Below are 72,089 nucleotides of genomic sequence, written 5' to 3' on the forward strand. Positions count from 1 at the left end.
TGCCAGGTGCCTTACTATGAGCTAATTGCCTTGTTATAGTATCATTTATTCTCCACAATAGTGCTCTGATATAAGAAATATTATAATTTTTCTTCTCAGATGAAAAACCGCCCATGGCTTGTAGAGGCTTAGTTACTTCCCTTAGATCACATACTAGTTAGTAAGTTGTAGAGCTAGATATCATCTAGGTCCATCTGATTCCAGAGTTCAGTTTTCAAATCAGTACATCATGCTGCTGCTCTATACAATGCTGAAGAATTGGCTGGATCACATTAATGGGCATTATCTCTGAAGTCATTTCTCTGGTACAACTTTGAGATGCACAATAGCTGGGAGGTATATTAATGTAGGCAGGTGGGCATTTATTTTGCTGCCAGAACTGCTCCAGATCTGTGATTGCACCTTCAACCACAAAGTCCACGCATATCTGAAAGACCCCAGAGACAGTTAAATCCACTTAGGAGTCAGTACTTCTGCAGGGGATATAAAAGCAGCTCCAGCTCATTCTTGTCTCTTTAGAGCTAGCTGGATGCTTAGCTTCACTAATGTTTTTATCCCCTAGGCTATAAGCCCAATGGCTTACAGAAGCCTCTCTGGCAAAAATATCTGGGAGACACCTGCTATTTTTGAGCACCGTCTTCCTTTGCTGGCAAGGTTCCGGAATTTAATTATGGAGTCTGGATTAGTGTAAGGCCATGTTCCATCTGCTACTGTACTTAGTTCCTTTCCCCCTCAAGAGAAGATGCCATTTCCACATCCCTCTTCCAATTTCTATTTGGAGGCAGGGTTGTCCAAGGGCTTAACTGCTGTCTGGTGGGTGCCTTTGGGCTGGTGTGTCACTTCTGATATCTGTCCAAACTGGCTGCCACCAGCCTTGGGATTTGCTTTCTGCATTGTGTCAGAGCCTTACCCTGAACACACTCTTTTTATAAAGTTCATGGCAGACTTCATTATAAGAAAGGTTGGGGTAGACTGGCCTTTGAGCATTGACAAAATACTGCCATTTCTCCTGATCAAAGACAACAGATCAGCAGCTCATTTGAGAGGCTGCAATTTGGCATCATGCTTAGGACTCTTCAGTGTTCCTGGAAGTCTGCTTACACAGTGGCAGCACATGCCTCAAAGTCTCAGTCCCTTCAGAAGGATGGCCTGCCTGAAGTACCTAGGCTGGGTTAGCTCAGCAGAAGGGTGGGCTGCTCCCTGGGTGTGGGCAAAACAGGTGCATCTTATTCATGGGCTTGGAAAATTTCTGAAAAAGTGTGAAATCCAGGTTTTGTAAAGTTGTGCTATACCAGGACAAGAAAAGGCTTTTTTTATTTATAGGATCCTTGTACTAATGATTTAATTTAGCAAACATCTTTTTAATTAAATGTGATGTGTTGGGCTTCTGAAAGTTGGGTCCATCTGCAACAGGGAGCCATTACTGCCTGTGTAGACCCCCACGTGCTCGGCACCTCCCTTCCCAAAGATGCACTCGTCAAGCCCCAGAACCTGGTGGGTGCTGCCTTTTTTGGAAAAGGGCCTTTGCAGATGTGATTAATAAGGATTATGGGGTGAAGAGGTCATCTTGGATTATCAGGTGGGCCCTAAATGCCATTACAAGCATTCTTATGAGAAAGAAGAGACAGAAGATGAGGAGATCACAGAGGCAGAGACTGGAATGATGTGGCCACAAGTCAAAGAATGCCTGCAGCCACCAAGAAGCTGGAAGAAAGAACAGATTTCCTTCTAAAGCCTCCAGAGGGAATGTGGCTCTGCAGCCACCTTGATTTCAGACTTCAGAGGTAATATGTTTCTATTGTTATAAGCCACCAGTTTGTGGTCATTTTCAGGCACAGAAAACTATTACACTGCCTTTATCAGTGTAAATAAGTTCTTACTCCTATTTCCCTCCTTTTCAGAGTGTATATGCCTTTCTTGCCTGTGTTACAGATTCTTTGCTCTGTGTATGTATATTTATAGCTGTTGACTGTAAGACACTTAATAGTTTTAAAAATTCTGTGAGCAAATCTATGAACGTTAACATGGTTTATGTACTCAGTTCACTCTTGGGGTTAAATTCCTTGCTCTGGGGTCCACCTGGCCTTGAACTGGCAACCTAGCATGGTAGTTAGGAAGTAGTATCCTTCCCTCTCTTCTCTGAATGTGCTCTCATTGGACTTTGTCCTCTTTATTTTTATTTTTTTATTTTTGGCCATGCACATGGCATGAAAAAATTCTCAGGCCAATGATCTAACCTGAGCCACAGCGGTGACAATCCTTAACCCGCTGAGCCACCAGGGAACTCCTGTCCTCTTTAAAATGTAGCGAAGGAAGTGAAACACTATGGTGCAGTTAAGAAAAGGTTATCAGATCAGATGGTTGGATCAAAATCCTATCTCCCTTTATTATTAGCTGTGTAACTTTGAGCAAGTTCTTAACCTCTCTGTGCCTCAGTTTCCTTATCTGTGAAATGGGGTTAACAACACCTACCTGATAGGGTTTTTGTGAAGTTTAAATTACTTAGTTCATGTGATATACTTGTTCATATAGTAGGAGCAGACCCTTAAACAGCATAGTAAATCCTAAACAATGCAAAGTTATTAGTATTGCTATTAGTGCTATGCCTGGCAGCAGTGGGAGACAAATATGGTAGGTATGCTGAATTATAGGTGAGGAAATCCAAGCTCAGGAACCTGCAGTAATGCGCCAGTATTGACATAGCTGGTGAATGGCAGAGCAGGGAACACCCAGTTTACAAACATGGTTGTGTGAATTCCCAGAGGAGAAAATCTTTCTAGACAAAATGTTGAGTTGGGTATGATTTCAAAAATGTATACTCTCTAGCTTTCCAGGATCCCCAGTGTGGATGACATCCCAACTTTGCATTTAGGTTTTTAGGTTTTTTTCTCTCTTCTTCTTCTTTTTCTTTTTCTTTTTTTATTTCTTTTAGGGCTGCGCTTGCAGCATATGGAAGTTCCCAGGCTAGGGGTCAAATTGGAGCTATAGCTGCCAGCCTACGCCACAGCCACAGCAACGTCAGATCTGGGCCGAGTCTGCGACCTATGCCATAGCTCACGGCAATGCCAGATTCTTAACCCCCTGAGTGAGGCCTGGGATCAAACCTGCATCCTTGTGGATACTAGTCGGGTTCATTACTGCTGAGTCACGATGGGAACTCCTGTCTTTAGGTTTCTTGTTCCAGATCTTTCTTACCTATCCGTTAAACTTAGCCTGGCTCATGCCCCTTCTTCTAGGGTCATGGTTTTTCTCCAGGGGGCAGCTATCAACTCTGAGACTCATCAGCACTAATAAGTATGTGGATATTAATGTGTTATTATCAGTTTTTCCAGGTGAATGTATGCATTTTGATAAGGATGTTTGGTTTTTTGTGCCTGAACATTGTTGGGATTGGGGAGGAATATATAAGTATCACCCCTTTCTTTTGTCTCTCAATGTGGATCCCAGTGAGTCAGACAAATGATTGCCTTTGTTCCTGATAGGCTTTCTAGGGCATGAACTTTTGAGACCTGTGGGTATATGAGCTTGCTAACATCCCATTTCAGATTTGGCAGCCTTATCCATTCAGTGCATTGCAGGCACTTGTGCAGGGACAATATTTTTGTTTTGTTGCTAGATTACATAGTAGAGAACAGGCTAGATTACATATTCTTGGCAAGGGGCTGATTGCCCAAAGAGAACCGAGAATTGGTTGAGCCTTGCTTTCTGTCTCTGTAAACTGAGAAGTGGAACTAGCTAGCTTGTAAATGTCTCGTCCCTCCCTTTTAATATTCAGTACATCTCAGTTATGAAGATGTTCCTTGTAACTTGCCCATCCATGTCCATGCCAAGTCAGGGCAGATTTGGAATCTAGGATTCTTGATCTCCCCAGTGCAGTTTCTTTTTACCCTTCACTGCCCTGACCTTCCTCCCATGCCCATTTTGATGGTAGAATGAAAGTCAGTGTCATTGCCCTGAAACGATATATTCAAAGATGCCATATAATATTTATAATGCTTATTGGAAATGCACAATGTTTTGCCCAGAGTTAGACTTCTGATCATTAGGCTGATGTAAACAACTGTCCACTTGGGAGAGGTTTAATTTCCAACTCCAGATGTTAGGAGAAGCTGGTTCCAGGACTCCAGCAACTGGCTCTTTCTTTCTGCTAGCAGGTATCTTCCTCCCCTCAAGCAGACTTGCACACTGGACACCTCACATCTCAGCAGTGAGAACAGATGCTCCAGACATCTAGAAATAAAAGGAAATGGCTGGCAGTCAAATACACAGGGTTCCTAGGCCACACGATACTCTGCAGATTTCCCCCCTTTTCTCTGGTTTCTTGGAAAACTCTATATGACTCTCCTTTTTGAAGTGCTGAAATTAAAATATTTTGGCACATTGCATAATATGCCCCCCTCTTTTGGTAACAATCCCGTTTTTCTTATTTTTCTTCAAAGGGAGTAATGGTGATAAAACCCAGTGAATATTTTATTCAAGTGCTAGACATATGACTATAGCATAGCTTAGGTGTTTGTTACTCTATAAGGGGTTGTTAGCAGCAGCGAAACCTATGCTTTAGATTACAGATACGATGTAGGTGTCACTCATCATATACGATATGTTTATGTGTACAACATTTGTTACTACGAAATTATATACCATCTACTCTACTCACTCTTTAGGTAATTGCAGCTCCATGGTTTTAAATACCATCTCCATGTGGATAGTTTTCAAATTTATATCTCTAGCTCCAACATCTTTCTTGAATTTCAGACTCAATACTCAATTGCCGACAGTGTTGTACATGATCTATAACCTATGCTTTCCAGTGAGGCCTCTGCTACTGCCCCATAAACCTCTTAAGAGATAGACAAATACTCCCTCCACATAGCTGTGTTCACTCAGTTCACATAACTGCATGCCTCATTCATGCCTCGATTTCTTCATGTTCCTGCTGAAATTTCAATTAAAAAAAGTATTTGCATCTTTTATCATAAAGGGTTAATATCTCTAATATAAAAAGAGCTTCTTAAATAGAGAAGAAAAATGTAATCAATCTTATAGAAAAATGAGATAAGAATGTGAACAGAAAGATCATAGGAAAAGAAATGCATGTGGCTTTTAACTATATAAAAGAGGCTCAATCTCACCCATGAAAATAGAAATGCAGACTAAAACTATTGAGAGAGATACCATTATTGACCCCAAAGGCTTTTTGGGGAAGCTGTGGGGAAATAGGCACTTTCATTCATTGTTGTTGGAATTTGGTATGGAGGGGAATTTGGCAATAATAAGCAAGATGCATAATTATTTATCCCTTGACACAGAAATTCCACTTTTAGGAAGGTACCAGGACCTCCAGATGTGTTAGCTGAGGGTGAGGGGATTTAATGGCAAGTGGAGAAGGCAGAAGTTGAATACAGCTGATCAGCTGTAGCCTACTAACTTCCTTCTTCTGAGTTTCTCTTTAGGAAGAGAAGCTCATGGAATCATGAAGCACCTGTCCCCGAGGCTGAATGGAGGAACAGTTGGGTACAAGGAGTGGACTCTTAGTGCTCAAACTTTCTTTTTCTTTTTCTTTTTCTTTTTTTGCTATTTCTTGGGCTGCTCCTGGGCATATGGAGGTTCCCAGGCTAGGGGTCAAATTGGAGCTGTAGCCACCAGCCTAAGCCAGAGCCACAGCAACTCGGGATCCGAGCCGCGTCTGCAACCCACACCACAGCTCAGGGCAACGCCAGATCCTTAACCCACTGAGCAAGGGCAGGGACCGAACCCGCAACCTCATGGTCCCTAGTCGGATTCGTTAACCACTGCGCCACGACGGGAACTCCTATTTTTCTTATTATTTGTTACCACCTATCACATTAATTAATCATTTATTTATTATCTTCTCCCATACCAGAACGTAAGCTTTATGAGAGTGGAGCTCCTCAGCTCATTCCTTGTTATCAATGCTGCTGAGACAGTGCCTAGCTTATAATAGGTCTCAGTAAGATTTTTACCAGATGAATTAAAAAAATGAGTGAATGAGCAAGCCTGAGCCATAGACTTTATGTTTTTTATCAGTGGGTATATATAAGGTGTGATTAATATTTGCAGACTTAAATATTGTGTATATTATTTTTAACCATCTGGAAAAATCTTAATATTAGTAGTAATTTCATAAGTAACAGATGAATTAAATTTCCTTATAAAAATGAGTAAATGAATACCTTAGTAGATGAGGCAAGAAAGGTCTTTGTCCATTACCTTGAATTCTTTCCTATATATCTTTCTGGTTTGCTATGTATCATTCTAGACCCATCTAGATACAAATGTCTCTATTTGTATCTCTGTATCATTGCAATCAATAATAATCTGTGCATTCTTACTAAATATATACTTTCATTGTGAAGGCGTGTGTGTGTGTGTATGTGTGAGAGAGAGAGAGAGAGAGAGAGAGAGATTAATGGTATTAGGGAGTGCATATTCTCCAACTTTTGTTTCTCATTCAGACTGTATCATGGTGGTGGGGCTATGTCGCTCCATGTGGATGTTCTTTATTTTAAAAAAACTACAGCTTACAATTCCATGATTTGGATATGGCAGAGCTTAATTAAACATCTTCCTACTATGGGTAGTCTCTAGTATTTTGTATTACTGCAGTTCTATAATAAATGTTTTTGTATGTATATTTTTTATAAGTGGACATGAGCCTTTAAAATTTCAGTCAGTACTGATAGATTGCTCTCCAAGGTAGTTGTACGCATTTTGTGTGATGGTACCCATTTCCCCACAGCCTCACTAATGCTTAATATTATCAAGCCTCACTAATGCTTTAATTTTCTTTTTCTTTCTTTTTTGGCTACCCTGCAACATATTTAGTTCCTGGGCCAGGGATCAGATTCGAGTTGCAGTTGCAACCTAGGCTGCAGCTGCGGCAATGCTGGATCCTTTAATCAACTGCACTGGGTTGGGTCAGGGATCAAACCTGCATCCTTGTGCTGCAGAGATGCCAATCCCATTGCACCACAAAGTCACTCCCTTTTTGCCAGTCTAACAAGTAAAAATGTATTCATCATAGTTTGAATTTGCCTTTCTATGAACATGAGTAAAATTGAATATCTTTTTATATTTTTATTAACCATTAGTAATTCCTCTCTGTGATTTATCTGTTATATTTTTGTCCATTTTTCTATTGTATTATTTGTATTTTTGATTTCTAGGAGTCCTTTGTTTAGTCTAGACATTAATCTCCTATTATGCATACTGTAAATATTTTCTCCAGTTTCTTTCATACCTTTGAACTATGTTTATTTTGTATTTCATCATGCAGAAGTTTTAAATTTCAATCTAGTCAGATAATCAATCTTTTCCTTTTTCTAAAAGGCCTTTTTTGGTCTTAACTAAGAACATTTTTCAACCTCAAAGGCATAATATATTTACCCATAATTTCTTTTATTGTTATTATAGGACTGGTTTTTTAAATTTTTAAATTTTAATTTGTTTATTTATTAATTTTTTGCTCTTTAGGGCCACACCCATGGCATATGGAGGTTCCTAGGCTAGGAGTTGAATTGGAGCTACAGCTGCCAGCCTCCACCACAGCCACGCAACATCAGATCTGAGCTGTGTCTGCAACCTACACCACAACTCATGGCAACGCTGGATCCTTAACCCACTGAGCGAGGCGAGGGATCAAACCCACACCTCATGGTTCCTAGTCAGATTCGTTTCCATTGCGACACAACAGGAACTCCTGTGGAACTGTTTTTTAAGTTTAGATCTTTAACTCAACTTAAGACTTTACCTAATTTTCACATCTCATTCACTAAATAATTTCATGCAGCTCTTTTCTATTATTGCATAATGTACATAGATCCCATTACACAATAGGCAGACTTCTGAGCAAATAACCTCATATTATTCAGATCAGTCAAGTAACTTTTAAAATGAGGTACAAAGAATACAGGTGGTTCATTTTCTGCCATATGAAGATGTTTTGTAAAGTCAGCACCCCTAGTTGCTTTTGTATAAATCCCTATCTGCATGTATTGTGGTTGGTTTCCTTTTAGTTTTCCTTTTAGTTAAGTCCGGCTGCAAGTTTGAGTGATTTTAGGAAATGTTGCTGAGTTGATTTGAATGTGTCCTGTTTCAGGCAGCATTGAAATCATTGACTCTTCTGTGTTTTGCTTTCTCTTCTTTCTCCTATCCACCTTAAGTGTCTAATTAATTTAAAAAAGGGAAATAATCAGAAAAGCAGATTATGCAAGTTGATAAAACACAGGCCTTGCCTTTTTGGGAGGCAAACTCATACACTGTAGGACCTCAGGATGAACCTTCACCATTCCTGTTTTCCAAATGCTGTGTATGCTGAATCCTGGAATTCCTTTCACAGAGGATGACATGTTGCCTGGCCCAGCTGCAGGGGAGTTAATGTGCACCTTATCCCCACAGAGCCAGTTCATCAAATTCTACTTAGGTGTTGTTGTTTCTTGGCTGAAAGCAGATGTGATTTAGATATGGAGGAGAGCAGTGACAACCTGAAAGAGGGAGATCTTGGGGAAGAAACCAAGGTCTTGGTTTCCTTATCTTTAAAATGGAGATAATTATAGAATGGACTTCATAGCGTGACTGCGAAGACTAAATAAGATAATGCTTGCCCAGCACTGAGCACAGTGCCTGGGACATAATTAGCTATCAAATACAAGTTAGCTACTCTCATTTTTAAGAACTGTATCAGATAGCAATTTTTGTGGTACATGTATACTTGCCCCTCCATCTGTGTAGCTCTAATGGGGCTGATCCAGTTGGGGCACAAATGACCTAGGCCTGGCCAATCGGAATACTCTATTTTCCTAGACGCAGTGTTGGGTGAGGGACCCAAGTTAGTTTAATGAGCACCAGCTCTAAGACTTTAACTGACATTGCTAATCTGGTAGAGTCAGAGCCTGGAGCTGTTGGCTCACCCTTGCTTAAGAGGAGCCCACTTTATAATAAACCAACACAGGAGGAAGCAGAGCTGAAAGACAGATTTATACTGGCACTGTGTGAATCCTAGATCAAGGCATGCCCGAAGCAGGAAATCTCTGGGCTTCTTTGCAACAGGAGACTATACATTTTCATTTTTGCTGTAGCCAATCTAAGTTGTTTTTGTCATAGAAAATGTTAGGTTGCTGTCCTTTGTTCATGTGAGAGTTCAAAATAAATTTGAAGCAAGATCCTTTTAGCCACATCTGTATGCAGATTCCCTGACAAATGCAAGGCTTATGTCTTCCATTTCAGCAAAAGGTGGCTGCTGGGCTTCTGGGTGGGGGGTTGGTTGGAAGAGAAAAATGTCAAATGAAACTGGAGTCTTGTGGCTTTCTAATATCTCCTTTTTTACCTAGAACATAAGAATCCTATTTGGCAGAGAAATCACACAAGTAGAAACAGCAGGGATTTTCTTAGAGTGTAGTACTGTATGGTTTCCAATTAATTTGCTGCCTACCCACCCACTGTCCATTAGGAAATGCTTTTATTAACATATAACACCTCAGGACTTCTTGACGGTGTTAGAGCTTAAAAGTAATTCATGAGAAAAAGAATGAGGGGAAACCCTCCACACCAAAAAAAAAAAAAACAAAAAACCACGCCTAATTTAAAGTACACACACCGTGAATTAGCATGGGCCTCCCAGGTTGCATTAATACATATCAGAAAGGAAGTGACTTTAAACTGAAGGCTCAGAAGTTGGCTCCTTCCCAGACTCCTGTAATACACCACAGGAAGGAAAAATGTAAATTGAGGTCTTGGTGTTGCTCCCAAGAAAAAATTTTGGGTTAAGGGCAGCTAATTCTAATAACAAGAGCTTTTATGGTAACAGACCCCAAATACTTTAGAACTTCATTTACTTCTCCCAGTCTTCGTCCTTGTCCTTAGGGACACATGAAATTTCTGTATGCCAGACGTGTAGTGTTTTTCCAGGTGTGTGTGTATGTGTGTTTCTGTGTGAATGCAGCTGAGAAAGAGATTTCTGTGATATTCCCCTTAGATGGGTAAGAATATTGCCCTCTCTGTTCCGTAATGCTTTGTATGTACCACTTTATATAATAATTATTCTTGATATTTGCCGTATTTCAAGTACATTTGAGAAGAAATGCTCTGAGACTGTGTCTTCCATGAATTCAGGTGTTGCATCTGTTTTGTTGAACCGTTAGTCCCTGGACCTTGATTCAGTACCTGAACCAGAGTAAGGTTTAGCAAGCCTGAGAGAGACTATTTGTTAGTGCTAGGTGTCATCCTAGCCCTTCTTATTTCTCTCCTGTATTAGAGGGTGTAAGCCTAGAAACTAGACTCCCTTGTCCACAGGATTCTAGTTAGAGTCCGTCATATGAGATTTGGAAGGTAGAAAAGAAAAGAAGCCACTATTCCTCTGGCAAAATCTGTGAGCAGGTGTGTGGACGTTGGAAATGGCAGGGGTGATGTATCACTCATAACTTTTGAGCATTCTCTTGAGGATCACCTACTTTGGTGCTGTAGGTAGCTAAGACTACAGGTAGTAGTTTCCCCAGGATCCTGCACTTCTGGATTTCATGAAAGCAGCCTTCCTGACCTTTGTTCCCTTGAATAGTTATGCAAGTCTCTATAATAATGCTCTTGCTATTTGAAATACCTATACTGATTATTTTTTGCCTGATTAAACACTGATTGATAAGATGACAGTTGATTGCTTGATCTTAAACTCTGTGGCATGTAATTTTAATCTTCTGATTTGAATTATTTATGTTGGAAAATGCATATATTACTAGCCAGTGAGTGTACCTTGTACAGACCAGTATCCACATGTTAGATTGGCTTTGTTATAAACGGGTGGTGGTTCAGACACAATAGCTCTAAATAAAGAGATAAAATTTTGTTTCTTGGTGAGGTATGGTCCCCAGTTGAAAAGCAATACCTCCTGCCTAAAAGTGGAAGTGAAAGGAATATAAAGAGTTCTAAGAAATTGAGAGCTATGTATTGTTCAATTTTGACTGTATAACAAACAATTTCAAAATCTGAGTGGCTTACAACAAGCAGTTATTTTCTTGTTCCCAGGTCTGTAGGTCGGCTGTAACCATGCTGGGCTCAGCTGGGAATTGGCTGGGCTTGGCTCCAACTTTTGAGTTGGGTTCAGGTCCATTCTGCATGTTTCTCTATTTTCCTTGGACTAGCAGCTCTCCCAGACATATTCTTCTCATGAGAGATCACAGGAGTATTATAGAGCAAGACAAAAGCAGAAAAGACCCTTAAAGCTGCTGTTCACATCATATCTGCTCACATTCCACCTGCTAAAGCAAGTTATATGACCATTTACACCATCACTGCAATAGGGTAATCTACTCTACCCATGTTTGGAGGCATTACACAGGTTTCTAGGCATATTGAGAGCTTTCAGGATAAACTATAGTAGAGCGCTCAATCAGGTCATGGCTTCAATCTGTAATAGGGACTCAATCGTTTAATATTTCATAGAGGAAAAAGAACGAGCAACTCATGAGACTTCCTGGGTAAGAGATAATTTGTCAAGTGAAACAACACTAGAATGAAAGTGGATGTATTGAGAAGAATCAGAAAATTCTCAATAAAAATTCAGTTTGGAAGGTATTCTGATGCCAGGGTCCTCCTTATCATTGTATTCCTAGTGCATAGACCATAATATATATTAAACAAATATTTGTTGGAAAGTGAATTACTGAGCTAATGGTATTGGTTGACCAGTAGGCTATGTTGAGAAAGGTTCTGATGTATAGGCTTGTGGTCGATTAGTGATGTCTGCTTAGAAGCAGGTCCAGTGGAAAGACATGTATTTACCATTTCTAAATTACTCCACTTTTCCTTAGATCAGCTGGATCTCTTTCAGCTTTAACTCTGTGACTGAGATTCCCTTGAGGAAAGGACTCAAATTCATCTATGAATACGCCAAAATATCTACAAAAGGGAAGCAGAGTTTCACAATGCCGTGAGTGGTCCAGCATATGTTTTTTGAAGTCACGTCAGGATTCAGAATCCAGCAGACACTTCAGGGTCCTGTCCGTATTCCCTCAGCACATTCCATTCCCTTGCACTTTACTGGATGCTATATTGAATGCGATAAGACATGCTAAGTGCTTAGAAGAGTGCCTGCTATTATTATTAATTATTTTAATTGTAAGCATTTATTTCTGGAAAGTTGAAGTGGATTTACAGATCTACTGGTTAGTGGAAAGAGTAGGAAAGTACAATGGTATGAAAAGATTGAAGATCTTCAAGTGATGGTTCCAGTCCTCAGCCTTCTTTGGAGTTTCTGATAAAAGCTATGTGCTAATGCAAAAAACAAAAGCAAAGAAAGAAACAAACAAAAAACCTGAAAAAAAAATCAAATCCGAGCAATGTATTCTTTTGAACATCTTGTTTAGCCTGGGAACTAAGAACAGGCTTAATTAATCACTATGGTAACATTTTTTGGCTTCCTCTCTGTTTCTTGTTCCTTTTCTCCATCTCCTCCCACTTAGCATTGGCTAAAGAAAACAGAAGTTGAGAAATTCTCCCCCAAAGTAATCAAACATGCCAATTAGAAAGGAGAGACTGCCAGGTCCCAGGAGCTGGGTGGCAATTTGTAAGCACCAGTTGCATCAAGGCACATGTGATGTTGCTGGAAGCCTGGCATCCTCAGAGAAGGCCAATTTGATGTGTCATCCAATTCATATGCATGAATGCCTGGCCTGCTGAGTCTGATTTTCCTCTGTTGACACTGAAAGTGAAAGTGAAGTGCCTACCATGCTGATTTTAGCCAAATGTTTACAGAACGTTGTTTCTACTAGTGGGATGATAGTTGTGGAAGGAAAGGAACTACACAGGAATCCTTTTGCTATAATGTGTGATGCTTGGTTGGGTCTATCACACCTGGAGTGTGATAGACTTGGGTTCAAATTTTGGTACACTGGTCCATAGCTATGTGACATTGGTTCATTTTCTAAATCACATTATGCCTCTGTTATCTTGATGGTGAAATGGGGACAACTTTGCCTCTCTGATAAGCTTATTGTAAGAATCATGCTGTTCCCTGCTTATAAATTTCCAGTGGTTTCTCACAGAATTTAGAATAAAATTCCAACTCTACCTTGGATTAAGTATTTCTCTGTGATCTGGCCATTGCCTACCTTTCTGACGTCATTATCTATCACTCTTCTCTTGCCCATCAATGATCTGAACATCCTAGTCTTTTTTTTTTTTTCTTCCTCCAACATACCAGACTTCTTCCAATTTATCAAGGCTTCTGCACCTGCTGTTTGCTCTGCCTGGAATGCTCTTGTTTCCAATTTTTACATGCCACTTTCTCAACTAACACGTCTCAGCTTAATTCGCCACCATCGTCACCATCATTGTCATCACCACCGTCATCATTGTGAACATTTATTAAGTACTGACCATGTGCTCAAAACTATTCTTTAGCATTGTATGTGTCCTAACACATTTAATATTCACCTCAACCTTATGAGATGGGTTAAATTATTATCCCCATTCTGCAAATGAGGAAACTAAGGTCCTGAAAGGTTCAGTAACTTGCTTAAGGTCACAGGAGCTAAGACAGAGCTGGAACATGAATCTCAACAAATACTGGAAGCTAGTATTTAATCATTGTGTCTCTCTAGCCATCTAAACTTAAGAAATCATCTAGTTAACCTTCTCTTATATCACTTTAAATTCTTTGCATAGCAATTATTTCTGATTTTTTCTTATCTAATTAACTTGTTGGGTTTTGTTGTTGTTGTTGTTGTGTGCTTTGTTATTTATGTGGCACTATTTTGTTCACTTCTATATCTCCAGTGACTTGAAAAAAGCCTGGCATTTAAGATGTGTTCAATAAATAGTGGTTGAATGAATGAATGAGTGAATGAATGAATGAGTGTTGTAAATCTGGTATCAGATCTGAGCTTGGCAAATAACAGGCTTTTAATACATGTTACTTTCATCTTCATGGCTTCCAATAGGATTGAAATGACTCCATTTTGACTATGATGGGGCCCCTAATTTTCCAATACTCCGTTTTCTTCCTTATGTCTCATTACGATTCTTTGTAGGAATAGGCCATGGCCCTCTCAGCACTTGAATGCCCCCCTGGGCTCCCTTCCTCCAATCCTCCAAGTCAGTAGCTTTAATGTGTAACCTATCTTTAGGTTTAGACCCTTGAGAAATCTAAAGTAGCTCTTAATCAGGAAAAGTTCAGATATACTTATGTATTTTGACAAGTTTAAACTCCCTGTCTGAATTTTAGTACCCTGCACAAAGTGACTTGAATAAGAAGATAGAATCCCTATTTTCTTTATCCTTCAGATGCAGAGGGTTGAATTAAGGATGGCCCTCACTTCATGGACTCTTCTTTAGCACTGTATGTATACTAACATTCATCATTGTCATTGGCCATAGGAAGACCCCCCTTTTTTTTTTTCTTTTTTGTCTTTTTACCATTTCTTGGGCCATTCCCGCGGCATATGGAGGTTCCCAGGCTAGGGGTCAAATCGGAGCTGTAGCCGCCGGCCTATGCCAGAGCCACAACAACTCGGGATCCGCGCCACGTCTGCAACCTACACCACAGCTCATGGCAACGCCAGATCCTTAACCCACTGAGCAAGGGCAGGGACCGAACCCACAACCTCATGGTTCCTAGTCGGACTCACTGCACCACGACGGGAACTCCCCCTTTCCTTTTTGATTTAATTTATTCATTTCCTTTTATCTTTTTTCCCAAAGATCTCGTTGCCTTTCCTCTTCACAGACAACCATTCTGTTTTTAATGTACATATTTTTGTATGTGATCTTGTAAAGTGTGCTTTCTTGCTTTATGTTTTTGTGTTATTAGTGTATATAAACGGTATTGTATGATGTATCATTGTGTCCCTGCCTTTTTTTCCCAGCCTGCTTTATGGGGTAATATTCATCCACGAGGTTATCTGTGCATCTAGTCCAGTGCTCCTAACTGTTGCAGAGAACTCTGTAGTATGTACTCAACACATCCTAATGAGACTCCTAGGGATAAACCTTTCTGGTCCAGGTCTCCTCACAGTGAACTCGGACATCAGAGAGTCCTTCATCTTGTCTTTGTCTTCCTTATGTTTCTTTGCATCCTTCTTTTTTTTTTTTTTTTTTTTTTTTGGTCTTTTTTGTTGTTGTTGTTGTTGCTATTTCTTGGGCCGCTCCCGCGGCATATGGAGGTTCCCAGGCTAGGGGTTGAATCAGAGCTGTAGCCACCGGCCTACGCCAGAGCCACAGCAACGCGGGATCTGAGCCGCGTCTGCAACCTACACCACAGCTCACGGCAACGCCGGATCGTTAACCCACTGAGCAAGGGCAGGGACCGAACCCGCAACCTCATGGTTCCTAGTCGGATTCGTTAGCCACTGCGCCACGACGGGAACTCCCTCTTTGCATCCTTCTTTTCTCCACATTTCACTTCACCCCAACTCAGCTTTATCAATGCCACGCCCTTGCTTTTGTCCACCATTTTCCAGCACCCGGACTATAGGTTGCAACAAAATATTAATAATATACTCATGTATTTATTCGTTTAACAAATATTTATTAATTTTATCCTGTGTACCAGAGTACAAGTCTAGGAAATGGTGATTTAGCAGCAAAGGAGACAGTAAGTTTCCTTTTCCCTTGGAGCTTAGGTTTTAGAGGAGGGAGGCAAATGATAAATGGTGTACAAATGAATATACTTTATTCACTTTTCAGAGAACTCCCCCTTTAAGAGATAGATCTGATCTGAACTCCAAATGATGAGAGATAGTCCTACAAACATCTGGGGCCTGAGGGGAACTGAAAGCTGGAATAGCAAGTGCAAATGCCATGCGGTAGGCACAAGCTTGATCTATTCAAAAAACAGCAAAAAGATTCCTGTGGCCAGAGGAGAGTGGGAAGAGGGGAGTGTGGGAAGAGATGAGGCTGGAGAGTCAGGTAAGACAGGGCACAGTGAGGAGCGTGATTTTGTTCTAAGTGCAATGGGAAGCCTATGGAAGAGTCAAAGCAGGTATTGCAGAATTTGCAATATGTAGATGATACACTTCTTCCCTCTCACTATAGTTAGTCTTGGAGGTGAGAGTGTTCTAGTTTGGTTTCTGTTTGGGTACTGGGGGCTCTCTTACTCTAGGCCATCCTTCCCCTAGTGCAGTTGTCTGGGGCATAGGTACTGAACCACATGTGCCCTGTGTCATGATGTGGCTTGGGGGAACTATCCCATGCCATCTGTCATTCACAACCTGTGGCCCTGGACCACTTTTGAATGAGGAGCCAACTGCAAAACCCACCCAGAGTACACAGAAGACAAAGGCTGGGGCCTTAGAATCCAAAGCTTCTCCCATCATTGGGGTGTACTGCCATCCTATCACCAGAAGACGGTGACCCCTGCCTGAGTAGGGTGACGCAAGTGCAGATGTATAGAGATCAGTTTATTCATATCTTGGTTGTCTCAGGCTGAAGTTTCCATTGTTCAGTCAGCTGAGCTGAAGGTTCAAATCACTAGATAATCCACTAAATATTCTAAGTATTTTCTTCTGGGGGTAACACCCTACTTCTATACCTATTTAAGCCATAGCATTCACCTTTAATTGGGTCCCAAAGCCAGGTTTAAGATTATGTTTCAAGCTGTGTGGATGTGGTGGATTCTCTCCTAACCAGTGTGCTTCCTGCAGCCCGCTTTCCCTCTGTCGGTTGTCCCACATCTGTGCCTTAGGCGCCCACCTAAGGCTTCAGCCTTGGAGTAACCAATCCTTTAGTTTGCTTCTCTGCACATTAAGTTCAAGTGGTTAATGACTCGTAAACAAGGAATGAGTTTGCAGCGTACATTTAAAGGAATCCATGGTGAGTAATCCTTTGTGTTGTGAATAATCACCCAATAATTTATCCCCTTACAAGTATAGATTTGAAGTTTTTATTAAAGAATGTCCTTGTAGCAGTATTAAGGAGAATTAACAGAGTGTTTTTAGAAATGATTTGACTAGGAGGAGAGAGATAAAAAGGGTATTCAAGGTGAGTGAAGTGAGATCATGGGCTATATAAAACCGTTTGAGGGAGGAGTTTTTTGCTAACCTAAAGTAATGACTATCTTGAGGTAGTATTTTGGGGAAGAATACTGAGGGGTGGATTTTTAACTAGAAAAAGCTATGCCACACACATTTAGCAGCCTCCTCATTTGGTAAACAAACCTAGTTACACAAAAGGGTGAGTACTAAGTTCCAAGACATTTTATGTATGAGCACATTCAGGACCAGCTATATAATTTGTGTGTGTGTGTGTGTGTGTGTGTGTGTGTCTGTGTGTGTCTGTGTCTGTGTGTGTGGTGAGGGGTTTAGTGCAAAATAAAAAGGCAAGGCCTCTCGTTTATAAGTTCTTAAGAATTTCAAACAGTAACAGTGGAGCGTCAAACCAAGCATGGGCTCCTATGATTGAGACCCTGTGCAGATCACATGCCCATGAAGCTGGCCCTAAGCACCGTTGCTTTTTCTGGCAACTGGTAATAGATGCAGTTAGTGTGAAGAGGTGAAAAGAATAGGGACTTTGCAAATGCAAACCTGGGTTTTAATCATAAGTATCTGCAATTTAATAATTTAGTGGCCAGTGGCAAGTCACGTAACCTCTCTGAGCTTCATTGGAGATGTAACTCTTTAGCTTGCAGTATTCCTGAAAAGATCAGGAAGGCTTCACTTAGCAATGCCTTGCAAGGAGAAAGTGTCCAATATATAGTGGCTGTGTTGATGACTGGACATGTGAGTTAGAAAGCCGAAACTTTTTCGTGACTACCACCTTTGTTTTCCAGAGCCTGTTCCTTCAACAGATTGTATGACATTTATAGATTTCAAGCTTCTACTTACGACCAATTCTGGGGGCACTAGTAGAGCCACTGCTACTTACAGGAAGTGGGAGTGGAGGCCTAAAAAGTTGAATATGCGACTTTCCTCTTTTTGAGATGCTTGTAACCCAGTTAATGGGATGATACAAAAAGAATACAAGTAGCTGTACTATAATATAATAAGTTTTGTTAAGTATACAAGATAAGTATAAACTGCAAAAAAATAAGTGGTATAGGAGAGTTACTTGACCAAGTAGTGAAGATATTTAAAGAAAAATTAAGCCAAATGTGTTTAGAGAAGAACAACAATATTGAGGTGGTTCCTTTATTGCTGCAGAAGGTGAAATTATTAAAGTTAAAGGAACAAGTGCTACTACAAATTCAGATAGGCTCCACTCTCTTTGTGAGGAAAAGTTAGTATGTGGGGTAAACTATGAGTTTATGCCCCAGTGAACAGTGCCTCATAGTATTCATGTGCATATGTACATCCCTCCCTTTGCAACTGGAAGACCCTGTGATCTGCTTTATCCAATAAAAGTGGCAGAATTGAGACTGTTCTAGTTCAAGCCCAAGTCTGAAAGTCCAGCTTTTGCTTTTGCATACTTGGGGTCCTTGAGCAATAGTTCTGCAGAGATCATCTGGAGAGACCACAAACAGAGTCTGAGAAGCTTGGAAGTGAACTAAGGATCCCAGCCAATAGCAAAAACTGTGATCTAGACGTATGTTCCTAGTCAAGCTGTTGCAACCAGTCCCCAGACATTTGAGCCATCTTAGCTGAGGTGCTAAATATGCGGATCAAGAGACCATCTAGCATAGTCCAGCCCCAGCATAGATTACATGGAGCATAGATGAGCAAGCCCTTCTGTGCCTCTGAATTCTTGAATCACAGAATAGTGAAATACAATAAGAGAGTTGTTTTAAGTCATTAAGTTTTGGAACAGTTTGTTTTATAGCAATAAATAATTGAAACTGAGATTGGTGCCCAGAAATAGTCTGAAGTGTAAAACATGGAGCACTTGGCTTTGGAAATGGGTGGTGGTAGAGATCAGGAGCCCCTACCCAAGACTGGAGTGGGGATTGGAAGAATGGTAAAACTTGTTGCTGGAGGCCGGAGAATACGAGACTGATAGTATATATTGGCAGAACAGTTGGCCAAACTGTTGTCTTGGTCACGTGGAAGACAGATTGCATACCTAGTGAATTTGTGGATTTGGTGAGGTGATATCCAGGCAGAACGTGGAAAGTGCCAACTGGCTCCTTTGACCTGACTATCATAAAGTGAAGGGACAATCAAGATGAACTGAAGAAATAACTTTACAGTTTTGAAATAGAATTTAGAGAAAGTGTGATGAAGTTAGAACTAGCTGGGTTTGCAATTAAAACTATTTCTCATTCCCAGCTTCTGCAGCCTGTGAAAGTTTAAAAGTTACACGCTATGCTTTTTGCATTCACTTGAAATTTATGACCACAAATCTTAAGTGGACACTCAACACTACCAGCACACTGTGATATAATTGCCTAACAAACTCTCTCTCCCAGTCAGCAAGAATATATATATTTTATAACTCCTATCCTCAAATCTCTAGCACCCCTTTTCCATCATTGACGCCTTTGCTTTAGAGGGAAAAAAAAGATGCAGTTAAATAAAAATTAATTTACTTATCTGGTGCCAACTCTATTAACCTGTATCCATATCCACAGATTTTACCATTCTTACTCAAAAGGAAGTATCTCTGCTCTTGTCCAAGGCCAATCCCTCCACTTGTTTTGGTTCACCTTCCTCTCGTTTACGTAAGGATTTTGCTCCAGCAATGATCTCCCTCTTATCTGGAAATATACAACTCCCCTACTCTATTGGGTTATTTCCAGTGGCATTCAAGCATGTCTTACTGTGGCTTTAAAAATCTTCCCTTGACTCCTTATTTCTCCTAAGTTTCACAAGCGCTGTCTCACTTACTTGTTCTTCCTCACAGGAAAAACTTCTTGAATGGGTTGAAGAGAAGACACTCTCTTCTTTTCCACTTTTCATTCTCTCCTTAACTCTTTCTAAACTTCTATATTCACTCCATTGAAATGATTCTCATCAAGATCCCTAATGACCCACATCTTGCCCAAGACAATAATGACTTCTGTTCTCATATTACAGGATGCCAGCAGCCTTTGGCACATTGATCATGCCTTCTTTGACTTGACACTGTCTCCTCCAAGATATTGTAATGCAAGCTTTGATCTAATTGCCCTCTCACATAATGGTCACTCCTCATCAGCCTGCATTACTGATTCATCCTCTTTAATGAGACCTCTGAATATCTAGCAACTGTCCTAAAGTAGGATGCCTGATAAACACCTCAAAAATATGGACGATAGGAATATCAATTCTTGCCTTCTATATCCACTCTTTCTCATATCAGGAAATAGTGCCACTATCCAGGAATTCAGATAATTGATACAAGATACCCAGGCATTGCTCACATTTTCTTCTTCGAATGCTTCTAATTGGTCTAGACTGCTTTTTTGGTCCACTAGGCTATGATCAATATTTGTGACTTTTATCTCTATTGCTCATCTGGTGAGTGTTTTTACTTTCATCGTCTTCCATTTTGGATTAGTATAGAATGGAAAACCAAGAGTAATTTGTATCATTGAAATGACATGAATAATCTCTTGGGGAGACAAAATAGCAGCACCTTTCTGAAATCAGGTCACTAAGTAATCCTCTTAGCTGATTACCAGCATCATGAGCTCATTAGTGACCACATGGTGTCAGGACCTTAGTTTTCTCTCTTGGAGGCCTAAGGACAGCCAGACTCAATCATTGCAACACCAGCAGGCACTCAGCTCTGGAGAGAAATCATGATGATACTGCCGTCAGCATCCAAAGAAGAGCAGCTTAGTTTGAATTGTCTCTTTTCCCATTCCCAGAATCTGAGGATTTTGAAGAGGCCTGATCAGAATGACTCTATATATCCTGTTTTTAAGACAGGCATGTTTGGTAGTTAACCTGTAGCTATGATCATCTAGGATTCAGGCACTATACTCTTCCAGGGAAAGTGGCATAGGTAGGTCAATCAGAATGATGGATTCTTTCCTTAAGTAGCATTCTCGCAGCAGTTTGCACGAGCACTTCATATAAAAGATGTCCTCTGGCCAGACTAGCTGCTGGGATCACTGATGGCTTTGGTTTAGAAGGTGCAACTGTTTTCCTTGTTCCCAAGTGTTTAATTTCATGTTTTTTCTTCCTTGCACCTCACTGCCAACAATGCTATAGTTATGTTGGACAGTCTGTGGTAAACAGAGTGCTCTGGAGAGAAATGAGGAAATGTTTAGCAGTGGGGAAATGGAAAATTATCTCTATTCACTGTATGTCAAATATAGTGTCTCCTTTTCAGCTGGAGTTATCTGGTGATTAAATTCTGTGCCATTCTGGAGTTATGGGAGAGGTCCTAGAGATTGTGTGACTTTAAGATGGAAGTCTTAAACATTTGCCCCTGGGCTCCTGCTATGCATACCTTACCTGAGGTTGACTTCTTGTTGTCATCAGTGTCATCTTGGGTCTTTTTAGTCTGTTATCCTTCGAGGTTCATTAGAAGGTGAGCTGTCTTCTTAAAAGGTAGGCTCTGGGCCTTCCTTTTTTGTGTATGTTCCTAGTGCCTGGCACAGGGTAATGATTAATGAAGTTAGATTGAATAAATAAAAAATAAAGAAAGGAAAGAAAGAAAGATAGGTAATTTATAGATTAAAAAATAAAAAGCAGTTACTATATCCCTTTTGGAAGACATCTACTCTGATATAGTGGTGTCTTGTGGATATCCCACATTTTAAGTCTATAAAATTATTATCTTATTTTGGCATCAACATGAGTTTGGTTATCTTATTCTAACTTTTTGATGAAGAAGTCAAGAGTCATTGAGATGAAATAGTTAATATGTGATGTTTCCAATACCCAAACATATTTCTCTCTCATAACTTAACTATATTTTTTAACCAAGCCCCACATAAAGTGGAGATGCTGGGTTTGCATGAGATGTGCTGTGTTACTGTGTTGAAAGGTGCTTTTGGTATTCAGGGGTCTGTGCACACAGATGTGGACATGATGCCTACTTAGGGCACTCAAGGGCACCAGTTATCAACTTGAGAAAAACCTATCTGGTTACCAATTTGGAACCTTCTAATTTATTCTGAACAGTTGGTAAGAAATTCTTATTCTCTTATTTCCAGTTTTGCTACACTTCACCATGGAGTAATTTTTAGCAGTTGGCAAAAGTTTTCTTATTGGTTATGCTTTTCCATTTGGGAATCTGTACTAATTAGAGTTTGCTTTTGACTGCATGTCCTTACCACCCCAAACAACAGTAGTTTCATCACATAGGCATTTATTTGCCCTGATTAACAAAAATACCTGAGTCCATTCTGTCATTCCATGAAGGTGTCAAAGGCCCAGACTCCTTTCTCTTTTTACTCTGCCAATTCTATGGTGAGACTTTCATTCTCAGGGTCACAAGCCAGCTCCTTTGTCTCGTAGGTCTCACACTCACATTACAGACAGGAAAGAGGAAGTAAGGGAAAAGGAAAACAAAAAGCAATAGAAAGAATGCAAATGACTCTCTTTTTAAAAACTTAATGTATCAAAAGGCAGGAGAGTGACACGACCACCTTGAAATGCTATAGAATCTGGCACATTGCTGCTTCATACAAAAGTGAGTTCTGTGACTAAGGAAGAATAGGAGAATGAATGGTAACGACTGGTGTTTGCCACTGGTGTAGACTAACGTTTACCCTTGTTAAACAACATCCATACATACCATTCTTTTCAAACGTAGTTCACCATCTCTGAAGTCTCTTTCAATTAGAGCATTCAACCAAAGTCCCAAAGTATTTGTCAGGTTCTTGAGTTCCCATAAGGAATAAATTTAATGACAGTTTTTTTGCCTCCTACACTCGCCAATAGAGAGTTTTAGAGAAGGAAGAAAATAATCACAACCATGAAACTACAACTCAGGAATGAGCAGAACTGGAGACACATCAGTCCAGAACAGTGATCAGATCTTCTGGATAGTATGAGCAATGCCTTCTTGCCCTACACACTCAGTGGTCTAAGTGCCTTGGATATCGATTGGCAGCCCATGGTTCTACTCTCTGGGACTATAGTCCTTGCCCCATTATCCTGCAAGGTCAGAATTTAGGACTGCATTGAGAAGAATGCCATTCACTTCCTTTCCAGCCCACTTCTTATTGATGGAAGCTAAGGGCCTGGGGATTATTTTTGAGGTTAAATAGTCACAAGCCATTGGTGGTCAGGCCTCAATTTTCTTTGGCAAAATGTTCCCTTAATTCTTTGCAGGTATCTAGCCTTTTCATTATCCTTGAGAGTGATAACAGCACACACCTCGTTTAGATGTTTTTAAGCCTGAAGACGCTTCCCTGTTACCTGTTACTCTTTGTGCTCTGACTACCACCCTGCTTAAAGGCTTCTGTTTTGAGGCAGTTCGGAGCAGTAGGCTTCAGTGGCAGAACAACCTTTTAATCCCCTAATTGTGGCAGGTTAGCCTCCTCTCCCTGGCAGAGAACTATTAATGAAAGTTGTCTGGGGAAGGCCTGCAGCTTTGTGGCTGCCCTTTTAAATCAGTTTTAGTTTAGGATTATTGAAGAGCCTGGCTTTTTTAACTGCACGTTTTCAAATTTTGGGACTTCCACTTAAATTACAAGCTGCTGGCAGAGATTTTCCTTAGGAAATTGATGTTTCCTTCCCTCTCTCCTTATAGTCTTACTAGCTCCAGACCAATTTCATCTGCCTCTTTCTAAATGTCTCTGAATGTGGCAAGACACGTTTTATCTGCCATCTCAGATGTTCATGGCCTGTCTTACCTCCCAGACTCTCTGTTCCCAATCAGCCACAGGCCTGGGTGCCCGGATCCACTTGAAACTTGTATATGGGCTTGAAATATTATACCATAGGGTGTGAGATGTGACTTCTTGGGTGCCACGAAGGGGCCATATGTTGTATCCCAGAAATACAGGGGAATTAAGTTTTCATCAGGTGAATTTTGTCCAGTGGGAAATAGGCGCCTAGAAGGAGAAAGGCACATACGTTTCCTCTCTTTCCTCTTTCCCATGGATACTTCGGAGTCACTCATATGACCTCATTTAGCCATAATTACCCCCCAAAGACCCTATTTCCAGATGCAATGACATTGGGGGCGAGGGCTTCAGTGTATGAACTTGTGGGGTGGGGGCCACACACTTCGGTCCATAGCATTCTGTGTTTCCATTTTCAGCATACATGGTTAGTTATTACAGGGAAGTAAGAGAGTCAGAAAGACAATGATAGGGTTCCTTGGTCATTTGTTCTTCTTAGAATGCATTGCCTTCTTTCTACCAGAAAATTCTGGTCCTAAAAGAAAGAGTGGCCTCTTGGGGCTGTCAGTGCCTCCCTCTCAACCTATGGATTCAGTCTTAGATGTAGCGCATTTACCATGTACATCTTGTATGGCTCCCTGAACTTGGATGCATCGTGGGTTCACTGGAATTCTGTGCTCATGGGGCATTGTGAAAGCTTATGCCAATGGTTAGTAAGAAATGATATACATGTTTTATCTCTCTCTCTCCTCTACTTTCATGCATGTTCTATTGTCTTGTCAGGCTTCATTTACAAAACATAAGTTCAAATATATAATTACTAAAAAGTTCAAGGCAAGGGAAGCAGAACATTTCATCAAGTATTTAGCACCTCTGAGCCTCCTTGAAGCCAGTCTTTCTTAGCCAAATTCAACAAAGCCTAATTTTAGATTCTATTACTTGCTGCATCATCTTTTTGGTACCAAGTATGTTTGGCTGTATATAACAGAAATTGCCAATGAAAAATTGTTTAATCATGGAGGAGTTTGTTTCTCTTATATAACAAGAAGTCTCAGGTGGACAGTTCAGTATGGCTAAACAAAATTTTTGTGGAATCTGTGTATTTGTACAATTTTGTGTCACCATTTCTAGACTGACTTTCAACCTCCTGGTGGCAAGATGGCTCCTTCCCTCCTAGGCATCAGAACCACATGGCTTGCAAGAAGAATGAGGAACGTAAAGAGAGGCAAAAGCCCAAAGAAACCTGGTATCTTATCCGTCTCTTAAAAGAGCTTTGTTTTATTTTATTTATTTATTTTTTTGGAAGCTTCATCTAGCAACTTCTGCTTACTTCTCATTGTCCATGATTGTATTATTTGGCCATACTTTGCTGCACATTAGGCTAGGGAGATTTAATATTTTTAAGAGAGCTCTCAAAACAAAATCAGGGTTCTATTGTTAAGGGGAAAGGACAGAGTGGAGAATGGGTTGGACACAAATACTGTCTATCCAATCACCCCAAAATTTAGTAGCTGAGACAATTCAAATATCTGAAGTGACTCAAACAGCAGGAAGTTGGGACTTTCAGCAGTTCCAGCTTGGAATGTGTATTGGGATGGTTCTTCAGAGAAATAAAACTAAGAAGATTATCTATCTATCTATCTATCTATCTATCTATCTATCTATCTATCATCTATCTATTATCTATCTATCTATCTATCTATCAAATGAGTTTTATTATAGGAAATTGGCGTATGTGATTCTAGAAGCTGAGAAGCCCCACAGTCTGCCATTGGCAAGATGGAGACCCATACGAGCCAGCGATGTAGTTTGAAGGCTTGAGAGCTGGGGAGTCAATGATGTAGAGTCCAGTCTGAGTCTGAAGACCTGAGAAGCAGAAACATGAAGGGCAGGAGATGATCAGTGTCCAGAAAGGCAAAATGTGTATTCAGCCTTCCTCTACCTTTTTGCCCTGTTCAGGTCCCCAGTGGATTGGATAATACCCACTCACACTGGGGAGGGCCATCTGCTTTAACTTGCTGGTTCAAATGCTAAATTTCCTGAAAACACCAGAAATAATGTTCAACTAGATATCTGGGTACCCTGTTACGGATTCAAGTTGGCAAGTAAAATTATCCTTGATAGGATGGGATGACTCAAAGCTGGACTCATTGGGACTGTCAGCTAGACATGAAGCTAGTCTGTGTGTCTTACTCTTTTCTCAGGATGGGAGCTGTGTTCTGAGAGAAAATACTGTAAGGGATTTGGGCAGAAGCTGTTTGGCTTCTTCTGATGTCACCTATAAGTTCATGTGTGTAAGTTAAGTGAGTCATTAAGGCCAGCCCAGATTCAAGGGGAGAGGAATTGCACCTCTTGATGAAGGGGTGGCAAGGTCACATTCCAAAAGAGCACGTGCAATGGGAGATATTGTTGCAGCCATCTGCCACAGCTGGCTGTCAGGTTCAAGGATCAATGAGGTGGTTATAAAGGTACCTTGTTTCCTGTGTTTTGATGTAATTCTGATCCCTGGAGGGAAAATCAGCACAAGGATGGAAATGTGGGGTTTTATAGGAAAGCGCCTGGTCAGAAAAACAAAATGCTCAGTGTTTAACTATTCTTAAGTTTCCTTTTTTGTTTGTTTTCTTAATATTAGAATTTTTATATTCAATAATATACATTGTTTTTGGTGTGTATAGTTCTATCAGCTTTAATACTTGGGTGCATTTTTGTTACTACTACGACAAACAGGATGCAGAACAATTCCAGCGCACCCCTAAAATGCCCTTGTGCTCCCCCTTGTACTTAGCCCCTTTCCCACCTCTAACCTCTGACAATTTCTTATCTCCAGGTAAAAATTGCCTTCTTTAGTTGTCTTCAAAATAAGGTGTGCATAATCTAGGGAGTGCAAAAGATAATCCAAAGGGGAAAAAAGAAAAAAACCCAGAATTTATATTTCCATCTATTTTTATCTCATCTGTTTACATTTCAATTATTGGTTATGTTTTTAAAATGCACACAATACATTAGCACTGTGGTACATACATATGGTTTATAAATAAATAAATGTATTTTGGGAGGGTTGTTAAAAATCGATTAATGATAAAAATGTGTGACCCAAAAAAGTTTTTAGACTACTGGCTTAGATTAGCACCAAAAACAATTTCCTCTGGGGTGAAAGTGGCATAGTTGTTTACACATGAACTTTTTCTTAATCAAATGGAATAGGAAATGAAGCACAAGGAGGCTATAAGAAATGTATAGCTCTCTGAGTTAGAGCTTGGATTCCCCAAATGATATTGTAGAAAATTCTGCAATTACTTACTCAGTTTTTGCCTTCTTAGTTAGATTGTGTGCTCCATGGAAACAGGGGCTATTTCTGTCATTCATTCAAGTACATGCCTGGCATAGTTTTAGGACATATGGCTACAGAGGAGAACAGGACCATTAACATCTTGGTTCTTCTGAAGTGTACTTTCTAGATTAAGAAAGACGGAGTAAACAAGTAAACAAATAATTAAGAACATTTCAGATAGTGGTAAGTTCTAAGAGGAAATAAAAGAGGGTGATTGGATAGAGGGGTACAATATTAGGTTAGCTATTCATGGCTGATTTCTCTAAGATGGTCCCCTTTGAGCTGAAATCTGAATGATAATGAGTCAGCTACATGAACATCAGATATCAGATAGGTTCGGAAATTTGATAGCAGATAGGAAGAATGTGTGGATTTTTGGTTTTTTACTGATTTACTTTAAAGCCATATAAAGCCTAGAGTGGGGGGAAGTCTTAGGAAAGCCTCCATGGCCAGAAATCTGGGGGTTGGTAGAGGGCAGTGGGTAGTGGTGGTATCGTGTCTAGGAAGAGAGGCCTAAACTGTGTCTCCAGAGTACAGTGGGAAAATAGCCAACAATTTTTCATATCTTTCTAAAAAGAGCCTGGAGGTGACTGGTAGATTTGGAGAGGCCTTGGGGTCACTGCATGGGTGACTTAGTGACCTGAGTGGCTTGATCACTGGGACCAGATGGGAACTCATGTCTCAGTGGATATCAGTGTGACATCCACCCATTATTATACTTTTGGAGCCTATGGTCCATGAATGCCATATTCATTCCACTGAGCATTGAGAGTAAAATGGTAAATGAGTCAGTTCCTTTCTAGCCTTTCTAGTTCTCACCTCCTCTGAACTTGAACGGCAGTTAGGGGTTTACACAAAGCAAACACAGAGATAAAATTAAAAATGCAAAATATTTTTTGGAGGCCAAGCCCAGAAAAGATATAAGAGGAGAGGGAACAGGAGTAGGCAGAGAGAGTCTCCAGACCATGATGCTGGTCACACAGCTGTGAATGGAGAGGGGGAAGGAAGGAGGATTGGGTTGGGAGATTCTCAGACTTCAGTGCAACTCTGAGAAGGTCTCATCTAGCCCTAGGGAGAGTTATAGACCTTGACTATTTGTTGGAGGAATCCCGTGCTGGGCAGAAATTGCAAGGTCCTACAATCCCTGATGTGCTCGGAGAGAACATGGAGCATGGCCTTGGCCCAAGGACACCGAACCTGGGGTCTGTCAGCTAACTGCACTCCTCATACCTTTCTCTTGAAAAGTGCTTCTCCTTGGCTTAGAGGTGCATCTCCATGGCTACCGTGTCTTGTACTTGACAAGCATCCCCCTTGACAACTCCTGTGAGTATTTTCATATTGAGAATGCTACCCCCTGAGGCCCTGCTCCTTCTCCAGATTAACTTAATGAGCTCTTTAGAAAAGAACCGTGGAAGAGTTTTGTTCCTATTGATACTCATCTCAAGGAATGCCATTAATTACCAAGGCAAAATTCATGGCCATTAGCTTTTGCGAATTAATTAATTTTTGTGTATGTGGTTTGGAATTCTGGAGGGTAAAGATTCTGTGAACTCAAATCAGCAAATGCAAACTGTGACTGATGTGAGGGGGTCGGAAATGTCTGTGATAGGAGCTGAGGCCCAAGGATGGAAAAGGGACACAGACACACATGCTGTGCAGAACAGGGGAAGGAAGGCACCTGGGATCACCTGGGAGTCTTGCAGCAGTACTTTTAGGATGTTTTAAGTTCTGAGGAGTAAAGCAAATGGGAGGATTAGGGCCCAGTTAGTATTAGAGTCCCACAGCTAGATTGAGCCCATGGAAGGGTCCAAAGCAGCCTGGGTTGTGGGTCAGGAATGACAGCATGCCCTTCCTCTGTATCCAGAAACCGTCACCCAATATGGAGCTTAGTAGGAGTCCCTCTCCTGCAGGTCCAGGTAAACTCTCCCTGTTGAAAGCGTCCCTTAAAGTTGCTGCCTACTTGAGACGCACTCTTAGTGCCTGATTACTCTGGTGTGGCTCTCTTTTTGTCTTTCTTTTTTCCTGAAATCCATGGCCATTATTACTTATTCTTTCCTCTTTTTCCAGGTGCCATTAGTGATTCTCTGAAGCAGCACATGCTTGACCCACTGGTGACCAGGAGTCTTCAACCAGCTTTCTGACCTTGCTTGAGAAATATATGGATTTTTCAATAGTCTGTGGTGAGTCACCAGAGTGGCACTGGGAAGGGAAAGGGAAGGAAAGAAAATAAATCGAGTTTGAATGGCGGCAAAACAAATGCCATGTTCACTCAGGCATTCAATATATAGAAGTTGTCTGATGCCTTGGTAATTAAACTTTAAAGAGAGGCTTGCCTGGACCCAAGTAAACAAACATAGTGATCTTTTGTCTACAATAAGACTGGTACATGTGATGTCTCACTGAGGCTTTCTACTTTAAGCTATCATTAAGTCTTGAGTAGAAAAAGTTGGTTTCCTTTTAATCTGTTTTCTTGGATTGGAAAAGAGTGAGAATGATGTTAGTGGGAGAAAGAAATGCCAGTGTTTTCAGTGATGAGGGAGGGGTCTGGGCTAGTTTGGGATGAAGGAAAAGAAATCATAGAATTTGAGGTGTTAGCAATCATAGCATCTACTCCAACCTCTCACTTAGCAGATAGGGAAATAGAGGCTTAGAGAAGCTAAGAGGCAGATCAATAAGAAAACTGAAGTCAGAAGATCTGAGTTCAAGTGCCAGATTTGACAGTTAATGATCTCTGTGACTTAGCTTTGATAAGCATCTTTGCCTGTAACCCAGCCTTCATAGGTTTCTGGAGGCAACGTGGAAAACTTGCAGGCCAAATATGATTTTGAGAATCTTAGCTGAGTTACTGGTACTTGTTGGCAGTTTTGTTTTGTTTTTTACTTTTTAGGGCTGCACCCAAGGCCTATGGAGGTTCCCAGGCTAGGGGTCAAATTGGAGCTACAGCTGCCAGCCTACAGCACGGCCACAGCAATACAGGATCCAAGCCACATCTGCAACCTACACCACAGCTCACAGCAAGGCCGGATTCTTAACCCACTGATTGAGGCCAGGGATTGAACCTGCAACCTCATGGTTCCTAGTTGGATTCGTTTCTGCTGCATCCGGCATTTTGAATATAAATATAGGTGTAAGTTAAACCCCCTTTGCATGTTGCTACATCCCTTATGGTTCAGTCTCTCAGATCCTTATAACAACCCTCATGTCCTAACACAATTCTCAGGCGAGCCTGGCAATTACAGTCCTTATTCCTATTCCTAAAGCATTTCTCTTGATGTTCTCATTGGGTGATTCTTGGATGTTGGTAAGCATAGGTCAATTAATATTTGAGCACTTCCATCTGAATTGTTAAGCTTTAAAATCGTAAGTCTTTCTCCCACACCTAGTGCCAATAAATAGGTCTTCATAAGAAATACTGGGGTAGCAAAAGTTTTTTTCGCTTAGACCATCTAACTTAAACACTATAAGAATTGGAGCTAAAGGGAGTTCCCATCTTGTTTCAGTGGGTTAAGGACCTGACTAGTCTCCATAAGGATAGATCTCCTGCCTGGTTAGATCCCCTGCCTTGCTCGGTGGGTTAAGCATTGCCATGAGCTGTGGTGTAGGTTGTAGACGTGGCTCTGATCCCGTGTTGCTGTGGCTGTGGCACAGGCCAGCAGCTGAAACTCTGATTCAACTCCTAACCTGGGAACGTCCATAAAAAAATTGGGGCTAAATATGAAATAATCGAAATATATTAGAGTGATAACAGTACCGTGGAGAGCAAAGAAAAAGATACTAGGCTAGTGCAGACCTCTGCTGTGTCAGGTGGATAATGACTTTTGCTCACCCCAATTACATGTAATCCTCAGTTTTAAGTCCTTCCCACATACATAACTTCTCATAGCTGATATTTCTTCATCTTCTAGGTGGCAGTCATATCCAATCTTACTCTTCAATTGCTAAGAAAACCATATTAATGGTAGCTTTATAAAACTTGAAATTGCTATTAAAATATTAAGTGGTTTACTATCTAGTTAGTAGCACTGGGCTAGAACTGGGGATTTCTGACAGCTAGCTGACTCAGGTCTTTTTCCATAGCTCTGGGGAGAAAATTGTTACTAAGGGTAGATTGGGAGTTCCCGTCGCGGCGCAGTGGTTAACGAATCCGACTAGGAACCCTGAGGTTGCGGGTTCGGTCCCTGCCCTTGCTCAGTGGGTTAAGGATCCGGTGTTGCCGTGAGCTGTGGTGTAGGTCGCAGACGTGGCTCTGATTCCACATTGCTGTGGCTCTGGTGTAGGCTGGCGGCTATAGCTCTGATTAGACCTCTAGCCTGAGAACCTCCATATGCCATGGGAGTGGCCCTAGAAAAGGAAAAAAAAAAACAAAAAAAAAAGACTAAGGGTAGATTGCAGAGAAGATAACTAATGTTTAGAGACAAAAGGATGTTAGCACTAGCAGCAGAGTATCCTTCTCGAAAAGACAGTTAAACACTCTTAGTATACAGTGTTCAAGGCATAGTTAAGAGCTTAGAAACCACACGAGTCTATGTTCTGAAGAAGTACAGCAACCGAATGAACTGAGTGGCAACATTCCCCAAGTCCAGATACAGATCTGATTTGCTTCTTCTGTGTCTCCCAAATGAAGGTGAGGCAGAGGGTAGCCACAGACTAACCTAAAGGCTGAGGGTAGGAAAGCATGAATTCTCATAAATAAAACTCAAAGATTTCCTAAGACCAGAAAGCAGGACCAACCTGCAAGAGAAAAACAAGAGTCTTGGAAATTGGTCTCTTTACTAATGCTTTTGTCCTTAGTAGTGTTTCTCCAACTTTCATCCAGATAGCATCATATTTCATTTTTCTACTTCAACCTCTGATTCTTTAGAGAGGACCCTAGAAATACATTTGCCATTTTGTGAGATGGAATCCAGGACATGACCATTATTATTATTATCACTGAAGATAAAGAAATCTATCAATTTCACTATTTCCTGCTGTCTGTACAATAACTCAAGCTCTGTCTTGGCTATCTGCTTTAAGGGACAATATAATGACATGGCTAAGAATTACATATTTCCACTCACTCCAAAGCCAGCCACTCTTGGTTCGGCTTTAATAGGTCAAATTCTATCCAAAAAAGTTATAAGTACAATGACTGTATTTCTTTTGAGAACTAGGGAGTCTTATCTCAATAAAAGAGGGTCTGAAAAGTTCACTGCTGAGTGAATACCAATTTGTTTCTGGGACACAATGACATGTGGTTTCTAAACGGTATTCTAGCTTATAAAACTTTAGTAAAGTATTTTGTTATTAAGCAGTGACCCAAGGCATGTCAAAAATTGATTTGCTCCATGTTTGCTTGCTTGGGAAGACTGTGAGAGCACAGTTCATAGGAACATCACAACCCTTATCTTCATCTCTGAAAGCTCATCCAGCCCACACTCATTGAACACCTTGTATACACAAAGCACCAGGTCTAGCTCTGAGTGTGCAAAATGAAATGAGTAAGACCTTGTCTTCATTACTGAGCATGTCCAACAGATGAAAAATTGTCTCTTCTTCTTTTCCCTTCGTGGAGAATGGGAGGGGTCACACAATTTCTACGAATGATGCTGAATTCCTAGAAGTTTTGTAGAAAGATTTGGCCACTTTTTCAACACTTTTACTTGTGTGGTTTTTAAGCCAAGTATCCAGACAGCATTATCCTTGATTGTGTTTGTTTGCCATATGACTGAGCTGTTGAATCCAGAGGACTGCAATGAATAATCAAGTCTATGTAATGTTATTTGGTAAATGCTGCAAGAGATGTATTTACAAATACCAGCAGAAACAGAGAAGAGCGTTTAATAATAAAGGAAATAGTAGTTGAGCCTGACCTTAAAAGATGAGTTGGATTTTTCCAGGTCAAAATGTAGATGAAAATATCCAGGGAGTAAACAGCCTAGGTGAAGACAGAATGTATGACACTTTGGGGCTTTTGATGGTAAGTGTAACTGTAGGATAGTAAGAGGAGCCGACATTCGCTGGTTTGTGGAAGGGATGCTTTTTCTCTATCAGCTTATCTCCGTCTTATTCAGTCTGTTCATATCTTCCTGGTTGATGGGAATTGAGGAATAATGATCTTGCTCACATTCCTCTTCTGATATTGTAACTCAAGATAAACATGTGATTCTAAGAATCAGTATGTCTGAGGTTCCAGGTGCAACCTTAGCCCTTCCCTGTTCTCTTGCCCACTCCTCCCGCATCCATAGAAACCCCTTCTTCTCTGCCAGTCACATGACATTCAGAGTTGTTTTCATTTACTTCTGGGTGCTGCTATTGTCAGGAATCATATTTCTGCTTAAAAATTTATCCTCTGAATTGGAGTATCAAAGCAGAAAAAAAGTTAATAAATTTACGAAGTACTTCACTCACAGTTTTTTCTAATTAATGATTGTATGTTGAGATAAAAAATTTTAAACTATTGATAAAAAAGAAATTTGAGGTTGAAAGCCAGACTGATGAGACAGGTAGAGTGGTTTTTCAAAGGGAAGTGCTATTTTCCTACCACACTTGGTAAAGCCTTCCCCTGATGCTTGCTTGCCCTAGAAAGTTGCTGTGACTCTGACATGGTTATGGTACTTTGAGTTAAATGATACTTCGTGTTTTTTATGCATGTCTGTTTAGTATTTCCCAATATGCCAACCATCTGAGGGCATTGATGAACAAATTTCATTGTGTTTATCCTCTCACATTATTTAAATTAAACACATTTAAGCATGTATAATATGAGTTCACTCAGATTGATATATTGTACTTATGTGACACTTTGTGGCTCCGTAATAGTGGGAAAGATGAAAGCTAAACTTTAACTCTGTATGGTTTATCTTTTGTTGTGTGCCTAAGACTGTCATCTGCGAAGCTTGCACCTCACAGTCCTCGGCTAGACTTCTATACTGTAATACATAATGGATAACACATAATATGTTATATTTGGTATGTATGTAGAATGATATGTCATTTAATCAAGTGATAAATTGTATAATACTATTATATATTATATATATATATATATATATATATATATATATATATGTTCATCTTTCCCTTTGCTCATCAATGCCACTGTTGATCCGTCCTGCTTAAGGAAAGCTAGATGTTCAAGAACATTCCTGTCTTTTTCAGAAAATACCTGAACTTTCTATGAATGATGCTAAATCACTCTCATGTTGGGATCTGGCTGCTTTCTCGGTGTTTTTCTCCAATACGCTTTCTAACAGAGCACTTAGAATGATCTTTGATGGTGCTTATTTGTGTGAATGTGGGAGGAGGGGAGAGAGGGAGAAGGAGAGAGGGAGAGAAGATGGAGAGAGGGAGGGAAAAAAAAGAGAGAGGCTGGATATATCTATTGAAGAAAAGGGTCAGAGGAGACCCTCCAAAAGAGTAGTCAAGCTCGTCAAACTCACAGCCTTTTGATTCTGACCTATGGTGAGATGGGTATGCTATCACCAGAAGACACTGGTGTATGCATACATTTGACCCTTGGACAACACGAATTTTGAACTGTATGGGTCCACTTATATATGGATTTTTAAAATAAGTACATACTACAGTACTACATGATCTGTGGCTAGTTGAATCTTCAGATGGTGGAATCACAGATGCAGAGGGCCGACTGTAAAATTACATGTGGATTCTTGACTGTGTATGGGTCTGTACACCTAACCCCTATGTCGTTTGAGGGTTAGATCTGGATAGATAACTAAAGACCTTGGGTGGATTCAGCTCTTCTAACAGAAGATCACAATTCTGGGAAAGAAGGAAGGATAGAGGGTGTGAACATTTAGTGTCTTAGTTCATTTGGCCTGCTGTGACAAAATATCACAGCCTGGATGGCTTATAAGCAACAGAAATTTCTTTCTCACAGTTCTGGAGACTGCAAGGCTGATATCAGGATCCCAGCATTGTTAAGTTCTGATGAAGACCCTTTCCAGGTTTCAGACTGCAAGCTTCTTGTCGTCTCTGGTGGTGGAGAACAGAGAGATGAAATAAGTGTGTGTGTGTGTGTGTGTGTGTGTGTGTGTGTGTGTGTGTGTGAGACTCTTTTAAGGACATTAATCCTATTCATGAGAGCTCCACACTCAGGATTTCATCTAATTCTTATTAACTCCCACCTCCTGATATCAGCACTCTGGGGAGTAGGGTTTCAACATATGTATTTTGGAGGGACACAGACATTCAGTCCATAACTCCTGGTGACATAGATCATATTGAATAATAGGATATGTTTTTCTGGATTGTGATTTTATATCATAACGGTGATTGCCTTGAGAAAAAAAGTGGTCATAAGGAAAAATATATTTATTAGAAGGTTTATTGGCTTAAGAAAAGGAGGGAGACAAGTACTCAGAAATGATATCAAAGAGGATAATAGATGAAGTAAAGAAGTAACAATGTGATGATGTATTGCTATGGCATTTATAGTCTTCATGTGATGTCATAAGATTCTAATAACAATACTCTGAAGTTTTCAGAAATAATGAAGATCTACATTTCTCAGATGAATAATGTAAGTCTCAGAGAAGTTTAGTAGCTTGTCTTAAGTCACACTGTCATTAAAGAACATGTCTGAGACTAGACCCTAGATCTTTTGGTTATAGTTCTATATTCCCATGATTGTAGAACATGTTAGTATTCTTCGGTAATCAATAATTTTTTCCATGTTTGAGCCTTGCTTGTGATTTTGGAAGTGTTCTTTTAGGCCATAAGGAATTTAAAATATTTCATAGTTTTCTTTGTGGTTTCTTTCAACATATTTGACATTAGAATATCTTCTTCAATTTCTGATGAATTCTTGACTTGTCCTGTTGAGGATTTCATCTCTTAAAAGCAAAACATAGAGAACTCTATCCAGTATTCTGTGATAATCTATGTGGGAAAAGAATCTGAAAGGAAACCGAGAGGCGTATATGTATGACTGAATCACTTTGTTGTACAGCAGAAATTATCACAACCTATAGTATCAGCTCTACTTCTATGAAACTTTAAAAAAAAGGAAAATATCAGGAGTTCTCCTTGTGGTGTATCAGAAACGAATCCTACTAGGATCCACGAGGATGTGGATTCTATCCCTGGCCTCGTTCAGTGGGTCAGGGATCCAGTGTTGCCGTGGGCTGTGGTGTAGGTTGCAGACGTGGCTCGGATCCTGAGTTGCTATGGCTGTGGCCACTGTAGCTCTGATTCAACCCCTAGCCTGGGAATTTACATATTTCTGGGGTGTAGCCCTAAAAAGCACAGACGCATGCACACACACAGACACACACACACACACACACACACACACACACACAGAGAGAGAGAGAGAAAGCATCAGCACACAGAAGAAATTAAGAAAAAAGAAAGACAAAACAATAAAAGCAGAGTTCTAATTTTAGACTCAGACTCAGACTCCTTTCTGACCAAGAGAATTGAAGTAGAAGGGAGGGACAGTTTGGAAGAAAATCGACAACAGTGTTATTGAGAACAATGAGAGCAAATAGTGATCCTAGTCAGGCATATATTTTAGACTCTAGGAAGGATAGATTTCAAATAGTTCACATAGAGATGTTTAAGAGCAACAGGAGAGTTTAGCAAAGAGAAAAGGCTGGCACCGAGGTCACATATTATTCCTTTGAAAGTGAAAGTAGTTGTGGTATGACTTCATGGACATCTCTGAGCTTGGATTTAATTTGTTAAAAAAGGAGCATATGCAGTTGACCCTTGAGCAACATGGGTGTGAAGTGCACAAGTCCACTTACACACAAATTTTTTCAATAAATATACAATTGGCCCTTCCTATCTGTGGCAGGGATACAAAAAAAGTGGAACAACCTTGTAAGGATAACATTGACATAGCTATGAAGAATCAGTGCAGTTCAGTGAAATGTGTACTACAGAAAACAGAGGGTTTAATTTATCCATGTTTAAAGCAAGAAGAACCAGAAAGGGATGGGCTCACTGTGTGGGCAGATGGTGTACAGTTAACTGATGAAAGGAAGGAGAATGATTTAGTGTCTTTTTTGCTTCCATCATCTACATGAAAGAAATGATCTTCATGTTGGAAAGGGCAGGAAGGCATGGTTACCAACCTGAATTTTAATAGATGTAAACACTTGAGATAGTGCCTGCAATGTAGTAAGTATTCAACACATGTGTTAAAATTTCTTTTTTTTTAATATAATTGCCATAAATGAAAAAGGTGCTGGATGATTGAAATGGGAAAATCACCTGATTTTCAAAAAGAGGAATAGGGCGAATTCTGAAAAGACCACATCAGTGAATATGACATAAACTGCTGGTCAAATTCAGGAACAAAATATTTAGAGATGGATTGTGAGCAGTTTGGAAAGGAAAATGAAATGAGTGAAAATAATGAGTTCCAAATGAGTCTGGCTAGACTAATCTGATTTCCTTTGTTTGGTTTTGTCATTGAATGCTTTTATTATAGGAATGAAGTAAATGGAAAATATCTGTATTTTAGTAAAATATTGGAAAAATTGCCTGTAAGCTGTGCTTTCTCGCACATTTTTCACGTTTTACTCTCTGTTTGGAACATTGTCTACTCCTCATCTGCTGATAATTGCCTATTTATGTGAGTCAGGATAATACTTTTGGAATATTAATCAACATTAAAGAATTCCTTTCCAACCTTGGCCTTCCTTGAGTCAACGAGGTTGTCTGCAAACATCACTTTAGGTAAGTTAAGACGCATAAAAAAAAGTGGTGGGAAAAAAGTCTGTTGTTAGCTTTAGATTTCAAAAGTCTAAGTCTTTAGGGAGACAGAAGGGACTCTGGGCTTGAAAACCGATTTGGAAGAATACTTTGATGTATAAAAATAAAACCTTTCCTTGTAGAGACTGCCTAATGAAAAGTAGAGGCCTGAGATGAGAGGGCTAGGTCCAGTGAGTGCTGCCACATGGCATTGCTACTTGACCTTCCCATTGTCCTTTGTAACCTCCCCCCATAGCGCTACTGTCCACTGATAGTTTAGAGTGAATGACGCCTGTCTGCTCTGTGTATGTCTCATCCTCTGTAGACAGCTCTCCCTAAAATGCTTAGGACACTTATAATCCTAGAGCTGGAGGATGCGAAATGAAGAACCTCACCTAGAGGGGAGGTAATTGTGTGGAATTGGCCTGTCCTTGGGTAGACCTAAGCAGAATTGTTTTTTTCCCTTCTTTACCATCCTTTCTGTTAGATAACAGTAAAAGTTCTACCTTTTCTTAAGTTCTTGAGACATAACTGAAGGAAAAAAAAAAAAAAACCAAACCAACCAACCAACCACACAAACAAAAGAGCCCCAAAAAACTGGGGGCAGAGGAAAGGAAAACTCTTACATTCTTTTTTGAGGTTTCTTCAACAACCCCGGGTGGAAGGAGCTTCTCTTGGATTCCAAGTCTACTTATATCATAGGAGCCAACATAGGGAACTGCTTCATTGACTGCATGATCATTTCCTCATTTGACTGTGAGTCTTTTGAGGGCAGGAATTATGATTCTATTATGTTCGTATTTCTTGGCACACAGTAGAGACTAAGCATGTGTTTAATGGATTGAATTGAAGATGATTAAATGCGTGGAATTACTTAGGTTCATAAGTGATGAAATAGATACTCAAAGAAATGTATTGGTGTGGGCTTTGAACTGTCTCTCTATGAAGTATTTCTAGATTTGAATCTCTACTTTCCTGTCTCTATTAATGACTAGAATGAGATTATAACTCACTGATTATATCTTGGAATGAAAGGAAGCTGGAAGGGAAAGTATATATAATGGATGAGAGTTAGAATCCAAAGAGAGAGAAATAGTTGAAATGATGAACCAAATATAACTTAATTGGGAGTGAATATAAAATATTTTAGTTAGGTTTAAAAAAAACAATTGCTTTACAAACTATAGGGATATATAGCTTAAAATAAAGTATGTATTATAGATCTTTCCATAGCTTTAGTTGATAAGCATGTTATGGACCACAGTATGATGCACCTTTTACTGTATTACATGTTTAATGCAACTTCAGGTATTATTTATAGAAATAAAAGGAAGAGGTGCACTAAGGCAAGGGTCCTACCCTATGCCTGCCTCACTGATGAGCTTGTGAGTGAAATATTGGGTACAGTTTCACATAATATTTAAAAAGAATAATGCTGGAGAACTTAAGAGAAAATATTTGTGGAAACTACATTTTTTACGAGAATTAAGAAGGGACTGAGGCTAGACCAGTCCTATACAATTAAGTATTTCCATAGTGACAGCTTTGGGACAGCGTTTACCTCACTTCACTGGAAAAGTTTAAACTGAGAACAGGATGACCATCAGCACATGGGAAATGCGTAAGTGATAGATTCAGATGAGCTTTAAAGTGGTCTCCAATTGAGACAAGGTGCTCTTTCCATGTATGCTCCGTGGCTTAGTTGGATACTAGTCCGTGGATATGGATGAACAAGGAGCTTTTGTCCAATTGGCAGAAAGGATGGAGAGAACTGCTTAGCTCAGAGCAGAGTTTCCTGGACTTCTTTTACCCCTCACTTTGTATGCAGGCCACATTAAAGGCAAAGATTTGGGCTGTTGGACGGAAATGCATGCGAAAGGGAAGGAATAATTCCTTGCTGCCTATGAATTGTGAGAAAGAATGATGATGCTACTCTATGTTCTGTGACTCGGTGCCTGGAGAAATCACAGGACTTGATCAATGGGAATGTTTTGGGGGAGGGGAAGGGATACCAATGATGAAGAGGTGATTGTGGGTCTCAATTGGGAGAATGATGATGTTTTAGCCCCACGGTCCGTGGCTCTGAGCCCAGCAGGTGTGTCTGGGACAATTGATCGCTTCTGACACCCAGGCTTTTGCAGTAATTCTGAGCTATGTGCCATGGCCAAGCAGCTCTCAGTGCTGCCGACAGCTTCATTACTGGGGCCTATCCTTCATTGAGCAGCAGGCCTTCTATCAGCCAAGGATGAATGAGAGAATCACCCAGGCTCTGCATGTTTTCAGTATTACCCTCTCTCTTGTCCAGACAAGCTTTGGTTTATGTACTCTGCCGCCACCCCTGTGAACCACGGTGCAGAAGGCCCTTGGCATCACCCACCCCTTGAATGATATGTGAAACATGGAAAAGTCCACCTTCTCAAAGGACTTGGAAGATTGGGTATCTCTGAACAAATTAAAGAGTGACACAGTGTACCCTGGCTTGCCCAAGAATAGGCAGAGGTTCACTGCTGCTTTAATTCATCAAAAGGATTCCATTCCCATTTCTGAGCACAGAGTGAATAGAACTTCTTCCAGGAATCAGAATGGGCAAATTAAGCAAAGCTTCATTTCCTGCCAGGAGAAGGCAAAATGTTATCCTCATGTTAGAGAGAACATGAACTAGTGTACAGCTACGTAGCACTTAGTCAAAATTCAGTGTCTTCTATTTCAAATTGTAGAGAAGTACAGTCTCTGAATACCTCTGAATCACGAAGTGTACTGACTGTTTTCTTCCCAGTGAGTTCAAAGAGAAAATGTAGTAAGTGAATATAAACCTTGTGCAGGTTTTTCGGATATCTTTTTTTTCCAAAGCTGCCAACTGCCTCGCAGGCTCTGCTGCACATGCCGCCTCTCCTAGCCTCCTCACCAAGCACCCAATGCAAGTAGGAGTGTGACCAGAATCTCTGATCCTTCGAGATGAATCCACACTGAATCACCCCTTCACCTCTGAACTTAGAGAAAATGCCACACTGTGGGGAACAGAACCAGCCTTCCTGGGCAACTGTCAAGGCTTAGATAGCAGAACCCAGAAGTGTGGAAGAGCCAGCTCCATGGAGTAAATGTTCACCAGTGGAAATGGGAACTGGGAAGATAAATTACCCCTCTTTTCCTCTCCTAGGTGTATTGCTCCAAGGTGCACTTCTCCTTGCCAACCTTTAGGAGAAGCCCTGCCTGCTGAGAGAACAAGCCTGGCAAGTTCATGGCTCACTGTGAAGCAGCAGCTGACATGGTAGCACACTGCCTCTCACTCTGCCCATCTTTCCTTGCCTCACTTCCCCTTATTTCTTTTTCTGTACCACTCTGGTCTTGTACCTCCTCCATAAAGTGTTAGCTGTTTAGTCCTTGCCTCAGGTTCTACCTCTCCAGATGACCTGGGCTAAGGCAGAGATAAAGAAATCAGGAAGTTCATTCACTTACCCACTCATTCATTCAGGGTTTATTGTGTAGCTATTGCATGTTGAGCTATTTTCTGGGCACATAATGGTGGGTATAACATGGTCCCTACGTTCAAGTAACTCATAGTTCAGTTTAGAGAGATAGACCTGATATCAGATAAAGATCTCCAAAATGAGGGGAAAAGATCTTTATGGTAAAATATTTGCAATCAAATGTTATTGTCTTAGAAATCTGGTTTCAAGAATGCTCCATATGATTTAGTATTGAGATCCCAAGATAATAGGATCTTGAATCAGTTCTTGCTCTTATACCACAATTGGGCTAAGGCAAAAGCTGAAAACGGAAGTCTTCAAGTCCCCACCTCCTAAGGAGAGCCACAGGGAATTTTCTGTCTTTGGGCCAGACAGGTTTGTGAGAGTTGAAAGAAATGGCTCCTCTTTCACTGCTTCCCCACGTCCCCACCTGAATCTAAATGAAAAGGGAACTGGGGTAAGGACTAGAACCATCAAGTGGCTGCCCTTATGGTGAGTCATGTTCTTAGAGAGAAGCTTTATTCGCTCTTCCCTTGGAGTGCAGCAGAGCCAAGCAAAGCAACATGAGAACCACCCAGAAGAATCTGGAGCACTTCAAAGAAGGGCAGTCTGATTCCTTGATGAAATACTTGCTAGACTAAAAATTCAGTTGGCCCACCCTGGTGCTGCCTCCAGGGTGAATTCTTAGGAGAGTGGGCATGACCATCAGTAAATATAAGGACTGATACCTGGGCATGACTTTTAATATACGTAAGGGTCGATACCTGATCTCACTGTGGGGATCTCGAGGTGGGACAGCATTGAAGCATAGATCCACAGGCTTGAAAGGACTACAGCGAAGTGTGTTCGAGAAACATATGAGGCGATTACACCACATTCCATTTATTTTTGCCCTCAGAGAGTTCAGACCTAGCAGTTCCACAGGCTCCCCATATGTGAGTTCAGGTGCTAGAGAAGAACCAGCAACTCAGGGCTTCCTAAGTGTCCACTAGGCCTAGCAAAGAGATAGCCAGCCTGAAGAAGGGAGAAGGTCCTTGTCTAGCAGGAAAGGTTTATGCAAGAACTGGTTGTTCCACTGAACAGATGAAAGAGCCAGAGAGAAGAGGAGCCATGAAAATCATGTGCTGATGTGAAGACCAAAGCAAGAAAGGAGGCAGTGAACAGCGGACAAAATCCCAATGAACCAGAATGAGGCCAGGGATGTAATCCTCACAGATGATAGACAGATGGACAGCTATTGAAGAAGACTCCATACTTCACCCTTCCTCCTGGACCGCAACATCAGAGTCTCTACCTAGAGGTGGGAGGGCGTTGCAGCCATTTATTCTTATGAGTTTTCTCCACTCTGGGAAGCCAGGACCACAGCAGATTGTGTTGGGGAAGGGAGTGGGGAAGTGTTGAATGCTGAAGTTTTAAACTGGATTGGACTAGATTTTAATAATTAAAAATGATGGAGCATGATAATGTAAGAAAAAAGAATGTATACATGTATGTGTAACTGGGTCACCATGCTATACAGTACAAAATTGACGAAACACTGTAAACCAACTATAATTGAAAAAAACAAAAATAATTATATATATATATATATAAAAGATCTTACCATAAAAAAATAATCGGAAAGTTTAGAATCTTCAGAAAACATTGCTAAGGAATGGAAAAAGAATTTAACATAGCAGGGTTGAAAAACAGTGACTGAAAGATGTAATACTGTTTCCACAAATGATTTTTAAGGGCAGGCCTGGAAGTGGCATTTTCTTTCCTTTAGCAACTAACTGTCCAGAACACAGTGCTATGCTTTCAACTTAATTTTAATCTTTTTTTTTTTTTTTTGGTCTTTTTGATTTTTTAAGGCCTCACCCAAGGCATATGGAGGTTTCCAGGCTAGCGATCCAATCAGAGCTGTAGCCTCTGGCCTACGCCACAGCCAGAGCAACCCTGGATCCGAGCCAAGTCTGCAATCTACACCACAGCTCACAGCAACGCAGGATCCTTAACCCACTGAGCGAGGCCAAGGATCGAACCCAGGTCCTCATGGATACTAGTTGTGTTCGCTAACTGCTGAGCCACAACAGGAACTCCTCAATTTAATTTTAAATGAGACTTGGAAACCTCCTCCTGTGTGTCCAGGAAGAAAAATGATTTGAACACATAGCATTGCCTCTGTCACAAGCAGCCACTTTGAAATCCAAACATTGCACAAATTAAATAGAAGACAAGATTTTGGGAGTTCTCGGTGGCTCAGTGGGTAAAGGATCCAGCACTGTCACTGCTGTGGCTCTGGTTACTGCTGTGGCACAGGTTTGATCCCTGGCCCCGGAACTTCCACATGCCGTTGAAGTGCTCACCCCCCCCTCCCCAAAAATAGGACAAGATTCTAGTGGTTTTGTAGTAGTGATATTAACATTGAAAATCTGTGTTCTGACTGCTGGTATTGAGTAGTTGTATTCTTTTTTTTTTTTTGTCTTTTTGCTATTTCTTTGGGCTGCTCCCGCGGCATATGGAGGTTCCCAGGCTAGGGGTCGAATCGGAGCTGTAGCCACTGGCCTACGCCAGAGCCACAGCAACGCGGGATCCGAGCCGCGTCTGCAACCTACACCACAGCTCACAGCAACGCCGGATCATTAACCCACTGAGCAAGGGCAGGGACCGAACCCGCAACCTCATGGTTCCTAGTCGGATTCGTTAACCACTGCGCCATGACGGGAACTCCCAGTAGTTGTTTTCTTATACAGTAAACGATGTTTTACATGTTGGTTCTCTGAGAGAGTGTGCTCTGATTTAGAAGAATCTAATATTTAATCCTGGCAATTCTATGACTTGGGTGCTATGACTGTCCTGCTCTAGAAGAAACAAAAATGCTAATAATTTAATGCTACAACTAATAGGTGGTAGATTTATGGTTAGTGTCTGGCTTTGTCCCACTTTACTATTCCTGCTGTTTCTATTATACTCCTATCATCTAGTCATCTTGACTTCTTAAAATCCAAAGCCGTTCTTCTTATCTTTGTTCAGAATGAATTTCCTGACCCTTATTTTGATGATTCTATGATGATCCCCTATTGACATTCCACATGACATATATTTCACGGTGCCAGGGATCATGCTGCCAAGGATCAGAGTTTATTGTTCCATCTGGCTATTATTATTCCATTTACACAAGATCCTGGTGTGTATGGTTCTTTTTTTGGTATACAGTTGCAGTTTTAATGGTTTGATAGTCTGCTGAGCTGCATTTGGTGCCTTGGGTAATTTCCTTAATTTGACTCTGATGTTTGTGAAGATTGGGTATTTACCAGTTCATGCAATTTTGATTTTTGACTCATAAAACCAGAGCAGATGGGCCTGGGGCTCAATAATTCAGCTACTGCTGATCAGTTTCATATCATTTATTAATGAGACTATTGCTAGTGAATCTTTCTCCTCAATTTTCTTTTAGTCACCTCAAACAATTTTTTGACATTAGTATTGTTATTTTAATCTCATGTTCTCCTTTTCAGGTTTCAGGGATGCTCAGTAAAAACACTTCAAAATAATTTGTGTACTTCTGTTAAATAAGCATCACATTATCATAATTAGATGTTGGGGGCTTTTGGAAGCCCAAATATGATCTTCTTTTTACTAAGTTTAAGCAATAGCAACACATCTTCCTATTTGCCGATTCAGTGGAGCCACCAGAAGTAGCTTAAATGGGAGAGGACACATGGGTGACATTTGGATGTGGTTCTAGTTACCAGATTGAAGTGGAGAAATTAATAAAAGCGATATTGTCTATGCCTTGGTTGTCCTTAAAGAGTAACTGTTGGCAAGTTTCCTTACAAAATCATATGTCCATCAAATATCCATCAATTATCCATCAGTGATATATGCCATCTTTATGTCGGACTCTGTAAACAAAAATGATGAATTCCTGAACCTTTTGACATGCTATCAGTCTTATTGGCATAGGGAATATATATATATTATATGTTAATGTGTTTATATATATATTAACACAAAGTGATAAAGGCAGTAATATTATATGTCTAATATAAGGTGATAGCACAAAAGAGGGAGGATGAATTGGACAGGATATCAGGTTTTACAAATGTTTAATTGATATTTAATATCTCGCAGAACTGTTTAGGTTACCATTCTCTCTGCTTAAATAATGCATTAGGGTAATTGATCAATACTTTTCTTTCTTTGACCCCTAAGTCTCTTTCTATGTGGCTAGAGGACTGTATCTTAGGGCTCAGGTCTAGAGAGATCATTAGAATTTGAGAAACTGGACTTGGCTGTGCTTTCTCTATCACGGTCCTTATTTTTTTTTCCTATTGGGTGCTAACCATGTGTGTAGAATACCTTCTTTCCCATATAGAAAATAATTCTTTTGCTGCGTGTTGCTGAATGTAGATCTTTGAATGGCCAGGAAATGGGAAATAGAGTTCCCTTCAGGGTAATTTGCCACCTCACAGTTTGTTAGAATTTGCAAGTAGATCAGTATTTGCAAAGGGTGGAGTGTTCTGATTTTTAATTCCTTTTTTTTTTGTAATTAGAATACATTTTTTATTAAGAGTTGCTAGAAACCAACATTTTTGCACCCATAAATTTAGCATCTTGTGACATAGTAAGAATTATAATGGAGAAAGAAAGGGGGCTGTGCAAACAAAACAAAGACATAAAGTGTAATATGGGAAAAACAGCCAGCTTGCTGCAACTTTAAAGAACTGGAAAACTTCAGGGAGGTCTGATTTATAGGGAATAATTATTATTGGCTGATTTAGAAAACTGGGGCAGAGATAGGAAGCCGCTGAAGTGGCTGTTTTTGCAAACTGGTTTGAAGAATCCTTCTCTTCTATGCTATTGTAAAATAATAATTCTTGGTGAATGTGTCTCCTTTCACTTAAGGATTTGCAAGGACTTGAAAAATGCTGCTTAAATAGAATTTTGATACTTGAGAAACACATTCAAACCACTATTCCAAATGTAAAAGCAAAGATCAGAAATAGATCAGGGGTTTGTGAAAAGTTGCCTAAGAATTCCGAGCAAGAGAAAAGACCCAGTTCCCAACTTCGGACTCCCCAAATTCAAAAACAATTGTTCCCATGGTAAAACTTTAGATTCTAAATAGAGAAACCTAATCTTCATTACAGCTTTCATCCATTAATTCATTATTCACTTCTTCATCAGACATTTAATGCCAACTATGTGCCAAGCACAGGTTTATGTGCTGAGAACACAAAGATGAGTAAGACAGGATCTCTTCCCTCAAAGAACTCATATATTTAAAGGGATGAATTTAAATGAACACGATAAATTGACATGCATTTCTCCAGCTGTGAAATACTGATTAATAAAATCCTTAGGTTTAGAAACCCAGATGTTATCTTTCTGTGGTTGATAGTGCATTTTTTTCCCCTAACATGTAGGGTGATTTACCTAGTTATTTTTATGATTTTCAAAAGTTGCAAACTTAATAAGATATATTTTAACAGACCCTAATATGAGAAGAAATCGAAATTCAAATATTAGAGGTAGCTGGAAAGAGCATTGAACTGGGAATCAGCAGACTTAGTCTTTTAACTAGTCCACTGCATAAATTAAGGCAGAGATTGTACTTCTGTAGGATTTTTACTCCTCATTCCCAAACAGTGATTTGGAAACTAGTTGAAGGGCTAAGATTCTCAATAAATTTTTAAAAATTAAAAAAAATATATGTATTGAGCACCTCCTATAAGACTAACTTGTTCAAGGAATTAGGGCTATAGAGGTGAACAAAACAGACAATAAGGTAGAAAAAAATGAAGAAAGTATTGCAATACTCTGGAAGCCAACATAGAAAATATTTCCAGGAAGAAGGATGGATCAACTTTCAATTGTTGTTAATAATTAAATTAAAAGGGAGTTAGAATTGACTGTTGGGTTCAGCAAAATCATTCACTAATGACCTTGACAAGAGTAGATTTAGAGGAGTAAAGGGGATAAAGATATGATTGGAGTGAGTTCTAGATAAGAGGCTGAAAAAAAAATGGATGACGGCCAGACTACATATATGGATTTTTTTACATTAGTAGATTTTCTGTTGTTTAGCATTCTTGAATTCCTAGGTTAAATTCAGCTTAGAAGTGATTTTTTTTAAATGCATTGCTGATTTGCTTTGCTAATAGTGTTTATAATTATATCATAAGTGAGTTTTTCTTGCTCATATTTTTCTTATACTGACCTTTTCAGATTTTGATATTATATTAAAAACTAAGCTCATAAAGTGAGTTGAGGAATATTCTCCTTTATTCCTGACTCTCTGGAAAAATTTGTATAGATCAAAATGATCTGTCCCTTGAATTTTGATAGAATTTACTTCTAGATGCATATAGGCCGTGTGTGTTTGAGTGTGTGTTGTGTGTGCGAGTATTTGAGTAGGTACTGATTTCATTTCTGTAATGCAGTTGTTAAATATGCCTTTTAAATTTTTTCTTATAGTCAGTTTTAGACCTTTTCTCAACATTTTGAAATTTGCTGACACATTTTTATAGCAAATTCTTTTTTAAAAATTTTAGCCTTGTCATAATTGTAATAATATCCTATTTTTATTCTTAATATATCTCACTTGTGCCTTTTTTTCTTGATCTTGATTTTTTCTGTCTTTGTTTTTCCTTTAATTGGTTTTTAATACTCATCTTTATTTCCTTTCTTCAGTTTTAATTATTTTTTAAAGTTATCATTTTGACATTACATTTTTCCTTAGAGAAAATGAATTCAGAAAATGTCTATACTAGGTCCATTTTTTGATATTTGTTTGAACATGCTTTGTGGCCTAATACACAGTTATTTTAAAAAAGGTGTTCTTTAAAAAATATGCATTTTGTAATTGAATACATTATTCTAGATGTTTGCTTTATGGCAGAAGTAGATTGAACTTTTCTCATATTGATAGTGGATTTGTAAATTTCTGTTAATTCATACATATTTTACTTTATGTATTAAGATTATACTATAAAGTATATATAGAATTCTTATATTTTTCTGGTGAATTGAACTTTTAAATATTATATTATAATTAATATCTTTATCCCTCAAAATATTTTCTTAAGAGTATAACATATAATGCTAATGTAACCCCACCAGTTTTCTTTAGGCTAATGTTTGATTGGTATATTTTTTCCATTCTATCTTTATGCTTTTATTTTTGGATGAATCCTTTGTAGTCTATGTTTGTATTTAAAAAATTTTTTTGATTGAATCATAGTTAATTTACAATATTGTGTTAGTTTCAGGTTTATAGCAGAGTGATTCATTTATACATATGTCTGTATATGTTATATATAGATGTATTATTTTTAATATTTTTATGCATTATTATAAGATATTGAATATGGTTCCCTGTACTATACAGTAGGACTTTGTTGTTTATATATTTTATATTTAGTAGTTTGTATCCATTAATCCCAAACCTATAATTTATTCCTTCCCCTCCTCTCCCTTTTTCCCTTTTGGTAACCATAAGTCTGTTTTCTGTATCTAACAGTCTGTTTCTGTTTTGTAAATAAATTCATTTATATCACTTTTTAAAATTTCTGCATATAAGTAATACCATATAATATTTGTCTTTCTCCCTTTGACTTAATTTAATATGATAATCTCTAGGTCCATCCATGTTGCTGCAAATGACATTATTTCTTTCTTTTAATGGCTGAATAATGTTCCATTGAGTATACATACCACATCTTCTTAATCCATTCATCTGTCGATGGACATTTGGGTTGCTTCCATGTCTTGGTTGTTGTAAATAGTGCTGCCATGAACATTGGAGTGAATGTGTCTTTTTGAATTAGAGTTTTCTCTGGTTATATGCCAAGGAACAGGATTGCTTGATCATATGGTAACTCTAGTTTTAGTTTTTTAAGGAACCTCCGTACTGTTGTCCATAGTGGCTGCACCAATTTACATTCTTCCTAACAGTGTAGAAGGGTTCCCTTTTTTCCATACTCTCTGCGACATTTATTATTTGCAGACTTTTTGATGATGGCCATTCTGACTGTTGTGATACCTCATAGTAGTTTTGATTTGCATTTCTCTTATAATTAGCAATGATAAGCATCTTTTCATGTGCCTGTTGGCCATCTGTACATCTTCTTTAGAGAAATGTCTATTTAGGTTATCCATCCATTTTTTTGATTGGGTTGTTTGTTTTTTTGATATTCAGTTCTGTAAGCTGTTTATATATTTTGGAAATTAGGGCCTTGTTGGTTGCATCATTTACAAATATTTTTGTTCTGTTTTAGTTTCCTTTGCTGTGCAATAAGTTTGATTAGGTCCAATTTGTTTATTTTTGCCTTTATTTCTTTTGCCTTTCTATGATTTATGTCAGAGACTATTTTGCCTATGTTCTCTTCTAGGAGTTTTACTGTGTCATGTCTTACATTTAAGTCTTTAAGTCATTTTGAGTTTATTTTTGTATATTATGTGGAGGAGTGTTATAACTTCATTGATTTACATAAAGCCTTTTATATTTCTTTATTTGAAGATTTTATTTAAATATTTTGTGAATATTTATATTATATATGTTATGTTGTGTTTTCTATTTTTTTTTTTGTCTGCAATGTGATTTTGAATAAAAATTCAAATGAAGCTTCTTTTGCTTAAGAATTCCCACAGTGGGCATTTTAAGAAAAATTTTTATTGAACTATAAATGCATACAATAAATTTCACATACTTAAATTTTATAAATTTTATAAATTTTGCTATATGCATACATCCATGAAACCATTACCACAGTTAGGATAATGAACATATTTATCAACCAAAAGATTCCTGAAGACACTTGTAAAACCCTCTCTTTTATCCCTCTCTTTGGATAGAGAAATTTTCTTGGATTGCATTTCTGCAGTCTTGGTCATGATTCCCAAATGCTGATCTGTGGGCCGGTGCTGACTGGATTGTATCAAAATTCTCTGAGAAAACTCATTAAAAAAGCCCATAATTCTAGAATGCTTCTCTAGAATTTCAGATATACTTTGTCTGGGCTTGTGTTTCAAAGGGGCTCTTTAGGATATCCTTAAATGAAGTTGAATTGAGAGACACTGCTATAAACATTGCATCCCATTTAGGTTTGATGGAGTTTTGTATTTTGACACAATAATAATAACTAATTATAATAATACTTTTGGATGTGTTATTATTCCAGATATTTTCAGTGTCTTTTTGTGGAGCATGTCTGTCATTTTTATGAAGATTACTTTAACCTTATGAATAAACACAATTATGACCCCTATATAAGGAAACTGAGTTTTTGCTCAAAATCACATAGCTAATGGATAGGTACCTATGTCTATACATAGAACCATACAATGTAAATAGCGTGCTACCTAAACTAGGAAGCAAGCAATTGTTCCAACCATTGCTTTTGCAGGGTGACCTTGAATAAGACATTCAGATATGAGAGGGTAAGATTAAGTAATTTTCTAGCTCTTTTTAGCTCAAAAATTATGCTTTTTTTGTATGAAAATGCAATTATCTTTAAATAAGCATGACAATGAACTAATATCTAAAATATGAAACATTTATACACAATTTAGAGCAATATTCATGGAAATATAAAAACTTAAGTACACTTTGACACCTTTCACACTAATCTTCCATTTTATCAACAGAATATATTCATCTTCTGCTTTAAATATGGAACTGTGATTCTTTTGCTACAGTGTAGGTTCTAGCCATTGGACTTATCTATAGCTCAGCAGTTCCTGAAATCAAAGTACCTTTTGGCTTTTCTTTTGCCATTTCTCAGTGTCCTAGTGAAGAGACCTTCCCAAATTATTAGCATATAAAAAAATTTGAATCTCAAGAGAAGCCTAACTGGTTTTGTCCTTTACTGACGTCACTCTATTCTGGGAGTTAGAAAATGGAATGGAATGAATATGTACTTACATACTACACTTCCTAGCATGACTATTATTTTTTCAATCAGCAGAATCTTTTTTTTTCATACCTGACCTACTATTCCTGCTAAGCTTCCTCCTGATGGAAGGTAGGACCTGACAAAATAAAAGTATTTAATGACACCTTTTTATTAAGCTCTTCAGTCTCTATTGAAATCTGGTGCTAAATTTTTAAAGGTAGCTATCCTTTTCCCTGGATTTAAAGTTTAAAGCATTTATTCAGGAAAACATATACTAGTTTATAGGTTTTGCACACATAATTTTATGTTGGATTTTGTAATAGAATTATGCTATAATAATTACAGAGCATATTATACAGTAGTGTAGGTAAACATACTGAAATCATATATGCGCACAGAGATTATGTGTATATATGTATATATCAAAGATTATGTATATTTAATATTGGCTGCTAATGATAATTATTATTTTTTGTCTTTTTAGGGCCACATCCGTGGCATAGGGAGGTTCCCAGGCTAGGGGTCGAATTGGAGCTGCAGCTCCTGGCCTACACCACAGCAACAGCATCTCTGGATCTGAGCTTCATCTGCAACCTACACCACAGATCAAAGCATCGCCAGATCCTTAACCCACTGAGCAAGGCAAGGGATTGAACCTGTGTCCTCATGGATACTAGTTGGGTTCATTACCACTGAGCCGTGACGGGAACTCCAAATTCTTATTTTCTGATAAACTCACGGTATATGTTGTCCTGAAAAATTTCCGCTACCAAACAAATGTTTATTGCTGCTTTCTTTTCTCTGTTCCAGAGGACATGCTCACTCTGTTTCCAGGTTCTGTGAAATGAAATGTTGCAAGACATATCTATCTGCAACAGAACAGTCAGAGCATTGCTTTCCATTGAGTGCTCATAAATGGCAGTTTTGGGTTAAAAAAATTGTGATCATGGAAAATGTGACCACAGTAAAATGTGAAGTTGTAAATACCTTAAAAGAGGTACACATGAAATGCTATTGCTTTTTAGAAATAATGTAATATTTTGCAGGGCCAGGGAAGACCGTATGGAAGCAATGGAACTTGAAATAGAGCTTAAATAGTATTGAAGTGACAGTTGATAATTACCTAGCACCAGTTATCTGCTTAATTGTTCATATAACATTATCTAAATTGGTCTTCAAGTCCTGTAAAGTAGTTTCTCTTATTATATCAGTTTAATAGGTGAAAAAAAAAACAGACATCAGAAGACATGTCATATACCTAATTGAGGATGGGACAATGATTTTAACTCATATATGTGTGGCTTTACCCTTTGTTTAAATTCACTATATTATATTTTGGTGGAATTAAATGTGCAGAGATGAGGGTACAAGATAAATAATTAAATGTGCAGAGATGAGAGTTGAGATAGTGGGAGCAACAAGAGCAAAGACACAGAGATCAAGAGCACAGGAAAGAGTCAACAGAGAACAGTTGATTTTGTTGGAACTATTGGCATACGGGGAATGAGAAGCAAATTTGGAAACATCACTTGGGGCCAAATGGTGCAAAGCCCTAAATACCAGGCTCAAGAATGCTAACTCTTATCCTGGGTGAAAGAGTTATTGGTAATTAGGGCTAAAGAAGAATTGTGTTAACTATGTAAGATTCTGTAGACTGAGAGATTAGTCACAAAGTTAGGACTCTAATCCTGGAAAGCTGCAACTAGGATCTGAACTGTAGAGGTGAATGGAAAAGACCAAGATGTGGAATGAACTACTCAGGTGCAGAGATGAGGCCATGTGACCCAGCAAGTGGACACAGCTTCCTCAGGAAGAGAAGCCTCTTTAAGATAGAACACCATGATTGGGACACACTGATTGGGATGGCAAGGTGGGCACTTCCAGGAGGCACTGGGAAGATTTCGCTCGTAGACCGTCAACCACCTATCTGGTTAGAAGGAGAGTGCCGTGCCAAGCTTTATGAAGATGCGGCAGAAATAAAATCTTTTCTTTCCCCCTAGGAAAGACTGTTCTAGGTGCTTTACTACAATAATTCTGCAAGACAAACAATATTATCTCCATTTTAAAGGCAAAGAAGTGTCTTAAATGAAGTTATGATATGTCCAAAGTCAAGTATGAGTGAGTAGCAGAGCCAGGATTCTAACTTAAGGCTGTTCACTGAGGAGCCTGAAATGATTAATCCTTGAAATTATCATGTATTTATTCATTATATTTTTATTTATTTATTTATTGGGTATTTATTTTGTTCAAAGCAGTGCTCAGTTTCCAAGAAAAAGTATTGTGTGAAAAAAGCAATAGCTCAATATGATGCTATTTATGCATCTCTTTAAAAGAAAACTGATAATATAATGCTGCATATTTTCTGTGAGTACATGTAGAAAGAGTCTGAAAAAACACACAGTAAATTGGTAGCAGTGGTTACATTTGAGGAAGGAATTAAGATAGGCAGAGAGGTTAAAGAAAACATATGTCTAATGTTTCAATTATTTATACGGAGAATATTTTCATGTATTATTTGTGTAATTAAAATTTAATATTAAATGAATATTTTACTCACAAAGTGGCTTCCCACACAGACATGATTGTATTATAAGGAGTTGGAATTAAGTAAATGAGGAAATAGGATGGGTTTATAGAAATTATTTAGAATAACTTTGGGGTTAAGTGAGAGACAGTTTTTTTTCCATGACTGGTTGCTGAAGAAAGTCAGGCAAGCTTCCAGTAACAATTCCATGAGCCCCAGCCAGCTGGGCAGACCTCGTTTTTCTGAGGAATGTGTCAGGCTATAGGTAGTAACCTGAGGGGAAAATTCCCAAACAGCAGTTTTGGATATAACCTGTTCATTCTTAAGGCTGGAATCAGTGAAAGACAATGGAGTTCTTTTGTAAGTGGGCTCTCTTCTGTGGAGTGCCCTCCCTGGGGAACCTTTAATCACCTTCAGCCCTACTCCCGCCTGCTGTGATCAAAGCTCCCAGTCATAATTAGCTTCCTCCAGCCATTCTTATTTAGGTCCTTTGGGTTTTCAAATACCCTGTTTTCTTTAGGTGCTTCCTCTTAGTGACTTAACCTTCCTCACTCTTCAAGTCTCAGCTTCAATTCCATGCCCACTAAAGAGTCCTCTGCACCTTGCCTCCTAAACCAGACTGGGTGTTCCTTTATGTACTTGCATAGCCCTCTACTTCCCACGCTATTGCATCCCCTTGCTCATCTAAGGCAGTTCTCCACTCTGGCTGGATAGCAAAGTCATAATGAAGCTTTAAAAATAGAAATGTCTGGGTTCCCTCAGACTTACTGCATATGAATTTTCAAGATCATATCTAGATATTTATTTTTGTATATAGTGCTAATTGTACAATTGCAACTAATATTTCTAGATATTGATAAGCAGAAGAAGAAGAGAGGCTCTGGTTATCTGTAGCTGTTTGCTTTACTGATCCCTGAAGACCTTTTTTTCACTCTCATCAGTAGTTCTGGCCTTACTGAAGTCACCAGGATAATGTCATAAAGACAGAGATCAATTTGGCTTGCTTAATTTAAGGAAATCTTTTTTTGACATCATAAATGATGTTTTTTGGGTCTTGAAAGTAAATAAGGGGGCATCTCAAATGAGGCTGAAATAGTAAATACACTAGCTTATTCAAAGGAATCTCTCATTGCAACATCTTTCACTGTCCATTCTAGTGCAGCCCCTTCTCATCATCATATCAACTCATATCAAATAATAGCAATGGGATAAGGCATTACCTGGACAGGGAAATGTGTAACATATTTGATTTTGTTTTCTGGAGTCTCATTCTTGACCTCATGGGCTCTAACTGTGCAGCATCTGCCAATCAACATTTGACTAGGTGTTCTTAGATCCAGACACTCCTGATACCTTGGTGTCCAGGATACTGTACAAAATCTTATATGTCCTTCCAACCTGCAACATCCTTAAATTAAAGGGAAGCCGAAGAACATAATGTTTAAGAGCCCAGGTTCTTTATATATATAAAATGGTTTTTGTTCTTGAGCCTGGTTCTGGGTTTGGAGGCTAGCTCTACTATTTGAACAAGACGTGTGTGTTTCTATGCTTCAGTGTCCACATCTTTAAAATATAGAAAGCCTAGTATAGTATCTACTTCAGAAAGTAGTAACAGGATTAAATGAGTTAATATACTTGAAGGACTTTAGAAGGTTATCTAGTACATTGTAAATGCTTAAAATATTGACTGTTTTACTCTTAAAGTGTAGGCATTTACCCTGATTATGCAGATGGCACAGAAAAGAATGGGAAATATAAAGAATAAACTAACCACAGATAATGTAAAATCACTGATGATAAGATGGAGTATAAAAATGTCATTACCCAGATTGAAGATTTTTTAAAATGCAGTTTGCTAAAGAATATACCAACAAGAGTAGGTTTACCATTTTCATGGCCCCTTAATAGGTCCTAGAAAGGTCTTAATATTCATTTTCTTAGAGAGTCTACCTTAAATTATATAAACATTAGTATTTGTAAAACCTGGATCTTCTAAATCAAAATGAAAAACACTGTCCAGGAAGATAAGACAGAAGAATTTAGGTGAGGTAGATATATAAAGTATCCACTGACTGCTGACTTTTTCCTTGTGAACTGGGCCTCAGAATAACTTAGCGTAATTCCGTTTTCATATGTCTTTTTTGAAGCTCTTCTCACAACTTCCTAAAGGAATCATTTACCCCATATATGGACATGTTAACTCATTTTTTCCCCTTAATTGCCTTAATCTTAAAATATAAGGAAAAATTAATTAGCTATCCTGATGGGGGAAGAAAAGTTAATAGCAATTTTAATGAGTATAACCTTAGCAGGATCTGTAATAACCCTGAAAAGATGGTAAAGTCACTTCTTTCTCCACTTGACTCTCACCTTCTGTGAATGGCTATAAGTGCTGATTACAAGTGATTAATTACCTACTGGAAAGCTTGTCTCTAGTTCATCTTCTTAGCCCCAAACCAACTGCAGTCTGAAAAATATAGTGAGAAATCTAAATATAAAAAGATAAAATGGCCTTTCCTGCAATATAAAGTGCTTATAAGACAATTTGATGAAGCACATCTGGCTAGAGCTTTTACACCTGCACAGGGAAAGGCAAATGAGTTGCATTAGGCTGGCTTTGGAAATTTCATCTAAAATGACAAAGAATGTGGTAGCCATGCCATAAATGGGACATTTGTATTACTACAAGGCAGTAGATTTTTGCCTGGAACCACCCTCTGGACTGCAGGAAGAAAGAGCCCAGGTAGAACCTATTGGTATCATTGAGCTGAGTATTCTGAGTTTATAGAGTTTGAGGCTAATGAGGAAATTGTAACTTGTGGGATAGAAGGGGGGAATTGTGGAGAAGAAAGCCATGTGAGGAAAAAGGGTTGTAAATCTGCACAGGGGTTCACTTGATTCTTTGGCCAAATACTAATCTGTGCACATACAAAGTGAGATTCCATTTCCCCAAAAAGAACATCTTACTGGAGACAAAGCAGCTGCTGGAGAGTTGTGAGCTGACTTGAGATTGTACACTGAAAGGCACTGAAGTTCTATCCAAAGTAGAGTGACCTTGTTGAACCCCCTCAGCATTCAGTCTCTAGTTCAGCAGGGAACCTCGAAAGGCCATGCTGTAGAAGTAGGGCTAATTTAGCTCTAGAATAAATGATACTATAGAACCACTCTGATGTATCACAAAATTAAGAACTAAAATGATCAAGCAGGTTACGTGTAAATACACTGCCTTATGTAACAAAACCCAATATTCTATTCAGGAAGAAGACAAAATCCAGATGTGCAACAATACACCATCTGTTATTCCATAATACAACCAATTAAGTGCTAGATAAATGGAGAGGATACTATATTCATGCACTGAAACCTTCTATATTGTTATAATGTCAGTTCCCCCAAATTGATATAAACTCCAACAGTCTTTTTTGGGTGGACATTGACAAGCTGATTTTTGAAAAATAAGACATACCTTTTCTAATTTCAAGGCTTACTGAGGCGTTCCTTTGTGGCACAGCAGGTAAAGGAGTCCAGCATTGTCACTGCAGTGGATTGGTTCACTGCTGTGGTGCCCATTCACTTCCTGGCCTGGGAACTTCCCTGTACTATGGGCATGGCCAGGAAAAAAAAAGTGAAAGAAAGAGAAAAAGAAAAAGAAAAAGAGAAGGAAGGAAGGAAGAGAGAGAGAGAGAGAGAGACAGAAAGAAAGAAAGAAAGAAAGAAAGAAAGAAAGAAAGAAAGAAAGAAAGAAAGAAAGGAAGGAAGGAAGGAAGGAAGGAAGGAAGGAAGAAAGAAAGAAAGAAAAAGGAAGGAAGAAAGAAAGAGAAAGAAAGAAAGACTTGCTAAAATGCAGGGGTTGAGATGGGGCTGGGGAGTGGGGAAATGGAGAGGTCTTCCTTAATCCTTTAGTCACATAGATATTTTTAATTTTTTTCTTTTAGCTTTACAGTTTTTCTTTAATATTGAGAACATTGCTCCACTTGGAGTCCATATTCTTATATAGGAGAATATAAGGAGTGACTTGTTGTGAGTCAGTTTGTTCTCTTTAAAAATTTTTATATAGTACTACATTTTTAATTCTACCTACCAAAATATTCACTATCTCTTCATAGATGTGCAATGACACTTTCATCATGTATAAAGCCTCCATTCATGTATGTTGTTCCAACACTGGATTTGTTGGTTCCTATGCAAATGTCATACCTGAAAAATTCTTGATAGAAATTTTCTTTTAAACAGAATAATTTTTAAGCAAAAAAATAGAAGTCCAATTTTTTCATGGATAAATAATGAAAAGTAGTAAAATTCCAATTCACTTTTTTCTTTTAGCTTTTTCTTTGGTTATTTTTCTCCTTATTCTTAAATCTATTTTTATTTCCTCATTTTTCTCCTGTGCCAGTTACTTTTCCTATCATCCTTTCAACTCCTTCCATTAAAGTAGGAATCGATAAACTTTCTCTGTAAAGAGAGAAATAGTGAATGTTTTAGGCTTTGCGGACCATATAGTTTCTGCTGCAGCTATTCAACTCTGCCATTCTAGTGCAGAAGCAGTTAGAGATGAATGGGTATAGCTTTATTTACAATAAGATTTCATATACAAAGACAGGTAGCAGGTTGGATTTGTCAACTTCTTCAGTATACCATACTGCCTCTCTTTAAAATTTTCAAGATGAAGGCATACTTAAATATAACCATTACCTTAAAAACAGCATTCTTTATATTTAGATTATGTTGTATGTGAAAATAAGTTTGTAAATAATAGTTAATGATGCTGGTTGGATATTTTTCTGGCCTCTCCAGTGGCTTATTTCTTTGTGCTTTGGGTTTTGACTTGGACTCAAGATGCTAGAATAGACTACTACTTCACACTGTATTGCACTTGCCACCCAGTCTATGTTTGAACACCTTTAGTTCTATTTCCCAGATTTAATCACTGTTTCCTATACTTTCAAAAATTATTTACACATATCCCAAAGGAGGTTATACTATGTATTCATTTTGCAACTTCACTCCCTCCCCCTTCCTTCTTTTTTTTTCTTCCTTCCTTGCTTTCTTTTTCCCTTACACCTTCTACATCTATCTTTTTTCTCTTGGAATTCCTGTATTCAATACCAGCACAAAGGAATTAAATTTAGAAGATTATGAATTATATTTTCTTCTTGAAAATATTACTTAACGTAAAAAATGTAGCATCCAAAATATAATTGGGTTTTAAAAAATATATTTTATGTTACAAATTTAATTTGTATGAGATCAGTTCACTAGAAAATTAAGCAAATTTTCTGTTAAACATAATAATGAATACCACTGTCTGTATCACTCAAGCATAACTACAATATAATTGTTTTTAATACAATTATAGTTTCTATTAAAGGTCAATAGCAGAGTCCATTGTTACATTACTCAGGCAGAAGTGCCATGCAATTAGGACGCCGTAGCTAAGTGAGTTGTAGAAGAAAGCAAACTCATTACTGCTTCATAGAAACATTGCATTACATTCCAATTATAGATTAGAATCCTTTCCTTTTCATCTCTTCTGAAAACTGATGACTAGTGGAAGGATTGTACCCTATTTTGGAAATCACAGATCAGTATAAACTTGATTTTTCCTTAAATAGAGCTATCCATTTCAGAAATTTCAGTCTGGACTTTTCCTTAGTACACTCACTTATAAATTTTACCTATTGGTTTCAGGTTGCAAATCCAGGAAAGGAGAAAATAAACTTTGGCCAGAGAAAATTTTGGTTCACTATCAGGTTCTTTTTTTTTTTAAATCAGGTTCTTCCTGTGGCTTATGGAAGTTCCTGGGCCAGGGGTCGAATCTGACCCAGAGCTGCTGACCTGCACCACAGCCACAGCAACTCAGGATCCAAACTGCCTCTGTGACCTATGCCACAGCTTGCAGCAATGCCAGATATTTAACCCACCGAGTGAAGCCAGGGATCAAACCCGCATCCCCAGAGAGACAGTGTTGGGTTCTTAACCCACTGAACTGCAGCAGGAACTCTGTATCTGCTTCTTCTTGATCATGTTATCTTGTATCTCTTTTGCACCCTCTCTCTTCCCCTTTGGCCTCTACCCCCCATCTGCCTGGTTTCTTACATTTCTCAATACCCTAAAATATCCCAGATTCAATTTACTGCAAGCGTAACTTCTCATCATACATTCCTTTTTCTTTCTCCATGCATGTATTCTTTTACCTTTCTCCCTGTGTTCTTAATTCTCTGACAACCATAGTTTTGTGATTATTACTCATGTTGAGAAAGAGGTTTAAAAATATGTATAAGCAGAGTAAATTCTAAGGTTACTTTTATGCAGATTACATAGTGTTTGTATGTGCATGTATTTACTGGTAGGTAAGTTAAGCCATTCTCATTACAACAGATGTGCATAATAGATTGATTGTGATTCTGCTCCCAATTAATGGCTTCACTGTATCCATATTTTGTCTTGTAATATGAAAAATGCTGTAATTCCTTCCCACTCTGAGATTGGCCACTTGACTTGTTTTAGATGATGGACTGTTAGTAAATGTAACATGAGCAGGGGCTTGAAAGGTGACTGCATTTCTATTTCCTTTTTGTGACATTGAGACTTCTTAGTCTTAGACCTCTGCCTTTCATGAGAATAAGTCCAGGTTGGCCTGCTAATGGGAATTTATGCATAAAGCTAAGTCATCTGTGCTGAGGCAATACTAGGTTCACTAATGCCTAAACTGACTAACCAGCTGACTGTAGATGCATGAGTGAGATCACTAAGATCAGCTAATCATGGATTAAAACAGTCTAAATGACACATAATTCAAATAAAGAAGTAATTATTTTATTTTGTCATAATTATTGGAAAATATTCACTAGTTTTTTATTCAGTACTTTAAAGATGTTTTTCATGTCTTCTGGCTTGCATTGTTTCTGATAAGAAGTCTTCTGCCATTCTTCTCTTTGTTGCTCTTTTCCTTTTTTTTTTCCTAACTGCTTTTAACTTTTAATCTTCAAACTGGTTTTGAGCAGTTTGATTATGATAGGACTTGGTGTGATTTTCTTCACATTTCTTGTGATTGAGGTTCACTGAACTTCTTGGATCTGTGGACTTATAACTTTCATCAAATTGTGATAATTTTTGGCTATTATTTCTTCAAAAATTTTTTTCCTATTTTTCCTGCTTCTCCTTTTCCTTTGGACTCCAATTATATGCATTTTAGTCTGCTTTTTTATCTTCTCACTGCTAATTGGGTCTCTTTTCATTTAATTTCAGTCTTTTATCCTCTGTGTTTTATTTCATATAGTTTCAATTGTTATGTCTTCAAGAGCACTAATTATTCTTCTATGTGTTCTAAATGATAATAATCCTATCAGGTGAATTTGCTCTTTAAGATATTGAATCTTTCATCTCTAAATGATTGAGTATTTAGATGCCATGTCTTATACTCACTTTGTTCAACCTTCTAGAACACATGAGGTATATTTATAGTAGCTACTTTGTTGTCATTATCTGCTAATTCTGTCGTCTCTATCATTTCTGGGCCTGTTTTTATTGATCAATTTTTGTTTCATTATGATTTTATATTTTACTGTTTTGTTGCATGCCTGGTAATTTTTGATGGATGCCAGGCATTGTAAATTATACTTTGTAAGATGATGGAGTTTTTATATTTTCTTAAATATTTTGGGAGCTTCCTTATGGAGACTAGCAGTTACTTGGAAACAGTTTGATCCTTTTGAGCTGTTAGGCAGTTTCTTTATGGCTAATTTGTCCCTGTCCTAAAGGTATACTCTTCTGAGGATTCTACTTGATGCTCCATGTGTTGGGAAGTGGAAAATTGTGAGCTCCAAAGATTATTACATCTTATATTTCTGATGATTATTTCCCATGCCTTGCATAGATCCTCACATATTGTTGCTAGTCATTATTCAGATGAAGATTAATTATGTACTCTTTGCAGATTTCTGGAGTTCTCTTTTTCTAATTAATTTCCTTTTAAATTCTAGCTATCATATATCCCTTGAATTCTGAACTGTCTTCTCAACTCAGGAATTTTGCCAGCCTTTATTAATGTCATTCAGTAAACTGGGGCAATTGTTGATGCTATGGATGGGATGTTTGCGTCTCCCTAAAATCCATATGTTGAAGTTGTAACCCCTAATGTGACAGTATTTAGAGATGGCGTCTTTGGAGGGTAATTAGGTTTAGATAGGTCATGAGAATAGGGCTTCCATGATGAGATTCGTGACCTTAGAAGTGGAGAAAGAGATCAGACTTCTCTCTCCCTCTCTCTGCCATGTGAGGACACAGCTTGTAAGTAGCTGTATGCATTCCAAGAAGAGGGCCCATGACAGAACTCAACTATGCTGGCATCCTGATCTTAGACTTCTAGCCTTGAGAACTGCAAGAAGTACATTTGTGTTCTTTAAGCTACTCGGTCTATGGTATTTTTTTTTTTTTTTTAATAGCAGCCTAAGCTGACTGATACAGTTCATCTTTATTTATTTTCCTTTTTTGGATGAATGGCCATCTTGCCTGTTGTCCATTGTGTAAAAACTGTTGTTTCTATATTTTGTCTTTTTTTTTTAATTGTTTAAAGCAGGGAGATAAATATGTTCACTGTTATTTCCTTGATAGAAGCAGAAGTCTCAATTATATTTTGTTGAACAAATGCAAATTCATTGTAATAAAACCTTGTGTTGAATTCTGATATATATAAATCCGATATTAATTATGGAGAAGTCTAAGAAGTTAGAAACTTTTAGACCTCACAATTTTTCTCAGTTTCTTTCTAAACTTTTATTGATTTGAATGGCATAAAAAAAGGGTTTTTTTTTGTAAAATTCATATCAACTAATTGAATCAAAATGTTTTTCTTAAATAAAATTTAATCTTCCTCCTATTTGTTATGCAAATTGGAGATTTTTTTTTTAAGTCTCTTTGGATACCAAGGGGTCTTGTTATGACCTATGGAGAATTTAAAGGATAATAAAATATTGCTTAATACCTGTGGCATGGAGGATATCATGAAGTCAATAAATTCCCTTAGCATTTTTACAAATAGATGCATTTGTAATTTTATTTTTCATTGAAGCCTAGGTACCAGAGTTATCATATCAGAAAATAAGTCCTAGATAGTTGTAGTTTTAATGATAAATAATGCACTCCCAAGCCAAACAATAATGACTGTACCATTTCCTGCAATTTAAAATTATGTCTACCTCTTTTCTTTTCCCAGATGGCAGAAAAGCAAGTATTATATTTTATCAAGTTTTCTTTCAGCAAAGGTTCAACACAGTAAAAAATAAGGCCGTCAGTGTGATCCTTTCACGACAGATTGGAGAAGACAGGGAAAAAAAATGAGAAGTTTTTTCTTGAAATTACATTTTCATTTTTCACCCAGAGAGAAGACATCTTTTAGATATTGCTTTAGATCGCTGAGAATGATTGTATATTGGGTCTTCAACTGTGTTTTTTAAACTCCCCTGAAGGGGTTTGGGTGAGCGTAAGCAATCTGATAGAGTTCTCATGCATTCACATTCCAGACTTTGCCTAACTTTAGAAGAAGGCTGTTTTTCTGACACCTTTCACAGCCCTTAAACAACTCATGATCTGAGAGATGATGAAAAGAAGCAACTGTGCAGACAAAGACTTTGGGCTTCAGGCATTGACTGGCTGCTTTCAGTGTCCCTTTTCAATTTTCCCATCTTTCAGGATTTTGTTTGATATTTGATACAGCTTTTCATAGACTTAATAGCCTTTCAGTAACCAGTGTAAGAAAAAGACATGGCCAGGATTGACTGTGTTTGTGCTGGCTAGACTCCAAGGCACATGAAATCTGCTTTACCTAGCACTTTAACCCTTTGTAGTAAAAATACCATGACCTCTTGTTACAAAGCAAACTAACCTATATAACCAGTTCCAGATAAAGGGGGACAGATTTATTTGTAGATCAGTATGACTGTTGTCACATTTCTCTGTGAACTTTTATATTTGGAGAAAGTTAAGAGACTCGAGAGGAATTGGAAATCACAGCATGGTAAATTCAGAAGCTGTTACCACTTCAGTGCTTTCATTTCATCCTTTCCTCAGTTCCAGGGTTTTTAATCCAGACCTCATTTAGCCTTATTAATATTTTGCCCATATCTCAAGTCCTCATGGACACAACAGCCATGCTTTCTGACAGCTCTGCCAACTTATTTTCCCTCATCTCACTAGGAACATCAAATGATAAATTGAGGGAAGCTAGCTCGGTTTTTCTCTTTATTTTCTTCCATGGGAAATGAAATATTAGCTACCTAGGACAGATTTTGGCAATAGTCTTTCACATGCCTTTATCTGTTCTACACATTGAGATTTGATGGTTTGTCCTAATATACCTGACTGGCCAAATACATATAGTTATGATAAATGTTAAGCAATAAAGGAGCATACAATATATGCTGAGTAACATTCTTTTGTGGGTGATGATTCCATTATGATACCCAGTGACATCAAGTTCATGTACATGGAACAGTGGTGTACAGTGTCTGATTTCTTTGGAAAACTACAAGAATAGTTTAAAATGAAAAGAAGCTGGCATTCACAGGGAAGAAGATATTGTATAAAAAGAGGAGACAAGTTTTCTTTTAGTAATTGTGCTACTGCAATTCACATTTCCTATAAATCGGTTCTTGGGTTCAATGAGTACAGTAATGTACGGGTAATTGACTTTTTCAAGAATGCAAATTAATAGCAATACAGAGTATGGAGAAAATGTATTAAAACTCAACAACATGAAGGAGATTAAAATATAGCATTAAAACAGCCTAATAATTCTGTTTGAGAAAGTAATCATTGTAGAAGACAGAAATAAACAATGCGAATTTGTATACGAGCCTCTCAATGTCCCCACCAAAAGAGAGCCTGACCTTCTAGAAAGATTTTCTTGATGAATGATTAACTATTTGGCTTCACATATGTGAATATGTGCTTATGGATTTGTGTTGGGATCAAGGATCTATACACATTACTGCTTAGATACATGAGAACATTTAGTTTTCTTGATTTTCTAAAATGAATTAAATTTTTCCTGTGAACCCTTTCTCACTGGGTATCAGGGTTCTTGTGTTTGCGTGTGTGTAGGGGTTTAGAGGGCTATGTGTTTATTAGAAAGCTGGGGGGGGGTAAATCTGAAATTTATTAATTAGTGTTGATGTCCAAATCCCTTCCAGTTTAAATAGTTGCTTTTGGATTTTTGATCATGTTGGCTACTTTTCAGATTTCCTTTCTTTTTCCCTGCTTTTCTCCAAGTCGGTATCTGGAAATTGAAAGGATGTTTATGTTACTCCGTGGTACTAGAGGAAAGAGTGGTCTGATGTCTATTAGTCATCCATGGGTTTTTACCCACTTTGGCTGTATTGTGGTTGTTCTGGTCCCTTACTGATGTTGTCTGGCCTTTTGAGACATTAGGGTGATACATCTGAATGGAGTCCATGGTTGTGGCCATTTGATTCCATTTACAATAACTCACTGTGGACTCTTTGTTCTAGCCCCAGGCCTTTTATATTGCCTGCCTGCTCAGCTCCTGTTTCCTCAGTGGGACACATAGCCATTTCTGGATCACCTTCATGTTATACACAGGCTGGAAATCCAAGGGCACTGATTCAAGTTCACATACTCAGCATAATATATCTGTCTCCAGTAAACTATGTTTTGCAGCATGTTGAACATAGTGGGGACTTCTACAGACCTAAGCCTCCTCCAAGCTAAGGTGGTGAATCCTGCCATCATTCCTGCAGGGCTGAGGACCTCCCACAACTACTGTGGTACTTCCATCCCTTTCTCCCTATGGTTCCATTCTAATGAGGGGACTATGAAGACCTCTTCACGTTCCTTCTGTTTCTCTTCCCTTATTCTCCAGGGCCAATGGAGATTGTTTTTCTTCTTTCTCTCTGGCAAGGACTTTTATATGTATATTCTATGTCTGCCCCTTTGCCTAGGTCCTCAAAGGCAAAGGGATTCTGCAGATGCTGGCTTACTGATAAAGGGAGATTTAAAAATTATATCTCTGTTACTCATGGAATACATAGTTCATTCAGGAGCAGAAGAGTCTGGATTAAGAGTCCTTTCTGAAACAGGGCAGGGAATAAATAAAAAAGTATCCACCCAATCCAGGAATCTTTCCTACATTCTACCTGACAGGTGACCATTCATCTTTTACCTGTATCTCTCCAGTGACCAACTGTTCCTTGCTCATGGCTCAGTGCATTCCAGAGTTGGACAGTTATATTTATTCTCATGCATTAAGTGACCGTAATAAGTTGTAAAGTACTTGAGAGCAGGAACTTTAATTAGCTTTCTTTGCATGTTCTATAGGTCCAAAATAATGCTCTGTATGTAGACTACCCTCAATAACTATTTGCTGAAATAATGAATTATGTAGAGGCACATTCTGCCACTATAATTCTTATCTCTTGGTCCTGGTTCTGCTCCTCACTGCTATAGTTTTACAATCCTCCAGATATCTGTAGGCAGATATTATGTTTTTATTTAAGCCTTTTTTGGGGAGCAAGCCATGTATTTTTATGTCCTTCAGTTGCCCTCAAGATGATTTCGACACCATTCTGGTCACTTTAATTTGAATTTTTTTAACCAGAAAAGAAGAGCACAGCTCTGAGGTCACATCAAGTGGTGTGATCTATTACCACCAGAAAGCATAGCAGGGAGGTTAAAAGAGAGGAATAAATTTTTGCATATATATTAAAGAAAAAGTCTTAGAAAAGTAAGTTCTCTAGTAAATAAAGAACAGCATGAATTTAATGCTGAGTCTAGAATGTATATTTGGAGATTAATAAAGCACTTGATATAACCTCTCATGAAATTTTACTTGCAAATCTGAATGAAATTGGCTTGACTAAAAACAGAATCCCATTGTCTCAAAAAAAAATCACTTAAAAGTCTGTTAACAAAAGGTAATGAGAAATAGCAGGGATCCTGAATTAGGGCAGTATCCAGAAACTATTGGGTAGAGAGTGTGGAGAAGGTCCCGAGGACAGTTCTATGAGTGTTTGGAAGGATAAAATAAAGAGTAAGTAAACGCATTAAATAATGCTCTTTAAAAGTTCAGAGCTGCAAGCATGAACAAACACTGATGTGAAAAGGAAGAGATGCTAATAAGACATTAAGTAGATGACAATAGATTCAGATGCACAAAATGACAATTCAAACTGCCCGAAGATTTTACCAAATGCCAGGATTCAGCACTTCCCACTCTTATTTGTGTGTAGTTTAATGGGATATCTTTCAATGAGGTACATCAGTATGAGTATTAGAGTGTGGTTTAGGCAGATCAGAACCTCCAAAATGGTAAAAGCCAGACACATTTGTTTCTACTCACTTATAGTGTCAGATTTGGTGCCTCTAGTAATCTCAGGACTTTTTCTAATAAGTTAAAATCAATGGTAATAATTTTAAAAATACCAGAGTTTTCTTCATTAGACCTTTCTGTGTTCTTTAGTGTCTCATAAAATCTTTGCAGCCTTGATTTACTCTGGCAATGTGGACCTAAAGTCCTGGACACTTCTTTCAGCTCTCATTTATAATGCTTCCCAGGCTCAGCATCAAATGACAGTTTAACTTCTTTATACTTGTTTGTTCCTGGATGCACTATTGTACTTGAAATTTTCACATTTCTTTCTTAAAGGTGCTAGCTTTCATTAACTTACATTTTGGAGGACTGTTTGTTTATTTGAAATCAAACTTACATAAAACTGGCTAAAAAGTTGGAACAATTTTGGCATTTAGCTTGTTGGGGGTTTTGTGATATTCTTTGTCTGAGATGACCAAATAATTTATTGTTTGAATTAGGACACATTTGAGAAAGAAAGAGGATGTTACCATAGGAACACTGATCTCTTTGGACAGTAGACATTAACTTTACGTTGTCCTGGGAAAACTAAGGTATGTGGTCAACTACCTTTGATGAATGGAATGGATCCATTGAGATGCTTTGGGGGTTATACCCACAACTATAGGTCCTTAGGTTCTCAGAGAAGATGAGAAATTTTTCTAGGTCATTTGTCTTTACCTTTCAACCAAAATGCATAACATAAACAATCTACATTTTGGAAAATTATTTCCCAGTTTTGATCTTTCAAATATTCCTTGCTTGCAGCAGAGCTTAAATTGCAAATTTAACCTGTGTATTTTGACAGACTGGAGTTCCAGCAAACTTTTGTAGGTGAGCTGCCCAATTGAAAAAATATAGTGTTATGATGACATCTGGGAGATGGATTACTACAATGAAGGGCTGTAGAGTAAGGTACATTTTGGCAAGTAAGATCTAGAAGTATAGCTTATTGTCAGGGCAAAGCTGACTGCGTTGTACCTGGACACATGCAGGGATCTTGCTTTAAGGGAGAGTATGATATATGAATGTGATTAGCATAAAAAACTGTTTAATTCAAATTATAATGCAAAGCCTAAGTATAGTCAACTAAATAGAGTAGTGACAATATATTTTATTTCATTTTTGAATGTATATGTAAATACTGGCATTTACATTTTAATCTCTCTGAGTGTGCCACCACAAATTCTCATATTTTGATCACTAAAGTCATGAAGACAATTAGGCTAATAACCATGAATTTGAAGTTTTAACTCCTTAGAGTTAAACCAGTCAACAAAGTGAGAGGTTGAATGTCAAAGATTGTTTAGGGATAGGGATTACCATGATTCGGGGACAAAGTTAAGACTGTGTATCTTGTTCCTTTTGACTATAAGAGAAAACAAGCAGGCTCACAAGGGAGACACAAGTCTACCAGATGCCTTAGAGTTCCATTGGGGACACAGTGATATTTGCTAATGTGTGAAGCGTATTGAGCATTAATTAAAGGGCCTTCTGTATGTACTTAGACTAATGCAGATATCCTCACACTGCAGGAAAGAACATATGCTGTGTGGGGACCATAGGGTGATAGCCTGGTCCGATAGTCTCTGGAGACACAAAGGGACAGTCAGTCTGCTTGGGCAGCTGCTTCCAAAATAGTCAGTGCAGACATGGCTTGTACTATTATTTGACTTTTAAGAAACGCAGAAATTGATGAGAGAATAATTGAATCTCAAATTTAGAAGCTCCCTACTTCCATGTGATGTTTGAAATCTTTCCAGAACAGTGACTCTCTATCCCATCTCTTCTTACTTTATAGCTGAGCCTTTTGAAGGAGTTTTTATTCACTGTATCCATTTTCTCTTATATCTTTAAATCTGCTTTCTATTCCCACATGACTCTTTGAAAGATCTCTTAGTAGACTTGTCCAGCTACCTGTTTATATCTAAAATATTTCCTAGATAGTAAGCTTCATGCAGGTAGAGTCTGGGTTGTGCTGTTCATCACCATATCCCTACATGTATAATGCCTTGCTTATGGTAAGCATAATCTAAGTATTAGTTGATTGAGTAAATGAGTGACTTATTTAATGGTTGTGGCCAATAAGTACCAAGTAGTTCTTAATTCTTTCCATTGAAACATTTTCCTTCTGTCTCTTTCATTTTTTAATCTAGTCCTTAAATATTGGCATTTATAGCATTTGATTCTCTGTCTTTCTGTCTAACCTTATATGCCTTTCTTGGTGACCTATCCTTGGATAGATACTAGTACATGATTCCAGAACACTGTGTCCAGTCAAGCACTAAGACCTTTCTCTTCCATGTGTTGAATCAACCTTGTGTTGGATCAACTATCTGCTGAACATCTCCACCTGAATAAGTGGTCTCCGAGTTTGCCTTTGGAAATATCCTTTGGCAGAGAAATCTTCTAGATTCTTCAGGCTTCTACTTATTTCAGTGAACTGAATACTTCTTCCATCTGTTCTTCATCTCAATTTTCCTTAGGGAATGTTCTGCTGAAGCTTAATCCTTTGTCACTTTTTGGCTGCATAGTTTTCCCATGTTTGAGTTATTAAATAACCATTTAAGATTTATATTTATGAAAAATACAAAAGAGAAAGTTGGAGCATCTTAGAAAACATGGATGCTGCAAGACTATTACTTTGACTAAATAATTGCTATAACTGAGCTTCTATTATGTGTCAAAGAAGTGTGTTATACACTTCTACACAAATAATCTTTAATCCTCATAAAAGTTCTGTAAAAGAATTACTATTATCCATATTTTACATATGAAGAAACTAAAGATTAGAAAAATTAAATGCCTTACCCTAAGTCGTACAGCTAGAATGTGCCAGTGCTCTAACAGGTCACATAGGTTCCAGCTGAAGCTCTTCATCCACTATGTACACATTTACTGGACCTCTTTGGTTTAATGAAGTCAGTGGTCTTGGCGTGTTTGTTAGCAATGGTTGTTTTTTTTTTTTTCCCCCTTAGGTGAAGCTTCTGTGTTCTTCTATGACTCTACCACTCCTGCTCAGAAATTATCTCTGAATCCCTTGCGCTTTCTGACTCTTTTTCTTGAGATCCTTGAATGACTAATAGAACAGCCCTGATTCCAAGCAGAAAATACTACCATTTCAAGGGCTTTTGGCTCATCACTGAGGTGGTAAATAGGAAGTCTTTAACAAGAAAATGAGCTGTGTGGAAGGGGGGAGAGAATGAGTCTGTTCTGATATAATCAGGTTGTACTTTTCTGTTATGCTGGACTGGCAGGAAATGAAGAGGATAAAGAGATAGAGGGCTGAGCAAAGACATCCAAGGACATAAATACAGGGATAAAAGAAAATGTTCTTGAATTCATGGTAAGGCACATCACTGTCCCAGTTTTTGGTTCATGGACTGGGCTACTTTAATCTCCAAAGAGGGCAACTTCAGTGAAAAGATGTCAAGAGAAGAGAACTTACCACTGAGTTTGAAGTGAAAAGGGCATGGGAAGTGATTCAGAGGCTTCCAAATTACTGTTTCTTTGAAGCTTCCTCTTAAAATGGAATCAGGCCATTTAGGAAACAAGGAGTTAGAAAAATACCACTGTGAACAATAGCTAATTATTATTGTTGCTATTGTGAAGTGCTTTCTCTGTGATAGGCACTGAAATAAGACTGTCATATCCATACTTCACTGGTCCTCACAACTCCTATGCAGAGTATATAATCCCCCCTATTTTAAAGTTGAAGAAACTGAAGCTAAAAGAAATTAAATGCCTTGTGCAAAGAATAGCAAGAACATGGCAGGGTGGTGCAAAACTCCCACTGCATTGGATTTCCTGGTATTTTCCTTGGATTATTCATTGCTTTGGTCACTGCAATGTAGTGAAAATTGGACAGATCACTTAGATGTTCTTCTGTCTTTTCTGGGTTTTTCTTGCTGGAAAGCTGGTATTTGGTGACACGGAAGGCCACTGGGCTTACACCTGCATTCACACATGCCAGTGTTACCTGCCCCCCCCCACTGATTAATAGTGAGGATACATTATCAGAGCTAATAGGACTCAAATGAAGAAAACTGGTCAAGTGAAACCCCCTAAATTGGTTTGTGTGCTTCCTCTGTCTCTTTTAATACCTGATGCTAGGGATTTTCATCCTTGCCCAGTCAGGCTACCGGGGAAAGGATTAGCGTAAAGAACTCTCAGAGCAGTGATGAGAGTGCAGCCAGCTGCTTCAATGGCCCATTTATTAGCATGACAGGAATTCAAACCTAGCATGGGGGGGGGGTCTTTTCTCTGAAAACACTGCTTTGCTTCAGAAAGACGATCAATCCTCCTGTCCCAACCCTCTTAATTTTGTTCTTTTCCTGCTATTTCCTTCCATCACAGTGAGTTTGCCACCCTCTTCCTAGTCTCTCTCTGATGAGCTCTTTGCCTTGTGATGAATGAAGTATGAGGTACAAGGGGCGAACCTCCCTGGAGGACCTGTCTCTTGCAGCAGCAGCAGCAGCACCATGTAGTGGGAACCACGAAGCCTGGGTTCTCAGCCTGGCTTCTCCATTTAGTACCATGTAGTCTTGGATCTGTTGCCTGACTTCTCTGTGCCTAATTCCCTCCCCCAGTAAATGGGGGTCATAAAAATACATGCCTTATCGGTAAATACAAAGGGTTGAGAGCAATGTCTGGCACAGAGTTAAGTAGTTAATTCATATTAACTATTACTATTAGTGGAGAGAGGGCATACGTATATAGGAAGGACGTGTTGTGGGGGCAACCCCTCTGCTTTGTTCAGCTAGTTTGTGCTTTTATTTCTCATCAAATGCTATAGCAGCTTTACTCTGATTGCAAGATTTGATTTTTGTATTTGAGATGCCCGACTGCAGGGTTGCTGAGTAACCTCAGACATTTGTCTTCCCTTCAGGCTGTTGGTATTTGGGACAGGCACCACAGACTAGCCCAGGATTGTTTCTGTCTGCTGCAAATATAGCCCATTTGGAGGAAAATCCCTCCAAAGGACAGCTAAAAGGGCACTAGAGCTCAAGGCCAGCTGTACAAAAGCTGCAATTCCTGTTTCTGGTGTTTCTAAAATCATATACACACACACACACACACACACACACACACACACACACTATATATATATATATATATATATATATATATATATATATATATATATATCTACGT

The sequence above is a fragment of the Sus scrofa genome, chromosome 2 (genome assembly GCF_000003025.6).
Source record: "Sus scrofa isolate TJ Tabasco breed Duroc chromosome 2, Sscrofa11.1, whole genome shotgun sequence".
Lineage (NCBI taxonomy): Eukaryota > Metazoa > Chordata > Mammalia > Artiodactyla > Suidae > Sus > Sus scrofa.